Here is a 72089-nt window from a genome sequence, read left to right as displayed (position 1 = left end):
TCATGTCTGAACTCTATAAACCTTTCAAAGACTTTAGACTTACGATGCATCAAATACACAAAATCATGCCACGAATAATCATCGATAAAAGTTATAAAGTAGACATAGCCACCTCTGACTTGTACATCGAATGGACTGCACACGTTAGTGTGTATCAGGGCTAATATCTCAGTGGCCCTTTCATCTTATCCCACAAAGGGCAGCTTAGCTATTTTTTTCTTGAAGATAGGACTTACAAACCGGATAAGACTCAGCAGTCAATGGCCCGAGAAGATCATTTTTGTCCAATTTATTGAGTCTGTCCTCTCCTATATAGCCTAGCCTAAAATGCCATAAATACTTTTAGCTAGTCCTATCTTTAAGTCTCTTAGATCCTACAGCATTCACAGTTTGCTCATTAATGTTAACACTCGTATCCATATGCAAATGATAAAGACCGTCAATCAAGAAAGTACATGTAACAACTTTATTTTCAAAATAAATTACAGACATATCTTTATTGAAATAAAAATTATAGTTATCCTGTGCCAGCACAGATATGAAAATTAAAATCTTACTAGCTATAGGTACATAATAGTAGTCTTCTAAAATTAAATTAATTTCTAATGATAATCACAGAGAGTAGGTCCCGATGGCCATAGCAGCAACCTTTGCTCTATTACCGATCCGGAGAGTGATCTCACCTTCTCTTAACCCTCTAACTTCTTCAAGACCCTACATAGAAGTGCACAAATGAGCACTTGAACCAAAATCCGGAATCCAACTAGAAGAAGAGGAAATAGTTAGATTAGTTTCAATTATGAACAAATCAGACGTACCTTCAGAAGACCCATCCTTCTTTCTGTTCTTCACAGTCATCAGGTATGCCAAACAGTTCCTTCTCTAGTGGCCTTCGATATTACAATAAAAATATTTTTTCTTATTGTCAGCCTTTTTTGGAACCTACTTCTTGGGCTGGGTCTCATTTTTTTATTTTTTCATAGGCTTCTTCTTTTTCTTGAAAGAAGACTTTCTCTTAGAGGAAGCTCGCTCACAGTCAGAACCATACCCCTTGAACCTTTCAAGATGCCCTCAGTTGTTACCAACATGTTCAATAATTCAGACAAAGTGCTGTCAATCTTATTCATATGGTAGTTTATAATGAACTGCCCATACAAATTAGAAAGAGACTGGAGGATTAAATCTACCTGCAATTCCTTGTCCATGTTCATCCTGAGCTTCTAAAGTTCTTCGATGTCCTTGATCATTGTCAAACAATAATCATTGACAGAGTATCCATCACATATTTTCACTCTGAATAGTCTCTGAGAGACTTCAAAATAAGCTGTGCGACTTTTCTCACTGTACAACTCTTGCAGATGAGTCAGTATCTCCTTAACAGTTCTCATATCTTTATGCTGTCAATGAAGATCATTGGACATGGATGCTAGAATGTAACATTTCGCCTCATTGTTCTCATCCACCCACTTTTTAAGTATGGCTCATAGATTAGAGGATGGATGAGCTGGTAACATAGATGCATCCTGATCTAGGATATGGATTAGTTTCTCAAAACTGAGAATGATTCTCAAATTTTGAAGCCAGTCTTTGTAGTTCATTTCGGTCAATCTATTTGGGTCAAGAATACGAGCTAAAGGATTGAAACTCGACATAATTATTTGCAGAGAGAATAGTTTTTAGTTAAATATTTATACTTATTAAATATTTATTCCAGAGATTTTAAAAAATAAACATGACTCCTATTTTTTCGAATCTTTCTCACTCTTCGGATAGAGAAACAAAAATCTATACACGATCGATTTCTAGTAGATACCGCGGTCTTACTGATCCATACACATCTCACTTAATAGTTATTGGTGAGCATAGATCAATGAGTGGACAACATCTTGTCCATTGCTTTACTAAGCAAGATGCAGCGGGTTTGGTTTCTAAGTCCTGTGGCCTCACCTAACGGTTATTGGCACATTTCTTAGTTAAGTCAGATCCATCATTCATCAGCGAGCATAAAGCTATCATTGAGACCTTCACCTAATAGTTATTGGACCTAACCTCATCTCTATCTCAGGGTATTAAATGCCAATAGAGTGGTTATACCTTTCGGATGCAAACAAACCACTATAACTAGTCGAGAACGATTAACACCAAGAAGGCATCCGCATCTCTATAATGATGGAGACCTCTAGACTTAATATTTAGTAAGAAGATTTAGGTTTAGGTCTCTTCTAAATCAACAGATATGATATTTGATTGATCAAGTCCAGGTCAGCACATCCATATGTCTGACCATCCTAGTCGGTATGGATGAACTTGAGTCAATAAGTAACCTAGTACGAAACTAAATCTCCTAAAATGGCCAAATAAGTTAGATGAGTGGGGGTCCCCCCATTGCTTTTCTTAGACACCAATGAATTGGCTAGGTTGAACAATAGAACCAATTAAATAACCACCATCTAGATACTTATCTTAGACACCAAATTGGTTGATTGTAATTGATCAGGTTAACCTATTAAAATAGATCCTAACCACTAAGCTAAATTAGGTTTTAAGTTAATCAATTCACATCAAAATATGAATCGATGTGATCAACTACAACTAAAACCGACTTTGAGCCCCTTTGACCTAATCCTAATCAATAATTGATTAGGTTCAATAAATTGCTCAAAATTGACAGCAGATTCTAGCCTGATCTAATCAATTGATCCTAATTATAGTTTGATCACTCAACCTAATTTATTCAACACATACCCACATGTAATAACATAATTTTTAGATTCTAAAAATATTTTTTTAGATTATGTTTCATTACATACATTAGTAGCTTATGATCTTAAAATAGTTTCAGATCTAAACCTAATATCATATATCATATATATGAAGTTTTAGATCTAAACTATAAACATATATTACATGTATATTAATTTTTAGATCTAAAATTAAATTTACATATATCAAATATATGTATAACTAGATCTAAAATAATGATTAAAATACTTTGAAAATACTTTTCAAAAATTGATTTGCATTAAACTAGAACAATCTTTTCAATATAGAGAGTAAACTCTATATCAAGACAATCTTATATCAGTCCGATGCAAACATTTAATCATTCTAATTTTAGATTTAATATAAATAAAGATAAATCATATACATCAATTTTTAGATCTAAAAGATTGATTTAAATGTTTCAAAAATAGTTCTCAAAATCGATCAATCTTATGCTAGAATAACTTTTTTAATATATTGGATAAATCCTATACCAGGACAATCTTATACCAGCACAAGATCAATATTAAATCATCTAAACTTTCAGATCTAACATGAAAATTAGATTATACATGTCTTAAAGAATCAGTGGCTCTGATACCACTATTAAAAAATCGGGTAGACTAGCATACATAAATTTTAAAAAATTTTGAAACAGCAGTAGAAACAGATCTAGATTAAACCCTTTAACCCCATATGCTATAGATCTAATATGCATCTATCCAAGCCCTAGATCTAAGACATGCATATAATCTAAAAATTAAATTGAGATCGGATCTTAATATCTTGCATGGGTTGAAATATACCGCAACCAATGATCTTGGATCTGAAGGTTCTTGAGCCGCACACGTGTCTGACCTCCACAGGTATCTATCGAGATCAACCTTAAACCTTTCTTCTCATTGTAGATCCTTTTTCTCCATGTAAGATTTTAGCTTTTTAAATCTTTGATCAATCTTTGATTTTTGATCGAAAACTCAACACTTTAACAGCAGCCTTTCTCCTCATTCTTGATGTAGAAGCAATCACCCTCTTCAACTTAGGCATGTGAGAAGATGGGATACCCAACTCTTGGGCATTGGAAAGAGAGGAAGAAGGAGAAATGGTGTGGAGAAGGAGAGAGAGGTTTGAAATCTCAAAAACTCAATTGCTTAAAATCCTAGAAGACTGTCCTTAAATAGATATTTTCTTGATTCCAAATCATTATCCAATCAGGCTAAAAAGGTTGGTCCTTATCTCATAAGGTCACTTATCTTTTAATCTATTTTTTTTTAAAAAAAAATTAGACCCAATTGAAAGATCCTTACCTTAAATGTCAAGTGCATGTGGCGCCCTCATCTTATAAGGCAAGATGAGGGGTGCCACTTGATTTATAAGGCAGGTAGTTGGGGTGCCAATTCTTGGCACCCCTTTAGGATTTTAAGTACTCAAGAGAGAGAGGAGGCGTGGCCCCTCTCTCTCTCCTTTCATGCCTAAACAAAAGAAGGGTGGGCTCCTCTTTCTTTCATCCGCCCACTCCAAGGTATGCACCCTTGGTCTTTCCAAAAAGGGAGGCATGTGCCTCCTCTTTCTTTCCAATTAATCCTTGCCACAAAAAAAAAATCCAGGGAGAAGATAAAGAGATTTGTTTGCCAACTAATTCGCTCGATCCAATCCTTTTGAGCCTACAAATAGGTGCCTAACTAAATCCAAATCAAAATGAATTTAGATTAGGTTCAAAGCTATGGATTTGATCCAATCCTTATCTAATAAGGAATTGAAGTCGATAGAAGAATTGGGTTTAATTATGTACTAATATGATTCTCTTAAATCCAATAAGATTTCACTAAATTCTAACTCAATTAGAACTTCATAAGTTCAATTGGTTAATTCAAGATTAATCCCTTAATGTGTGACCCCATAGGTTTTATTCTATCTGGTAGTAAGATATATTGTGATCTCTATCATAGTATCATCAAAACTCCTTTCGATGGGTTGGAACAATTCTAGCTCTATCTTTTGAGGATCATTAATCATCAAGACGACATCCGATTAGTCCCACAATCCACCAGTGACACCTAGTAATATGTAGTGGCAATCCAGTAGAATAAAAGTGTAAACCCCTAGGTGCAGTTATCGTATGATTCAGTTCTTCTATTGTGAGTCCTGACTTAACGAAGATTATAGAGAACCCATCAGATCCCATCAATAGTCATATGCTAAATTGGCTCGACTCGAGTTCACTTGTAAATCCTGTGAAAACTCTTTTTCAGTATTCATACTTACTTTGGCCAAAGACTTTCTGAACTTAGTCTTGTAAATAGCATGTGACTTCTTCTTTTCTATCAAGATCGATGGATTCTTTCTAGGTGCATCCTACTCCTAACAGCGAATCTGAACCTACTGTAGCCAATATACACAATAAGGATCTGAATGGCTAAAAACCAAGAAAATATACTATCAAACTCAGTAGCCTTACTGCAAATAGCCAATGATACCGTAGGTCAAAGAATTACTGATACCATTACAGCATCGAGATAACCACTGATGAGTGAGTAGACATCCAAGTGATTTCTCATGTTGATCATGCTTAGTACAAGTTATTCTCTAACAACCTCCTGCACTGTCACCCCAATGTTCCTACACTGCAAATCCAAGACTCATCTATCTATAAGCAAGGTGAACAATACACCAATCTTAAATAGATTGATCACTGTCCTTCATTATGATCCTTTGATCAAGAGTATTTAAAAACTAACCACTAATTAATGTATATCTCAAATTTTCAACACCTTGAGAATATACAAAAATTATCTTTGTTAATTTTTAAGATAAATCATGGACTCATAAACATGATTGAAAATAAAAATATCTTTTATTAATAATAAAAGTATTATAAGTGTTGGGTATAAAATACTCTCCAGTCGAAGTTCGTGACAGGAATGACCCTCCGAGGATTCTACCGACTTCCGACCTTCGGCGACATCTCTCCGAACCTCTCTAGCGGTCGAGCCTCCGCAACACTCCCAAGTTTTGCCGACGGATAAGCCCCCACCAGCGTCGACCAAATTCTTCGCGACGGACGGACTCCACCCAAGTTTCCACGATGATCGACCACCTTCTAGACTTCGTCCGGACTCCTACGGGAGCCGGACTTCACCCCCGACTTCAATTGCAGGTAGACTTCGCCCGGACTCCTACGGGAGCCAGACTTCACCCCCGACTTCAGCTGTAGGAGGACTTCGTCCGGACTCCTACGGGAGCCGGACTTCATCCCCGACTTCAGCTGCAGGAGGATTTCGTCCGGACTCCTACGGGAGCCGGACTTCATCCCCGACTCTGACTGCAGGAGGATTTCGTCCGGACTCCTACGGGAGCTGGACTTCGTCCCCAACTTCAATTACAGGTAGACTTCGTCCGGACTCCTACGGGAGCCGGACTTCATCCCCGACTTCAATTGCAGGTAGACTTCGCCCGGACTCCTACGAGAGCTAGACTTCATCCCCGACTCCGGCTACAGGAAGACTTCGTCCGGACTCCTACGGGAGCCGGACTTCGCCCCCGACTTCAATTGCAGGTAGACTTCGCCTGGACTCCTACGGGAGCCGGACTTCATCCCCGACATCGGCTGCAGGAGGACTTCGTCCGGACTCCTACGGGAGCCAGACTTCATCCCCGACTCCGGCTGCAGGAAGACTTCGTCCGGACTCCTACGGGAGCCGGACCTCGTCCCCGACTCCGGCTGCAGGAAGACTTCGTCCGGACTCCTACGGGAGCCGGACTTCGCCCCCGACTTCAATTGCAGGTAGACTTCGCCCGGACTCCTACGGGAGCCGGACTTCACCCCCGACTTCAGTTGCAGGAGGACTTCGTCCGGACTCCTACAGGAGCCGGACTTCATCCCCGACTCTGGCTGCAGGAAGACTTCGTCTGGACTCCTACGGAAGCTGAATTTCGCCCCCGACTTCAATTGCAGGTAGACTTTGTCCGGACTTCTACGGGAGCCGGACTTCACCCCCGACTTCAATTACAGGTAGACTTCCTCCGGACTCCTATGGGAGCCGGACTTCGCCCCCGACTTCAATTGCAGGTCGATTTCGTCTGGACTCCTACGGGAGCCAGACTTCATCCCCAACTTCAATTGCAGGTAGACTTCCCCCGGACTCCTATGGGAGTCAGACTCCGAGCTCCTACTGCAAGCGACCCACTCCGAGTTTTCGCTGCAAACGATCTACTTCAAATTTCTACCACGAGCGGTCCGTGCTGGATTCCCACCGTAAGCCTTCACCCAAGCTTCCATTATGGATGAATTCCTTTCGGATTTCTGTTGCAGACAGGCCTTGGCCGAGACTCCTCGACAAATGATCCCCATCCGGGCTTCTACGGAGATCGGACTCCAACCGAACTTCGATCGATAGGCCTGGAACCCCTGGCAGGCCGCAGTAATGACCATGACTCTGCTCCACTTCCTGCAATAGATTCCACATGGCTCCATCACTCCCTGGCAGGCCGCAGTAACAGCCACGACTCTGCTCCACTTCCTGCAATGGATACCGTGTGGTTTCTCCACCCTCTGGCAAGTCGTGATAACGGACGCCGCTCCACTCCCCGCAACAGACTCCACGTGGCATTTCCCGGTGATGGCCACGATTCCACTCCACTACTCTTCGCAACAAACTCCTCCTGACCCTGAGCAGTCCACTGCCAGACGGTTACAAACATCGCCATCAGTCTGTTGCCCCCTCCACCTATAAAAGGGGGACCTCAGATACGTTATTCTCTAAGCTCTAATTTCAATCTCAAAAACTCTGTTAAAATTTTTGTTCGAGCACTCCATTCTTGTTGAGCCAGAGAACTGACTTGAGCATCGGAGGGTCTTGTCGGAGCAACCCCAACTCTAGTTTAGACTTCTTTTGCAGGTTCCGATGGCGACCGTGACTCCTTCGACTCCAGCTTCTTCGATGCAGGCGGATTTTTGCACCAACAGGATTGGCGCTAGAAGAAGGGGCCTTAAAGGAGCGCTTAATGGGACCGCCTTCGATCATCTTTTTCGACGTCCTCTCCTCCTTCCCCCACTAGGTCTTCGCCCGATGCCTCCCCGCAAAGCATCCACGCGGCGATCCACGGCCTTCGCGGTCAGATCTCAGGCTCCGACCTCACCCCCAGTTTCCCAGCCTCCTCCTCCTCCGGCAACGGTGGTTGGCACGGAGCAATTCAACCTACTGGTGCAGTAGGTCAGAGGCCTCACTGAAGCTGTGCAGGCCATACAACAGTAGCAGCAGCCGCAGGCATCAGTGTGACTGGAGAGAGCATCACCAGAATATCAAAATCCGACGGTAGGACGGGCCACTTGGGCCAGCCGCCCCGTCTTTCCCGGAAAGACGAATCCGAGGGTGGAGAGCCCTCAGTCAGATCACGATTCCACCCTTGGAAGATCTCTACCTCCATTATGCCAGAAGATCCTTGAGACCCGTAGTCGAGAGGATTTCCTGGATCGGAGGCTCCAAGAGATGAACCGACGGATTGAAGAACTCCGCCACGCTCCCCCCGCTTATGGTGAGGATATTTGTACTGACCCTCCCTTTTCTCAAATGCTCATGCAGGAATCGATCCCGTCGAACTTCAAACTCCCTCAATTTGAAAGCTATGATGGGACTTCGGACCCAGTTGACCACCTGAAGGTCTTTCGGACAATGATGCTGCTTCATGGCACGCCCGACACCATTCTATGCCGAGCCTTCCCATCCACCTTGAAGGGAGCGACGAGAAACTGATACTCGACGCTGAAGTCGGGTACCATCTTTTCCTTTGATCAGATGAGCCACCAGTTTGTGGCTCATTTTGTTAGCAACCGACATCTCCGGAAGGGTTCGGAGTCCCTCATCAACATCAAGCAGAGGGAGGGGGAGTCCATTCGGGCCTACATCAACTGTTTCAATGTCGCCGCGTTGGAGGTCCGAAACTTGGACCAATCGGTAGCGATGGCCGTCCTGAAAGGCGGCCTTCAGAAGAACGACCTTTTATTCTCCCTGGAAAAGAAGTACCCCAAGAATTTTGCTGACCTGTTGGCTCAGGCCGAAGGGTACGCCCGAGCGGAAGAAGCCTTCAAAATGAAGGATGAGGAGACCGTGAGAGAGCGGCAGGCGGGAGACTCGAGTAAGCCCGCAGTCGAAAAAGGGCCGAGAGAAGCTCGGCCACATTTTCGAACTCCTCCCGAGCACAAGCGCGTCCAGACTCTTCCCCGAGCATGCAGGCAGGGAAGCTCGGAGTGCCGAGCTCGGCGGAGCTCTCCCCCAGGAAGATTCCGCAGCTACGCCCCCCTCAACGTATCGAAAACCCAGGTGCTGATGGAGGTCAGAGAGCAGCTTCCAAGGCCAGAGAGGATGCGCACGCACCCCGAAAAGCGTAATCCTAACAAGTTCTGCCTCTACCATCGTGACCATGGCCACGACACGGAGGAATGCATCCAGCTCCGAGACGAGATCGAGGAGCTCATCCGATGAAGTCGACTCGATAGGTTCATTCGGCATCGGCCTGAGGGTAGAGAAGATCGGCCAAGGGCCCTGCCGCAGCCTGAGCTGCCAAGGAGGGAAGAGCAGCCCAGAGATCGGCCTCCAATTGGGATCATCAACTCCATCTCTGGAGGACCTTGACAGGAAGCAGACCTTCCACGGCTTTAGGATTCGAAAACTTGTAAATGTATAATGAACGACCCTACTTTAAATCAAGATTCCTTTCAGATCTGCACATCTTTTCCTTTTTGGCATGGACTTGTAACGACAGGGGACGACCCCGTCGGACAACAAAAACAAACCCCAATGTGGGCAACGTCGAAGGCCCGATTATTTGTAGATCGGATGGGGGGAGAGGCCATACAGCGCCCATATGCGCCCCCACAGCCATGTTAGGGACAGGAGGAGAACCTCGCCCTAACATGAGCAAGGTCGAAGGCCCAATTATTTGTAGACCAAATGGGGGGAGAGGCCATACAGCACCCATATGCGCCCCCACAGCCATGTTAGGGACAGGAGGAGAACCTCGTCCTAACATGAGCAAGGTCGAAGGTTCGGTTATTTGTAGACCGGATGGGGGGAGAGGCCATACAGCACCCATATGCGCCCCCACAGCCATATTAGGGATAGGAGGAGAACCTCGCCCTAACATGAGCAAGGTCGAAGGCCCGGTTGTTTATAGACCGGATAGGGGGAGAGGCCATATAGCGCCCATATGTGCCCCCACAGCCCCGTTAGGAACAGAAGGAGAACCTCGTCCTAACCTGAGCTGAAATCGATCACATCAGAAATAGGGGAAGAACCTCGTCTTGACACCAATTAAGGTCCGACCATTCGAGACCCGGTAAGAAAGAAGAAAACCTTCTCGGCGACCCTTCTACGCTACCGTGACTCCGTAAAAAGCTAGGGAGACCCTTGCCTAAAAAAAAAAAAAAAGAGAAGAAGGAGGAAAATGTGAAGGAACAGCGGCGGGCTACCCCAACGAAAAATGGAGGTCGAACTACACTAAAAGCATAAAGGACCTCGTCTCTATGAAGAGGGAGGAAGAGAAAGTAAGATCTACGGTCGCGAACAAAAGGCAAATCGACACGGTGATGGCTAGGAATCCCCAAGCGGTGTCGATGCCGAACCAATCAAAAGCATAAGAAACTTGGTAATGATGACCTAATACAAAGACGAATAAGGAACCTTCGAACAACATCAACATCGCATGGGACAAAAATGAAAGAAGTCCGGCACACGATAATTCAACACGGCGTACGGGTAAGGTAACAAAGACCTTTTCATTTCATTAACAAAATATGCGTTACAGAGCCTGGAAGATCAGAAAAAAAAAAATAACAAAAACAACAACGACAACAACAACGGCAACAACAAACAGACAAGCGGCAAAAGAAGACACTTGGAGAGACGGAGGACAAAAAGAGCCCTAAGGGGGCCCGGCTTCCTCCGACTTCGAACTTTCGGCTTCGACCCTCATCAGGGAGTGCCTTAAGCTCTCGACTTCTTCTTCCAATTCCTTCTCTCTCATTAGCATTTCCATATATCTTCGATGAAGCTGCCGGCTTTCATTCTCCGCCTCTCGGCATCTTTTTCTCAGGACCTCAGATTCTGCCTCTGCGTCCTTGACTGCCCGCTGCTCGTATACCAGCTGGACCTTCAATTACTGCAGTTCAGCCTTTTCCTCCCCAAGGGCGACAGATAGCTCTTCTACGGTTCTTCTCAAGGATTGGAGTTCGTCGGAATCCCGAACAGGAGCAAACTGAGCCCCTTCAACTAGCTGCCTTTAAAGGCGGGCAACCTCGTCGGTCACCATCCTGAGCTTCCCCCTGTATTCGTCCACCTGCCTGCACCAGTCGGCCCGGTATGCGTCATAGCTCACCTCGACATCCTAGAGCTGTTGCTGAAGGTCGGAGAACTTCTTCGACCATTCCCGATCGTAGTCGGCCCGAGTCGGAAGTCGGGACGAGCTTCCTTCCAACTGGCTAATCCTCTCCTGTGCAACCGATAGCTCCACTCTGAGAGAACTGATCTTGGCAGCTTGAGCCCAAGATCGATCGCTGGCGTGCTTCTTGTGTTCCTCGAGCTCCTTCTCGAAGTTTGCTTTCCTCCGACTGTACTCCATAATCCCCTTCACGTGGAGGTTCCGAAAGTGGATGGCCTCCGCGGTAGCTTCAGAGTAGCTCTCCCTCAACCTGCGAAGCTCACCATCCATCTCTTTCGACCTTTTTGTTAAATGATGAACTTTCTTCTTCAGATGTTGGATCGCGGACTTCAGCGAAATCCCCTGTGGCAGGGGAAGCGCTTCGGCAGGACACTGCCATCGGGAGACAAAAGCGTCAAGGCGCATCTCATTGCATAAAGCAAAACAAAAAAAAAAGGAAGAGCAGAGTGGAGAAGCCCTCCAAAAGGAGAAACCCAATTTTATTAATTGAATGTTTCTTAAAGACAAGAGGAAAAAAAAATTATAATAAAAAAAAATACAAAGTCAGAGGTCTCAGACCTCTGAAGTAGGAGTTGGGGAGCTCGGTGTCCCCGGAAGGGGGGCTGCGGTGGCAGTAGCAGTGGGAGAGGGACCGGCTTCGTCTTCAGATGCCTCGCCCAAGAAGCTGAGATCGAGCTCGAGAAATTTTCTGACCACCTTCTCCTGGCAGAGCTCGAATCCTTTGATGAATGCTTCTTGGCCAAACTTGACGTTCAGGTCCCTCATCTCTGTAGAGGCCTTGAACTCCTCCACCGCTGGAACCCTGACCTCCGAGACCAGGACCGGGATCTGCTTCACCAAATTTACGACCTCGGCCTCTGCCTTCCTCACCGTCTCCTTCGAGGTTTGCTTCTCTTTCTCCAGGGCCTGCTTTTCTTTCTCCAGGGCCTCTTGGAGGGTGACTACCTCGGCTGCCTTTTCTTTGAGGCGAGCGACTTCGGCCCGACAACTCTCCTCCACCTGGATGGCGTCCCTCCTCGTCCGATTCATCACCTCGATATTGGCAAGGAGCTGGTGCCCGATCTGCAAGGGCGGCTAGGAGGTCAGAACGAAGGTTGAGAAGCTAATTAAACGAAGGAGCGAGGAGAAGGAGGAAGGTGAATCTGTTTACCTCGAGAAAGGACCCTAGGGAGTCTCAAACCCGCTGTTCGGGATCGGCGCGATCAATCCTCTGGACGACCTTGGGCAGGATGCAGCCGTCAATCAGCTGCTTTATCAAGTCCCTGTCATTGAAGAGATTCTCCCCCGGCTCTTCTTCAGAATCGTGGGACTCTTCGATGGCGGCCCGGTGGCTACTCATCCTGCGGGCCACCGACTTCTTTCTCCTCCCCCTCTCGACCCCGAGCGCCTCCGTGGAACGGACCCCTGAAATGGGAACCTCAGTGGGGGGACTCCTTGAAGAGGCTTGGGGAGCTGGAGGTTCGGCGTCCGAAGGAACGTCGACTGCGAAGGCCGCCTGGGCAGGCATGGCCGAGCTCGTCTCCTCCGTTCTAGCCTTCTTTGTCGATCCGGAGGTCGCGGCGCCTTTCCTTTTGTGAGCCTTGAGGCCCCTGGCGAGCATCCGTGCTGCTTCGACATCCATTCCTGAAAAAAAAAAAGGAGAAGAAAAAAGAGAGAGAGAGAGAAGAAGAGCGAGAGAAAAGAAAAGGAAGGAAAAGATGGGATACTCGCAGGGTCCAGGGGGCTCAAGCCGATGTTGAACAAAAACTACTCCTTTAGAAGGTTGGGAAGGGAAGGAGTTGAGTAACTAAGAAGTTTTCGGGCGGCCTGAAGGTTGTCCTCCCCCAAGCTAGGAGCCTTACGGACAGAGTCCCTTAGGAAGCCCCAAGGGGACAATCCCAACCTCAAGGTCGGGCAATGGACGAAGAGGTACTTCCCCTTCCAGTTGTGGATTGAAGAGGGAGCACCTTTCAGCAACCCCTTCTTGCCAAACTGAGGAGAAAAATACCACCAGTCCTTCGTCGAGGGGTGGCGCTTGAAGGTGTAAAAATACCTAAACAAAGAAAGAGATGGCTAAACTTCGACTACATGGCAAAGGGAGAGGAACCCTATCAAAAACTTAAAAGAATTCGGTACTACTGAAGCTAAAGAAATGTCTAAAAAATGGAAAAGGATGACGACAAAGGGTGGAAGCGAAAGCCGAGTCCGGCATGGAAGGCCTCCTGATACAGGCAGAAACGGTCAGGTGGAGGGGTGCTAGCCCGGTCGACGGGACCAAGAAGCTCCAGATCATACTCCGGAGGAACTCCATACTGAACCCTTATCAGTAGAAGTTCATCCGGAGTCAGAGAATAGGGAATGGCACCCGACGCAAAAATCGGGTGAGGCCCAGCCCTAGATGTGGGTTCGTCTACAGTGTGGGGGTTCTGGGGGGCTGAGGCAGACGAACTCCTGGAACCACTAGAGGCGGAGGTGCCGGAGGATATTTCAAACAAAGACCCTAAAGATCCTGGAGAAATCAGGCAGGACAAGAAGCGAAAGGTTTGCGGGGGACCAAACCAGAAGAATGCGGCAGAAGAAAAATGGAGGAGAAAAGGCCCCTAGATGGCAAGAAGAGAAACGAAAGTTTTGGGACTAACCTAGATCGCTCCGAAGGATGCAGAGGGGCGAGGACAGGAATGACACGAAGAACGCTTAGGGCCAAGGTGGACGCCAAAGAGGATCAGAGCTCTCGGAGAGAAGGCAGACACCAACAGAACTCTCAGGCCGAATGAGACTCCTGAAGGCGGAAAGGCAGGTTTAAATAGACCCTGGAATCTGGCGCTATAATGATCGCGGATCTCTCCAGGCCGACTCACGCTCGCCACGTGTCCCACTCGCCACCGCAGGCGGCTAAAAGTGGTTGACAGCTGACAGAGCCATTACTGCACCGTACCTGGGCCAACGCACCAACGAAAATTTTAAAAGGTCCCTTCGGATCGCCCCGATTTGAAAAGACTCCAGCACGCGCGCATTAAATGCCAGAATATCTGAGGGCGATCGTGCACAGGATTCAAGGGGACAACTTTGGTTGTGAAAATTTCTCTGTACTTCCTTCATTCGAAACTCAAACTTGGAAGTAGGGGGACTGGTGTTGGGTATAAAATACCCCCCAGCCGAAGTTCGTGACAGGAATGACCCTCTGAGGATTCTACCGACTTCCGACCTTCGGCAACATCTCTCCGAACCTCTCTGGCGGTCGAGCCTCCGCAACACTCCCAAGTTTTGCTGACGGATAAGCCTCCACCAGTGTTGACCGGATTCTTCATGACGAACGGACTCCACCTAAGTTTTTACGATGATCGACCACCTTCTAGACTTCGTCCGAACTCCTACGGGAGCCAGACTTCACCCCCGATATCAATTGCAGGTAGACTTCGCCCGGACTCCTATGGGAGCCGGACTTCACCCCCGACTTCAGCTGCAGGAGGACTTCATCCGGACTCCTACGGGAGCCGGACTTCATCCCCGACTTCAGCTGCAGGAGGACTTCATCCGGACTCCTACGGGAGCCGGACTTCATCCCTGACTCTGGTTGCAGGAGGACTTCATCCGGACTCCTACGGGAGCCGGACTTCGCCCCCGACTTCAATTACAGGTAGACTTCATCCGAACTCCTACGGGAGTCGGACTTCATCTCCGACTTCAATTGCAGGTCGACTTCGCCCGAACTCCTACGGGAGCCGGACTTCATCCCCGACTCCGGCTGCAGGAAGACTTCGTTCGGACTCCTACGGGAGCCGGACTTCGCCTCCGACTTCAATTGCAGGTAGACTTCGCCTGAACTCCTACGGGAGTCGGACTTCATCCCCGACTCCGGCTGCAGGAGGACTTCGTCCGGACTCCTACGGGAGCTGGACTTCATCCCCGACTCTGGCTGCAGGAAGACTTCGTCCGGACTCCTATAGGAGCCGGACCTCTTCCCCGACTCTGGCTGCAGGAAGACTTCGTCCGGACTCCTACGGGAGCCGGACTTCGCCCCCGACTTCAATTGCAGGTAGACTTCACCTGGACTCCTACGGGAGCCGGACTTCACCCCCGACTTCAGCTGCAGGAGGACTTCGTCTGGACTCCTACGGGAGCCGGACTTCATCCCCGACTCCGGCTGCAGGAAGACTTCGTCTGGACTCCTACGGGAGCCGGACTTCGCCCCCGACTTCAATTGCAGGTAGACTTCGTCCGGACTCCTACGGGAGCCGGACTTCACCCCCGACTTCAATTGCAGGTAGACTTCATCCGGACTCCTACGGGAGCCGGACTTCGCCCCCGACTTCAATTGCAGGTAGACTTCGTCCGGACTCCTACGGGAGCCAGACTTCATCCCCGACTTCAATTGCAGGTAGACTTCACCCGGACTCCTACGGGAGTCAGACTCCGAGCTCCTACTGCAAGCGACCCACTCCGAGTTTTCGCTGCAAACGATCTACTTCAAATTTCTACCACGAGCGGTCCATGCCGGATTCCCACCGTAAGCCTTCACCCAAGCTTCCATTATGGATGAATTCCTTTCGGATTTCTGTTGCAGACAGGCCTTGGCCGAGACTCCTCGATAAATGATCCCCATCTGGGCTTCTACGGAGACCGGACTCCAACCGAACTTCGGGCGATAGGCCTAGACCCCGTGGCAGGCCGCAGTAATGACCACGACTCTACTCCACTTCCTGTAACAGATTTCGTGTGGCTCCATCACTCCCTGGCAGGCCGCAGTAACGGCCACGACTCTGCTCCACTTCCTGTGATGGATACCACACGGTTCCTCCACCCTCTGGCAAGTCGCGACAACGGACGCCGCTCCACTCCCCGCAACAGACTCCACGTGGCATGTCCTGGTGATGGCCACGATTCCACTCCACTACTCTTCGCAACAAACTCCTCCTGACCCTGAGCAGCCCACTGCCAGACGGTTACAAACATCGCCATCAGTCTGTTGCCCCCTCCGCCTATAAAAGGAGGACCCCAGATACGTTATTCTCTAAGCTCTAATTTCTATCTCAAAAACTCTGCTAAAATTTTCGTTCGAGCACTCCATTCTTGTTGAGGTAGAGAACTGACTTGAGCATCAGAGGATCTTGCCGGAGCAACCCCAACTCCGATTCAGACTTCTTTTGCAGGTCCCGACGGCGACCGCGACTCCTTCGACTCCAGCTTCTTCGACGCAGGCGGATTTTTGCACCAACAATAAATATAAAGGTAAGTCTTAAAAATATAAAATATGTTAGCCAACAATTGACTTCTAGGGCACTCATTTAATAGATTTCCTAAAGAAACCATATGCACTAACTCTAATGGACCCAAGATTACTTGGGTACCAAAATATATCAAATCATTTTGTAGGTACGCCAAGCATCCAATGAAGAGAAAGGAGCCAATTTTTATGAATGGATGCTTTGGACTCAAGAAGATGGTTGGTGAAGTTTGGTAAAGGCTGAACTTATTCTCATATTGCACCATCTTGATTGTTGAAATTAGTTAGTTTAAATACTTGATTTTGATGATTTTTCTATACTTATATTTATCATACTCTATTGATTTAATGTTTTGATGTATTGTTTAAAACTAGTATATCATTTTGATTGTTTGTTTTTAACCTTATCCTAAATTCAGCATGCTTGTTCAATCCCTTGATCATGTTATCATTTGAAAAACTTAAAATGAAATAAGCATGATTGTATTAGAATCTTTTCGATTGTAAAGTTTATAAATTAAACAACATTTTGACATTCCCCGTATAAGATGCTTAAAATAGCTTTGTTTGTAAAACTAAGGGACAGAAAATATTAAAGATGAAATATTTAGTTAATTTAAAATATTTTTGAATTTAAAATTTAGAGATTCTGAATTTAATGGTTAAATTCATGTTAAATATATTTATTTTAAAAGAAACTGGAGGAGAAATAATTTCTATACTTTATCTAGTTTGATTTGATTGAAAATTCTATTGATGATAAGATAAATAAATTTTGATATTAAATTTTCAAATAATTGTATTATACTTCATTTAATTTGAATCTTCATGTATTTTTAATTATTCAATTTAATTTATATGATTTGATTGATTAATCATTTTTGATAATTGATTGGAGTTAAAATGAATTTGGAACATACTCTTACACCAAGAAATGAATTTGATACATACTTTCAATTTTAAAACATATTTGAAAATCTAAATATAATTAAAAAAAATTGATACACTTTGAAAAATCTTTGTAAGATTATTTGTATTAAAGTAATTTTTTCTCAAGACATAAATTTAAAACTATAACTCTTATTTATTTTGATACTATCATTGATTTGCTTGATATATTTTTGATACATCTCTTATTTTGATATATGTCTTAATAAATTGATTGAATTGATTTTGATAATGATTTTTGAACTTTCACTTGATTTTTTTGATGATGTCAAAAAGAAGGAGAGAGATGGTGAGTATATGCTTAATGGATTAATGCTTAAGATGCTCATTAACTTGATGATTGAGACCTTAATACTCATTGATTCGAATTGACATATTTTTTAATATGAGTATATATATATAAAATGTGCAATGAATTAAAGATTAATTAAGAACATGCATGAAGTGTGAATTCATATGTATTTACTCTATTGCTTCATGATTCAATTTGGTTGAAATATATTATTTTTTTTTATTGCACATGTACTCAAAATTTTGTCATCATCAAAAAGAGAGAGATTATTGATCCTAGGATTGATTTTGATGATTCCAAAATATTGAGTACAGATGATATTAATCATATATTTTAAAGATGATGTAGGAGTTTTCAGATACTTAAATTGAAAAATTTATTTATGAAAATTTTTTTTTCAAGTTGTCAAGCCAAAATACTTCAAATAATCCTAGACACACTTGGCACACAAACTTAGTTGACTAAGTCAGAAAGTTAATCGACTCAGTCTCAAAAGATAGCAAAAGATAGAAGATTAAATTTTTGAAGACTGAGAACCTAGTCAACTAAGAGGATTTTGAGTCGATCTAGTGAGAGACTCAGTCAACTAAGAGAAAAGTTAGTTGACTAAGTGGATTGTAATGGATAGTTTTTGAAAACTTCAACTTTTTTACCCCAAATGCCCTCCAACAACTAGTTTGTCATCTCCAATGGCTAGAACCTCTTCTCCAGTCATTCTCAAGTGTATTTAAAAGTAGAGAATTAATTAGAAAATGAGGTAAGTGAATTTGTAAAGAAATATCCTCAAATTTGTGAGAGCTACATTGAATATCCAAGAGAAAGAGAAAAGAGAGGAAATAGCACACTGTTTAGAGAGCTGTTAAAGAGTAATATTCTCCAACATTTCAAGCATCCTCTCAAGCATTAAGAGAAGAGAATGTCAAACATCAAAAAATAATCCTTCGGCCTCTTCGTTGCGGTTAATAAAGTTTCATTTTTTTGTTTTCTTTGTGTGCTGAATTGTATTTTGCTTTCTTTCAAGTTTTTTGGGGTGAGAAATTTTAGTTGTCCTAACCTTGAGTTAGACATCGTAGTGGGTTGATTATTAGTTCAAAAAAACAATCATTGTAAGTTTTAATTGGTGAGCCTGAAAAATCAACTGGATTGATAGTGAGCCTGAAAAACTATCGATATAGGGTTGTGGTTGGTAAGCCCAGAAAAATCAACTGGATTTGTTTGTGAGTCCAAAAAAATAAACACACTATAGTTAAAAGATTATAGTGAAATTTTTAAGGAGAGCTTGAGGAGTGGACATAGGAGTGAGTTGCTCCGAACCACTATAAATTTGTATGTTTATGTTGTGCTCTATTATATTTGAATTACATATTTTCAATATTTGCTTAGCTTAGTTTTTATTTCACTGCTATATATTGTTCTTATCATACAATCACTTAAGTTAGAAGCACATACTTGTTAGAGTTTTTAATTTGTTTAAAATTTTTAAAATATCTAATTCATCCCCCTCTTGGGTAGTTATACCTGGGCAACACTCCCCCCCTCAAAATTTGAGATATCTAGATCTTTGAAAGTTAAAGATGCTCAACACAAAACTTATATATACCAATTTGTATTGGCTTGGCATTTCTGTCAATCTAAAGGCATGATCACATTACTAAAATGCTTGCAAACATTTTGACCCCTCGGATCAACTACAATCTTCATGCAGATTTTCATACTAAAGCATCCTAAGAATATTAGATGTATACCCTAGAAGCCAAATTGGTCGACACTCGTGAAACTTTCTTAGATATATTTTGTACTATCGCTTATAAATTAATAAAGTTGGATTTATTTTCATTCATATTTATGTTTTAAGTATCTATGAATCATCCTTTGAGTTAACGAAAATAATGACATATATTCTCAAGAGTTGAGAATTTGAGACATGAGTCATTATCATTAATTCATAAATTACTTTCGATCATAGGATCATCACAAGGACGATGTTTGATTCAAAGAGATTAGTGCATAATTGCTTCTACAGGATAGATGAGTCTTTAATCTATGATGTGGCAACACCGGAGTGACAGTGCAAGTGCTTATTAAGAGCATGGGTACTGAGCATGACCAAATATGAGTAGTCACTAGGATGTCTACCTACTCGTCAGTGACTAACTCGATACTGCGGTAGTGTGACTAGTTCTTTTATCTGTGGTGTCTTGGCTGTTCACAATGAGATTGCTATAATTTGACTACATGATTACTCAATCTCCTAACCATATGAAGTCTTGAGGTGTATGTTGGCTATAGTAGACTCACTGTAGGAATAGGATGCGCACCAAAATAGAATCTATCGATCTCGATAGATGAGTAGTCCTATATAGATCATGAGACTGAGTCCTAAAGCCCATGGCCATGATAGTGAAAAAATAAAAAGATATTTCTATTAGGTTTCACATCAGACTCGAGTCGAATTGATTCTAACATATGATAAAAATCAAGTTTGATGAGTTATTCTTAATCTATGTCTTGTCGAAACTCATAATAGAGAAATCGAATCACACGATAATTGCACTTAGAGGTTCATTATTCAGTTTTGCTAGATTGCCACCACATATTGCTAGGTATCACTGATGGATTGTGAGACCAATTAGAATTATGTTGATCATCAATAATTCTAATTGACTAAATTGGAAAGAGTTTCGATCTATCGAAAAGAGTTTTGATAATGTTGCTAATAGAGATCACAACATATCTCACTATCAGACAAAATTAGATCTATGAGGTCACACAATAAAGATTTTGGTCTAAGATTGTACAATTGAGTGAAGTGTAGTCTGATTGGGTTAGGATTAATTAAGTTCTAGCTTTGGATTTAAGGAAGCCATGTTAGCATACGGTTAAACCCATTCTCTCCTACTTAATTTGGATTTTCTATTAGATAGGATCTAGCCAAATCTAAGTAAGCTCATTAGGACAATAAGAGTTGGAGTCCCTGAAGCCTTCCATCATATAAGAATTAAAAGATGGGGGTGCCAATAGTTGGCATTCCACTTTTCTACATAAAATATTTGGGAGAGATTAGATGGGATGCCCCAAATGGATGAGATCAAAAGGGGTGCCACCTTGTGCATAAGGAGAGAGGATAGGGATAAAGCTCATCTAAATTTGAAGAGTCCAAATTTAATTTGAGATGATAAGGATAAGAAGGTGGTTATATTTGAATTCAAATTCAGATTTGAATTTAAAGTGTTCAAATTTGAATCGGAGAGGATTGACTGGACAACAACAACCCTTACCCTTGCACTCGATACATCTGAATTCCTCAATGAATTTGTTTGACAAAATGAGGGGCAAAATCAGATGGGGCGGTGCCTTAGCAGAGTCCTTCTACTTTAAGGCATTTGATCTGATCAAATGTCTATAAAAGGACCCTTGTCAAATGGTTTGACACTAGTGCTCATCATAAAAAAGTCTCCATGCCTCCTCTCCTCTTCTCCATGCCATCTCCACTCTCTTCTCTGATCCTCTCCCACATCCAAAAGTGTTGGGCATTCCATCTAATGGTCTCAAAGTGTTGAGATCCATCCGATCTACGAGAAGAAACAAGAAGACTGCGATCAAGCACTGATCGAAACCCTACTGGAGATCAGATTCAAAGCTGATCTAGGAGCTTGCAGATCTATCGAGGAGTAGACAGATTGAAGATGAAGAGAGCATCTTAGTTTGAGTCCAAGTGGATACCTATAGAGGTCGGATACATACGCGGTTCAACAGTGAATCTCAAATCTACGGATCATCGGATTATAGAGTTTGTCTACCCGTGCAAGGTGATATGATCTCATTACCATCTAATTTAAAATAGTTTAAATCTCTATTTTTCTGATAACTCTTGATCTACATGCATGATCGATCTGACCATAGTTGAGATTGGATCTCGATCAGATCACACGTCTGATGTGATCTGATCGAAAGATTTTTGAAATTTTGCTACATCCTGATTTGATCAATTGGGCATGTAGTCTTTTTTCAACTGGTATCAGAGCTAGGTTGTTGGGATCATGCATCTAAGATTAACATTAGATCTAAATCAGATTAGATCTGAGTTGTGTTTAGATCTGAATTAAAATTGATTAGATCTGATTTAATACATGAATCTGAAATTAGATTAGATCTAAATTTCAATTTTTTGATATGATCAGCATGTCTAGAATTAGATTTGATTTTTATGCTCTTATTAAGATTGATTTTTATGTTTAATCTGAAAGTAAAGATTAGATCTGAAACTTAAGATTAGAAAATTAAAAATCAGTAACCTAATTAAGTACATTAAACTTAACATAATTGTCATGTTGCATGAAGTGCATAGATCTGAACATTATGATTATAATCTGATTTTATGTGAAGCATGAGATGTTTAGATCTGATATATATGTAATATGTACATTTAGTTTAATATCTTAGTAGCTTATTACTTGGAATGGATACATGACCATGGCTGTCTGGTCATAAGAAGAAGTAGAGATTAAAGTTCCTCTCTTGTCCAATCGATGGATTCTCTTATGGCGTGTAAGAGTGCTGCTTGTGATGCCTCATGAAGAAGAATAGTGAAATGAAGATTTTTATTTTGTGTGCAAAACTTTAGATTTGTAATTATGAATTAAAGATCTAAACATAAACTTTAAAGATCTGAAATTTAGAATTAAAGATCTAAAATTTTATGTAGTTTTGCATAAATTAATTTTGTATGAGATATATTATTAAAAATTATTTAGATCTAAAATTATTTTGATATCTAAACTAAATCCATATTCATAATGCACTTAATTAAGAGTCAAAATATGAAATTAAGAGTACTAAAATTAAGAATTTAAGATCAAATTTTATTATATAAAATATTGGGTTATGGGTGTGGGTAGCTCAATTAGGTCTAGTTTTGAGCAGTTGATCAAATTGCATCAAAAGCTAATTAGGATTTGATCAAGTGTGCTCATGACCAATTCAATAGTTGTAGATTGGTCAGATCAATCAACGGCCATATGTTGTCAACCAACTAAAAGACCTAATTTGGCTCAGTGGTTTGAGCCCGAGTCTAGGCTGACCTATTCAATTTTAATTGATCAATTGGTGTCTAAGATAAGTTTTGATGATAATTTTTAATTAGAATCATGCTTACCTGACCATGAACAAATGATGTCTAAAGCAAGTATCTGCAACCCTCCTAACGATCACACTTACCTAGCCAACTTGATCAATTTAGTTTTAAATCAGGTTGCTTAATGATTCGAGCTAGCCCATGCCACTAGATTAGTCATAATAGTTATGACTAATTAAGAATGAGACCTAAATCCAAATCTCTTATTAAATATTAAGTCTAGCGGTCTTTCACCGTTATAATTATGTGGGCCCTTCTCAGCCTTGATTGCTTTCAGCTGGTCATAGTGGTTTAGTTGCACTAGGAAGACATAACCACGCTATTGGCATGAAATGTTGGAGGATGGAGATGGGGTTGGACTCAATAGTTTGGACATGGTGAGGGACCCAATAATGACTCCATTTTGTGTAAACGATGGGTTTGACATAACCAATGAGTGGGCTAATATTCTGGACACGATGAAGTTTCATGAATTAGAGATCGAGATTGGCTGCAACATATTTGGAGAAATATTAGACAAGAGTTATCCAACTATCAACTGACCCATCATCAATAACTGTTAGATGAGGTGGTGAGTCAATCGGTGAGACCGTAGCACCTACTAAAAATCCTTAATCATGAAAGTTTTTGTTTCTCTACCCAGGAAGTGTAAAGGATCCAAGAAAATAGTGGGATCCCAAATTTATTTTGATAATAAAATTTTTAAAATAAACTAATTAAGTCAATTACAAAATCTAACTAGAACCTTCATCTCTCTGTAAGAAATGACTACTTCAAACCCTCTTGCCAAGATCCTAGAGACCAACTGATTGACCGAACCAAACTTTAAGGATTGGCTATGGAATCTTAAGATCATCTTGAATTTCAAGAGGATAGCCTATGTTCTCAACCAAGACCGCACCCCCTTACTAGCCCATCCAACCCCTGATCAGAGAGCGTCTCATGAGAAGTGCTTGGATGATGACAATAAAGTCAAGTGCTACATATTGGCCTCGATGTCTAATGAGTTGCAGTGCTAACACGAAGACATGAAGATTGCTAGATAGATTCTAACTCACCTATAAGAGTTGTATGGTAAGCAGAGCCGCACAGCATGCTACGAAGTATCTAAGCGACTCTTCAAAGTGAAAATGTATGATGGGCAGTCGGTCCATGAATATTATCTGATAATGATCAAGGACCTAGAGAAACTTGAGAAGCTCGATATGTCTATGGATAAGGAGTTGCAGATTGACCTCATTCTACAATCTCTAATTGATTCACATGGTCAGTTTGTAGTAAACTTTCATAGGAATAAGATCCAATGCATCATATATGAATTGGTCAATATGCTGGTTACAACAGAGGAAAGCTTAAAAAGTGCAAGGGGCTCTTTACTTACTGTGGAGTGGACTTCTTTCAAATGAAAGTCAACTGGAAAGAAGAAAAAGTGGGTGAAGAAGCAAAAAATGGAGAGCAAGAAGAAAGAGAAGAAGTTGGTTCCAAAGAAGAAGACCATCGAAAAGAAAAAGTGTTTCCACTACGATAAGGATGGCCACTAGAAATGAAATTGTCCAGCTTACCTGATGAGTCTGTAGAATAAGAGAAAAGGTGGACCTTTTGAAGGTATGCTCATTATAGAAACAAATCTAACAATTTCTTCTGCATCCAGTTGGGTGATTGACTTTGGATCTAGTGCTCATCTGTGCATTTCTTTGCAGGGTTTTAAGGATAGCAAGTGGTTAAAGGAAGGAGAAATGATCCTACATGTCGGGAATGGAGAAAAGATTGCTGCTATAGTTATAGGAACATATCCTCTTCGACTATCGCTAGAAATTTTTTTTTTTAAGAAACTATGATTTTGTACTTGTTGCAAGCAGGAATCTAATTTCTATCTCTTACATAATGCAAGATGATTATGTAATTAGTTTTTATAAGGATCACTGTAATATTTATTTTAAAAATAATAAAATTAGAAGTAATTTTCTTATTAGTGGTCTCTTTCAGTTACATATCGATATATTTGTGAACTGTATCTAGCAAAATATGAATACCGTAGGATCTAAATGATCTAGAGATAATATTAATCAAAAGTACTTGTAGCATTTAAGGCTAAGTCATATAGGAGAAGACATGATTAATAGGCTAGAGAAAATTGAACTTTTGAATTCATTGACTTTCGAGTCATATCCGATCTGTGAATCATACCTTCAAAGAAAAATGATCAAAATTTTTTTTGTGGGATATGAGAAAAGGATCACAGAGATACTTACTCTAGTACACACTGATGTGTATGATCCATTTGAAGTACCAGTCAGAGAAGATTATTTCTACTTCATAATTTTTATCGATAATTTTTCATGGTATGGATACGTGTACCTCATGAGGTACAAGTCTAAAGTCTTTGAAAAGTTCAAAAAATTTAGAAATGGAGTAGAAAAATAAACTAAAAAGTTTCTTAAGGTTCTTTGATCAGATCAAAGAGATGAATACCTTAGTGAAAAATTTTTAGGTTATCTCAAGAAGCATGACATAGTCTAACAGTGGACTCCGTCTGGAATGCCTCAAGTCAATGGAGTTTTAGAATGAAGAAGTTGGACCTATTAGATATGGTTCATCCATGATAAGCTTCACTGACCTTCCTATTTTTTTTTGAGGGCATAGTCTATTAATTATAATTTATTTACTAAATAAGATTTCATCTAAAATTGTTCCTACCACACCTTATGAGATGGGCATGATAAAAAATTGAGTTTGAGTCACCTCAAGATTTGAGACTATCTGGCCTATGTCAAACTACAATAAATGGACAAGTTAGAAATAATTTTCCTTAAAGCTCATTTTATTGGATATCCTAAAAAATTTTTAAGATATTATTTTTTATCTTGTGAAAGACCATAATGTGATTGTGAGTTGACATACAGTCTTTCTTGAAAAATAGTTTATTCAAGATGGAGACATGGAAAGATAGATTGGGTTCTAAGAAAAAGTCTCTAAAGAGCCACGAGCTTCGAAACCTGTGGAACTGATTCAGTTAGAGCCAATTTGTGCATCTCCTCTTCCACCTCATAGGTCAATAGAGTTTTTCATTCTCCTAAGAGGTACTTAGGTATTATCTTAGAGGATGTAAAGAAAATATTTCTTACAAAAAATGGGGTACATGAAGATGACCTCAAAATCTATGATGAGGCAATATCAGATATCGACTTCAAAAAGTGGTTAGAAATAATGAAGTCAAAAATTAACTCGATACACTCAAACCAAGTCTGTACCTTAGTAGATCCATCCAAAGGTATTATACCTATTGAGTGTAAATGGATCTACAAGAGAAAGATTGATATAGATGAAAAGATAGAGACCTTTAAAGCTAGACTTATAGCGAAAGGTTATGTTAGTACGAAGGCATTGACTATCAAGATACCTTCTCGTCTGTGGCCATACTTAAGTCCATCCACACATTACTTGCCATTGCAGTATATTTGGATTATGAAATATAGCAAATGGATGTAAAAATGACATTCTTAAATGGATAACTTGAGAAAGATATATATATGGAACAGTCACTTGATTTCACTTCCAGTGATAGTGATCACAAAGTTTGCAAACTATAAAGATCTATTTATGGACTCAAGCAAGCATCTCAAAGTTGGAACGTATGTTTTAATGATGTAATCAAATCATTTGATTTCATCAAAAATAAAGAGGAACCATGCATCTTCAAAAAGATCAGTAGAAGGGCTATCATCTTTCTTGTACTGTATGTGGATGACATACTTCTTATTGAAAATGATATTTCCATGAAGATATCAATCAAATTATGATTGTCCAAGAAATTTTTTATAAAAGACCTAGGAGAAACATCCTTTATTTTGAAGATTAAGGTCTACAGAGATAGATCTAGAAGGATGCTAGGCCTTTCATAGAAGATGTATATTGAGGAGGTGCTAAAGAGGTCCAGCATGGAGAACTCCAAAAGGAGACTTGTACTCTTAAGACATAGAATCCATCTCTCCAAGAAGATATGCCCCAACACATCAGAAGAGATAGAACGCATGAGCAAGATCCCATATGCTTCGACAATTGAGAGTCTCATATATGTCATGCTTTGTATACGACCTGATATTGTCCATGCTGTGAGTGTCACGAGTAGATATTAGTCGAATCTAGAAAAAGAATACTGAATTTCTGTAAAACATATCTTTAAGTACTTGAGAAGGACTAAGGATATATTTTTAGTCTTTAGTAATGGAGAATTGAGGGTACAAAGCTATACTGACTCAGACTTTATATCTAATATTGATGATCGAAAGTCAATATCAAGTAGTATTTTCTTGTGCAATGGTGGTGCTATAAGCTGAAAAAGTTTCAAGCAGCTTGTTATTGCAACTTTACCATAGAAGCAAAGTATATCGCCACATCAGAAGTTGTTAAGGAGGCATTCTATTTCAAAAAGTTCATTATGGAGCTAGGTATGATGCCATTAGATACCATCCCACTCTTCTACGACAACAATGATGCCATAGCTTTAGCTAAAGAGCCGAGGTCTCATTAGAAATCTAAACACATCGAGTGATGATTCTACCTCATCTATGATTATCTCGAGAAGGGACACGTTGAGATGAAGAGAGTCGACACTGCAGACAACATAGCTGACCCACTGATGAAGTAATTGAGCCAATAAAAGACTGAAACCTACTTTGAGAAGATGAAACTTAGATTTGTAGCCAATTGACTTTAGGTCAAGTGGGAAGTTGTTAGATGTATGCACTAAAAGTCAGATTGACTGATACTCATAAAACTTTCTTAGAACATATTTTATAATATTAACTTATAAATTAATAAAATTAAATTTATTTTTATTCATATTTATATTTTAAGTGTCTATGAATCATCCTTTGAGTTAATGGAAATAATGACACATATTCTTAAGAGTTAAAAATTTGAGACATTGATCGTTATAATTAATTCATAAATTGCTCTCAATCATAGGATCATCATGGGAATGATGTTTGATCCAGAGAGATTGGTACACAATCACTTTCTCAAAGTAGATGAGTCTTGAATCTACAGTGTGGAGACACCAAAGCAAGAGTGTATGTGCTTGTTAGGAATAAAGATACTGAGTGTGATCAAACACGAGTAGTCATTAGGATGTCTACCTACTCATTAGTGACTAACTCGATATTATGATAGTATGACTAGTTCTTTGACCTACGGTGCCTTAACTATTCACGATGAGATTGCTGTAGTTTAACTACACCAAAACTCGATCTCCTAGCCATACAGAGGCTTAAGGTGTATATTGGCTACAGTAGACTTACTATAAGAATAGAATGCACACCAAAATAGGATCTATCGATCTCGGTAGATGAGTAGTCCTATGTAGATCATGAGATTGAGTTCTAAAGCCCATGACCATGGTAGTGTAAAAATAGAAAGATATTTCTATTAGATTTCATATCAAACTCGAGTCGAATTAATTCTAACATATGGTAAAAATCAGGTTTGACAAGTTATTCTTAACTTATATCTTGCCGAAACTTGCGAAAGAGGAATCCAATCACACGATAACTGCACTTAGAGGTTCATCATTCAGTTCTGCTAGGTTACTACCATATACTGCTAGATGTCATTGAGAGATTATGGGATCAATTAGAATTATGTCGATGATCAATAATTTTAATTGACTGAATTGAAAAGAGTTTCGATCTGTCGAAAAGAGTTTCGATGATGTTGCTGATAGAGATCACAACATATCTTATTACTAGACAGAATTGGACCTATGGGGTCACATGAACAAGAATTTTGGTCTAGGATTGTATAATTGGACTGAGTGTAATCTGATTGGGTTAGGATTAATTAAGTCTTAGCTTTGGGTTTAAGGAAGCTATGCTAGCACATGGTTAAATCCATTCTCTCCTACTTGATTTGAGTTTTCTATTAGATAGGATTTAACCAAATCTAAGCAAGCTTATAAGGACAACAAGAGTTGGAGTCCTTGAAGTCATCCATCATGTAAGAATTGAAGGACTATTGGCACCTCACTTTTCTATGTGAAATATTCGGGAGAGATTAGATGGGATGCCCCAAATGGATGAGATCAAAAGGGGCACCACCTTGTGGATAAAAAGAGAGAATAGGGATAAAGCTCATCTAAATTTGAAGAGTTTAAATTTAATTTGAGATGAAAAGGATAAGAAGGAGGTGGTTATATCTGAATTAAAATTCAGATTTGAATTCGAATTCAAATTTGAAGCATTCGAATTCGAATCGAGGAGGATTGACTTAGGCGATAACAACTCTTATCCCTTGCACTCGTCATATCTGAATTCCTCGATGATTTTGTATGACAAAATGAGGGGAGAAATTAGATGAGGCGGTGCCTTAGCAGAGTCCTTCTGCTTTAAGGTATTTGATTGGATCAAATGTCTATAAGAGGGCCCCTATCAAATGGTTTGACACTAGTGTTTATCATAACAAAGTCTCCATGCCTCCTCTCCTCTTCTCCATGCGATCTCCACTCTCCTCTCTAATCTCTGATCCTCTCCCATGTCCAAAGATGTTGCGTATTCCATCTGATGGTCTCGAAGTATTGAGATCCATTTGATCTACGTGAAGAATCAAGAAGGCTGCGATCAGGTGCTGATCGGAATCCTACTGGAGATCAGATTCAAAGCTGATCCAGGAGTTTGTAGATCTATGTAGGAGTAGATGGATCAAAGATGGAGAGAGCATCATAGTCCGAGCCTGAGTGGATAACTGTAGAGGTCGGACACATGTACGACTCAACAGCAAACCTCGAATCCATAGATCATCAGATTGTGGAGTTCTTCTACCTGCATAAGGTGATATGATCACATTACCATCTGATTCAAAGTAGTTTAAATCTTTATTTTTTTGATATCTTTTGATCTAGATGCATGATCGATCTGGCCACATTCAAGATTAGATCTCGATCGGATTGCATATCGGATTGAAAAATTTTTGAAATTCTGCTGCACTCTAATCTGATCGATCGGACATGCGATCTTTTCTCCACGAATACTTCACAATTTAGTACCTCCACATCGATTCTGAAATTTTGTCCTGATGATATGCAATCAAAGATCATATCTCTCCTCGATCAAAATCATTGTGATTACCGAATCAAAAGTTTTCTATCATGCTTAGAATTAAGATATGGACTAATAAGATTAGCACTAATTTAGTGACCAAGACTCTAAGATTGAAATAAATGCATGTTTACTTTAGATTGAGTTGAGATCAATTGGATGCAAAACCCTTACAGTAAGATCGATTATCAAAATCAATTGTATTTGGAATAGAGTTTGAAATAAATTCAACACAAATGCCATTATGAAGTTTTGATTCAACAAAAGGTAATGATCCATCTTGATTAAAATCAAATCATTACATGACTGTGAAGGTGATCATAATTATATATAGTAATAGTTTTAGGCAACAATGAGCCATTATAATTATAGAAATGATCTTAGAATTAAATCATAAAAATTAAATATAAGAAAATAAAGTATCGATATCATGATTCCTAATCTGAGTTGAGATCATAAAGAAGAAATGAATCACACCAGATTTATTCAAATACTTGCCAAATAGACCAAATTTAATTAACAATCAACTAACCTTATATATGAAGTGATCAAAACCTTAGTACAATTAATATAGCCATATCATGACTAGCCTAAGAATTCATAGTACTCACATTTCTTTTATGAATAAAAACCTCTTTTACTAGATAAAGACATCTTCCATTATAATACATTACAAACTTAAATCAATATTTTTGATTCATTTTAAATAACTCAAACTGCCACACTTTCTCTGTGCATCTTTGATCAATCCTTTTCCAAAATTTCTTAATGATTTAGATTAGAACTTTATAAAATCCAAACAAAGGATTTTGTTATCTAAATATATTGGTTCATAATTATACCTCGAGATAATTATTATCATATTCGCACTATTTTATGATCAAGATATTATATTTTAGACCAATTTGAGGTAGACCAATCCTAGATAATTTAATTAACTAATTCATAGTCAATGTTTGTCTTTCAAGATCATCAACTTTGTATTTCAATAATCAAAAATTCTAAAATTAACTCATCGGTGAGAAAAATAAATCCTCTAGAATCATAGGTTAAACTCATTTAAGCTTCTCATAGTCTCTATAAAAAAACTAATATGAAATTCCACCAGCACCTCAATAATGGCTGTACAAAAATCCATGATCATCTCATAAATCTAATTTTTAACTTCAAATAATTCAACATAAAATCTAGTAATCTAGTTCACAGATTAAATGAAAACTCCTAGACATAAGCCCTCATGATTTCACCACAAGATCAATTCTACCAATGAGAAAAATATTTCTATTTGTGGTTTTACAATTATATACCTTTTCAACTTATTTATCATGATCTTAAATTTGCTAGAGTATCATAATTAGAGAGAACATTAAACTATAACTTATAGAATCCACTGAAAACATCAAGTAAAGGAATCATTCAAGATATTTGTTAACTATTACACAATAAAACCCCATTTTGTTCTTTGACAAATCTCATCTTGATCATAAAAGTCTTCTTCATTTAAAAATATCCTCAAATAATCATTTAGATTGCCTTCTTTCCATTTTCTATTTTCTAGTTAGAGAACTAAACTATTCCAATTTCCAATCAATTATTAATCCCATCCATAACTTATATCCATAAGAGAAGCTTAGATATTATATAACAATTTTATTAGATTTAAACACCCATAATTATTTTGAGATAATCAATCAAGATCCTAATTCTACCCCATTCTCACTAATCTAAGTTCTTAAGATCTTTAACGTAAGCTCTAATACCACTCTGTCATGCTCCGAATCCAGCATTCGAATTGGGCACATGATGATCTCACACTCTTTAGGGCAAGGACATAAAGAAGATGCAAGGTCTACCTTCATATTCAAAAATATCACACCAAATCATACTAGACAGTGGTAATAAAAGTAAACCTCTAATTTTATTGATTCAAATAAAGTATATGTCACCAATTTCTCATTATAATCAATGTCAATTATTTTTCTAAAAATAAACTAACTAAATATCTTTTAAGATTCTATGCTCCTCACTACTCGATTCCAAACCTCATAAAATCTTTCAGATCTAAAAAAAATAGAAAAGAAGGGGTGAGCTTTACAGACTTAATAAGTTATCTATATCTCTGATGGATCGAGTATAATTAATTTTTAAAATATAATAATTTAATAATAATATATAATAATATAATTTTTCTTCAAAACATGCCATGCATATCAGTAAAAATTTAAAAATTTTCTCTCAGTCTTTGGCGACTACGACCACAATCAATCCTATGACAAGGCTCGAAAGAGACCAGCCTCTGAATAACAAACATGTGATGTATCAATGTATTCCTACAACCAATCCTAACTGGCTAGGTCCGAAAAAAACTAACTCTAATTCATATGATCATGATTATATCCATAACAAGATAAAGAGACTAGTTTTAAAATACATATACTCGACTCATTAGCATGTACCAGTGATCAGCCCCGACTGACTAGGTTCGAAAGAACTAGATTTGCTAGTGATTAGCCCCAACTGGTTAGGTCTGAAAGAAATATATTTCTAATATGTGGCCAATGATCAGTCCCTTTGACTAGACCCGAATCATAGTCAAACTAGAGAGTTTTTCTCATAATTTCATCATAACTAATTTTTTATAATAATCATACTTATTTTCATTACAATATCAACTCAAATTTTTACATCCTCCAAAAAAATAATAAAATAATTTTTATTCAAAAATTCATACAAAGATGAACATGCATAATTTTTTTTCTAGAAATCATGCAATATTAAAAAAAAATTTATCTCTTCCCAAATTTTCTATTATATGAGGTGACACCATGCTCGATCCAACATTTTAAATTACTTTTCATGCATGAATATATATTTTTAAATTTCAATAATTTTAATATTTTAATAATTTTTATGAATAAAATATATTTTTAAATACATAAATATGTACAAAAATAAAATCAGAGATGAAAGAAAACTTACTGATGATAGAATCCAAAATTCACGATCTTCGACATATGGTTTGATCCTTAGATCTGTGCTTCTCCTAATTTAGATCAAAATTTTGGATCAAATTTGTATCATTAATCAAAAATAAAATCAGACTAATTAGGTGCGATCTGATCACTTGAAAGACTTATAAAGGAAAGGGCAATCAAGGTCCAATCTATTCAATCTGACTTAACTAACCTAAAGAGGAGAGAGAGATGCTTGATCTACATTGTGATTTGGGTTAGATCTGTGCCCCTCATTTTTTTTCATTTTTTCTTTTCTTTTTTCTTTTGTCTCTCTTTTTTTCTCTTTCTTTTCCTCTCTCTCTTCTCTTTCTTTCCCTCTTTTCTTTCTCTCTCTTCAAGCCAAATAAGATTACATCACTAAGGGAGAGAGCAGAGGGAGACGGAGGAGATGGGGTCAATGCGGTGGCATTGTGGCGACCACGGCAATGAGTTGCAAGCTGGCAGGATGGATCTCGATGGGTGTTGATGAAAAACAGGGAAAACAATGCAATGATGGTTTGAGGAGGAAAAAGTCAATCTTAGGAGGGCAGCGACACTTGGCAAGGTCACGATGGTTGTGGAGATGAGGAAGGAGGAGGGAGGCTCCAGTGCTGGAAATCGATCGAAGAAGGAGCGATTTAAGAAGAAGAAGATGGAAAAGGGATAAGCTCGGTAGTCCCCAGATAAAGCAGAACTTCACCAGCATAGTTTATCCAAATGGCCTTCGGCCATATTTTCCATCGATGCACGACTCTATCCTGCCACTCAGTGGCCATAACTTCATCCACAGCATGAGATCGGGTAGGAGATTAAGTTTCCCTATTCTGATCAATTTTTTTTTTTTCGCCATTTCTTGTTGAGGGATTATGGTGAAGGATACTGAACTGGGTCCATTTGGATCGGTTCTTATATTGATTTTACCATAACCATATAACCATACTTATTTTCACAATAATATCAAATCAAGTTTTTCACATCTCATTTTCAAAAACAAAAGAATAATTTTTATTCAAAATTCGTACGAGGATAAACATGGATAATCTTGTTTCTAGAAATCATACAATATTAAAATAAAAAAAATCATCTCATTTCAAATATGTAATCATGTTGAGGTGACACCATGCTTAATCCAACATTTTAAATTATTTTTTATGCATAAATATATATTTTTAAATTTTAATAATTTTTAAATATTTTAATATTTTTATGAATAAAATTTAATTTTTAAACATATGAATATGCACAAAAATAAATCTAGAGATGAAAGAAAACTTATCGATGATCAAATCCAAAATTCACGATCTTTGACATGTGGCCTGATCCTTAGATCTTTGCTTCTTCTGATCTAGCTCAAAATCCTGAATCAAATCTATATCGTTAATCAAAGGTAAAATTAGACTAATTAAGTGCAATCTAATAACTTGCAAGACTTATAAAGGAAAGGACAATCAAGATCCGATCTATTTGATCTGACTCAACTAATCTGAAGAGGAGATAGAGATGCTTGGTCTACATTACGATTTGAGTCGGATCATGGGGCAAATCTAAATGTCTCGAATTTGCCCCTCATTTTTTTTTCCTTCCTTTTTTTCTTTTTCCTTTTGTCTGTCTTTTTTTTCTCTCTTTTCCTCTCTCTCTCACTTCTCTTTCTTTCCCTCTTTTCTTTCTCTCTCTCTTCAAGCCAAATAGGGTTTGATCGCTAAGGGGGAGAGCAGAGGGAGGAGGAGGAGATGGGGTCAACGACTACAATGGTGCCGCATCGGCTGCGGCAATGAGTTGCAAGCTGGTAGGATGGATCACGATGGGTGTTGATGAAAAATAGGAAAAAATAGTGCTACGGTGGTTTGAGGAGAAAAAAGCCAATCTTAGGAGGACGGCGAAACTCAACAAGGGCACGGTGACTATGGAGATGAGGAAGGAGGAGGGAGGCAGGGGAGGCTTCGATGCTGAAAATCGATTGAGAAAGGAGCAATTTAAGGAAAAAGAAGATAGAAAGCGGATAAGCTCGATAGTCCTCAAATAAAGCCAGACTTCACCGACATATTCCATCCAAATAGCCTTCGACTATATCCCCCATTGACGCGCAACTCTATCCAGCCACTTGGTGACCATAACTTCATCCACAACATGAGATCAGGCAGGGGATTAAATTTTCCTGTTCTGATCAATTTCCGCTTCTTTCGTCATTTTTATTTTTGAGGGATTATGGTGAAGGATGGGTCCATTTCGACCGGCTCTTACAGTCATGGTACTTGGAAAGCAAAGAGCTAAGAGGCGTGACCTGCTTGTTTGATAGGTGGACGGGCATGACAATTGAGGAATGCTCCTTAGGTTTCACCTGCACAGTCTATTGCAACCCATCGCTTATCCAACACAGGATAAGATCGTCCATCATGGTATATTAGAGGTGTACCATGGCCAGGAAGTGTGCTAAAATTACCTGTATCAAGAATCATTCCAGATTGAAGCTAGGCTACTGGCTTAAAATCGTTTGCTTCTGGTCGTTATTAGTATGGCGAAACCTGGCCCAGGTCTAGCTAGAAAGACGCGGAAGGATGAAACGTATGTTGGAAGGTTATTAGTAGCAACTGCCAATTATTTTGGCACCTCTGTGCGGTCAGTTTAGAGACCTTAGTATGAATGCATGAATCTGTCGAGCAGTCAAAATAATACGACCTCACAGTATACCTTCGAAGGCATGAATTCAGATGCCTATAAGCTTCAAATATTTGCAGATTAATAGGTTCTCACGGTCCTTCCGGAAGAATCTACCTCAGTAGTTCCCTTGAAGTGCAAAATGAGCAACTGAATTGGGGCGTGTTTTTACACACAAGAGGAAGAAGAAGAGAGCCTGTGAGGAATGTCATTGTCTGGTAGAAAGTTGCTCCAGATTGCTTTCAAGCAGCAGATCTATCCACAGTCATCAATCACAGAAATGAAAAGACACTCTTGAACCCAAGAAAAGACACTTCCCTCCGATCGCCTGGTGGTTCAAACGAACGGTGCTGCTGGACATCTGGCCTTTTGGAAACTGGATCTAGTTCCATAGGAAAGGCTCTTTTGCAGCCCACCATCTTCATACCCTCCAGCGGGCCATCGTAGGTGAGCTTGTTGTTCTCTGACCCATCATTCAAGTCACCTGCAAATGCGCTGGAAAACTCACTGTCCGAAATGCTGCTCGAGCTTCCGGAGATTTTCTTGCAGCTTCCCTTTGTCTCGATTGGAGAGCTTATTGCTTTAGTGGACTTTGGAGAGGCATCGGTAGGTTCAGAATCTATCAGAATCACATTATCGAAATGGACCTCAATCTCATTCTGCTCAAAATGGTTCGCTAGAGGAGTCCCTTTTCTTGTCAGGATCAGTGGCTGGTGCGAACAATCCATTGCCTTCGATGTCAAAAGAGTTGGAAAATTTTTAGACTTCTTGCGAATGTGGTCAAATATCATGCCTTCTGTCTTGGTTTTGCTCTCAGTTTCTCCATGTTCAAGAGTTAACAAATCTTGCACAGACAAAAATTAGTTGCGAAGTCGTGCCGAAGGAAACAGGGACGACCAACATAATGAACAATTATTATCTCAGCTCACCCAGACAAAATATTAGAAATCGAAAAAAAATATTCAATGGTATACCGAGGCTTAGAGGAGCCTCGTACACATACCTTCGTCGGTTTCGTCCTGTAGGAGATCAAAGCTGGGCCTGCCGTGCATTTGTACCAAATATATCAAAAAAAAAAACAGAAAAAAAGGTTGGAAGTGATTAAAAGAAAAAACAGATTCCTAGCAGACCTGCATTTTCTAAACTACAGTTAACCTATCGCAATTTGAGATGGAAAAACCACTTACACTGAAGACTGAACCTTGTTTGAGTTGCTTAAGAACTGAGTATCTCCGGCTGTGGCCTTAGGTCCGTTCTTGTTATCAGCTTCTATGATATAAATTTCTTTTGGGGAGGAATAAGAAAGTGTCGTTGCTTTACTTCCGTGTTCATCTGTCTTAGTAAAGCTGAATTCCTTGGTAATTACAAATTTTTCATGGACATCGAGGCCGACTTCAAGGTACAACCAAAGAGCAAGTCGAATGAATCTTCTATTTAAGTAGATGCCTATCATAAATATAGCATTCTATTCCAAGCTTATCTTACCATATTCTTCAAAAATAAGATCAGCCTTTACAGTCACCCTCGCATTTTGCGGGCATGATACAAGAAGCGTAACAATATAGGGGCTGCAAACTGACTGTCTCATCAGTCACAAAAGGTTAAAAAAAAAAAAGGACTCTGGATAAAACATGCTTCTTTTGGGAGAAAAAATGATTGTTGGGGTGGAGCAAGGAAAGAAAAACTGGCCTTATAAAATGTTAAAGATTTTCAATTTCTGCTTTTATATCAGTAAATCAAAACTAACATCATTTCAGTAAAACTAGACAAATATACATAACATTTCCTGCAGTTATATGCATGAAGAAAAGATTTCAGGTCCCTGTGATAATAAATCAAAGAGGTTGCTATCTAATGATCATGGAAACTGTCCAACTATATGAATTAATGAATGCCACAACTGACATATTGCATGCATTTTAGTTTGAAACGAAGGTGATGCTCGCCATTCCTCAACTATATGCCACAATTTTGTGAAAATGTAATCCATTTGAGTAAAATGCAGTGTAGAACCTAATACTCCATGTGTACTGCAATGGAAAAAAAGAAAGCCTAATAGTTATGTTAGCTTGGGTATGATGGATTCATTTGGTGTAATCATGTCAGTTTGCTCTTCACACAGTCAGAAAAAAAATGAAGCAAAGACAACATGAGCCATAAAACTTCAGAATTTCTAATTTATTCGATTAAATTATATCCATGGTGTGGTTGATCCGGATTTTAAAGGTTTATAACCTTGTAGCTTCCCCTTTTGAGCGCTAGGCTAAGCCATGGTTGACAACAGCATGACAGAGAACTAAATGCCCACAAAATAACACTTCCAGTCACATCTGTGCAAAACCTGCTGTTATCTTGTCCTATTTGTGGTCTTCTCCTTACCAGATTAATAGACTTGGTGCCTGGAAAAGCCAATATTTTACACCTACCATAACATTATTATTGATTTATTGACAAATCTCAATTAAGCACATTAAGTATAATTGTTCATTTGCCCTTATGAGATGATTAATAAGTTTATGCATACCAAATGTCTAGATCACCGTATGGCTATAATATTTAACTGCATGCTAAGATGCAATAACAGATTGCTGCCAAAACTGTTACAACTAATTATGAGATGGATAGCTCACTTATATGGCCATTGTTATGTCTATTCACATTACATGTAATGATCTTCAAATCATTAGGTGGAGACTCTAGGCATACACATGGGAGAACATTGCATATTGATAATTTTGCTTGGAGTATGTCTTGAAAAGCTGATAATTTTTGTTGACATCATTTCTAACAAAAAAAAGGATGTCCCAGTGCACAAGGCTCCCACATTTGCAAGGTCTAGGAAGGGTCAGATGGACACAGCCTTACCTTTGCATGCAGAGATGCTGTTTCCATATTTCTAACACATGACACCTAGGTCAAAATAGAGTAACCTTCCTTTGTTCCAAGTCTCGCCCTCTATTGAAATCACCTCTGTTGCATAAAATGCTGTTGCCTAGGTGTTGAATGACCTGCATGAATATCTTCCCTTCCTTGCATGAACCTAGCCAAGCAATGGAAGGAAAAAAGGTCAAGACCTTCTTCATCAGAGACCTATGATTTTTAGCAAAGTCCCTCCTTCCCAGCCTCTCCTAAAGCAACCATTTTGCCATAGAAGGGTGGAACAGGCAATGTACTGCTTTATTGGATATTGACTGGGAAAAATAGCAGCTAAAGGAACATAAAAAGCATCATGCAAAAAAGTATTGGGGGATCTGATATAGATTGAAAAGATGGAAACCTAAGCTAGCTACCAAAGGGGTTGGGATTTGTCTTGCCCTAATCCAGCAACCAGGCAATACCTTAAACTCGGAGCTCACCCAAGACAGGTTGCCACCAACTCCGGAGAACTCCAGCGGTCATGAGAGGAGAACATATTATGCATGAAGTTAATGTCTTTAACCAGATTGCTCTCCCAAGAGCCACCGTTGAAAGACCAGAAATGGCCCCTTCAAGGTATTTTTAGGCATGCAGTCATCAAGAATTTTAACAATTTTACTTTGTTTAGCTGTCTTATTTATCCTAGTTAGACAATCGATAGCTTAAGATACCAGAAAAGTGCGCCACAGCTGATAGTATCCAGAGAATGAACGTTGGCAAATCAGTAATTGTCAATGATTCTCACCAGATGTTGCAACATGCAAGTGGGTCAAGTATAAAGAATTCCAGCCGAAAAGTAATATAACTAATTTATACTAAATTTTCTGCAATACCAACAATGTATTTAAAGCACTGCTTTTGGAAGCATTTTCTATATGATTTTGAACAGAAGCAAAAAATAGAAGGAAACAGTTGCTGAACATAGCAGAAAACATACCTGGAAAATTCTTCAGCTCTGGGTTGAACAATGAAGAAAAGTTGAAACCATGAGAGATTAGAACAGAGAGACAAGGTGCTACCTTATATCATCAAAAATAGAAAAACGTATCACCTTATTTTTTCATGAAAGAGAATCATATTATCTTCTTCTGAACCAACCATCTGTACAAATAAATCTGCCTTTTATATTTTGTAGAAGAAATATTTTGAGAAAGAAAAACAGAAGAAAGATATTCGGATGCAAATGCAAGAACAGAGAGTATTGAAGATTTCATTAACACAACCATGATCAAGCGCAACAAGAAAGCTCAACTCCTAAAAGCATACCATATCAGCGAAGTGGTGTTTGCCGGATGTAGTTGTGCGTGATACACGAGTTAATGCTATTATCAACCTTGATTTCCCTTGCCTTTTGCACTCAACCTCCTTTATCTGTATCTCAACCTCTGGAGGAAGTGACTGCAGAGATTCTTTGATGTGGTTCCCAAATGGATATTTGCGACCTGTTATTATTTCTATTTTTCTGGGATCAGCTTCCATCATACTTTCAAATGAATTAATTCCTGCTGAATTTAGTGCCTAGCATTGCAAATTCATTCAAATCAAGAAACAAAAGCAATGCTGCAATGAACTAATGGAAGCAATATGATAATTAAGAAAAGGAACCGGAAATGTGAAACCTTTGCCGTGATCATTCCAATGCCAGGGAGTTGTTTCAGCAAGAAAGGACTATCATCCCAGAGTTTCTGGTGGAAGCATTTGGCAAGAAGTATAGAATTTGTAGCTCCCCTGTAGTTCTTTCTGTAGATAAAACACTCTTTCATGCATTTGGCAATCCTACACCCATTCGAGCATATTGAGTTCATGTCCTGCATGAAATGTTGATAATTAGTTAGTAAAGACTAAAGTAGCAATATAAACATCTCTCGGATTATCAGAGAGGAGACCTGGTTGAGGGACAAATCATGAACTGAAGGGTCACCCGTCAAGACATCATTTGCTAGTACAAATATCTTTTCCTCTCTCATCTGTATACGCTTTTTCCTTTTTCCATTCTCACCAATGACATGAAAGCGAAGTCGACCTTCTTTATCAGAGTTTATGTCATTCAGAAGCTTCTTTTCATTGCGTCTCAGCTGGATCCCTTTATTTTTTTTCATAGGTTTCATTAACATTTGTACCTTACTGAAGTATAGCGACATGCTTAATACTCAAAAGCACATACAGGAAAGCTCTTCAGAATGGCAAATGATTTGAAGGACATCTCCCAAGTTGGAACTTCCAGGAGCTTTGACAATAAGTTTCATTGTCTCAAATTTCAAATAAAATTTTGTCATCAGTCTTCCAGGTTCTGCAGATAGACGAGCTGGGTTTCAGAAAAAGATATTGGCATGCTTTAAGAGTTATTTTATGGTTGTAAAAGCCATGGACTTACATTCTGTCTTTTCTTCATAGTTTAGTTGACAGAAAGAACTAAAAATAAAGGGGCATTCCAATGCATGAGGCTCCCACCACTATAGGGTCTAGGGAGGGTCAAACATATGTAGCCTTACCCCCACATAGAGAGAGGTTGTTTCTATGTTTCGAACCCATAACACTTAGGTCGTAATGCAGCAACCTTGCCGTTGTGCCAATGCCGCCCTATAGTTGATAAAGAACAAACCTAATCAATTTGAATTTGTCATGATGGATTCACTTTTGCTATATCTTCTGCATAACTTGATTCTCGTTATGCACTTTCAGCAATACTTCTGAGCAATTGAGCGTTATAGCTCACATGATGTTTTGAGTATGTCTGGCCATTGCTAAAAGGTATACAGATTCATAACACATTTCTTAGGAGGATTTGTCATCCAGCTTCAAGTGAGACTCCCATGCAACACTCTACTCACATTAGAACGAACCAAATGGAAAACCTATGGCCATAGAACTAAGCAGCAGCGAATTCAGCTGCACGAATTGGAAGCAAAGAGCTAAAGGAACAATAACAATCATGACAATCAAGCCTTTGATAACAACTTTATGGTCCATCACCATTATTATTGTTGTGTTGTTCTAATATATTTGTCCTTTTTTTAAGATTAGGAGGGGCTAATTCCCACCTTTCTACCCTATACACACTCCACCCTTGTGGGCTAACTCCCACTGGAAATCAAACCCCTGCACCTTGCCCTAGTGGCAAAGGATCATACCCTCATGTGGAGGAGAGCAAAGACATGTTCTCTTCTTAAAATATCAAGATATGCAAAGAAAAAGTCATACATGGTTACAAGTGCAAAACAGCATGTGTAAATGATCATTTTATTGGCTATATCAATAATAATTAACACTTTGTTTTGGGAACTGTCAGGAATCAACTCAAAATTTATTTACTAAATCTTGCACAGAGTATGATGAGAAATATAGGACACCTAATGATTTTAGAAGGAAACCATCTTCATCGGTCCAAATCATTCCATATTCTGATAACTCATTGATTTTTTGAATGCATATTTCTGCAAGTCAAAAAGAAAAACAATTAACTCTATGAAATTTAACCATATAACAACCAAAATAAATCTACCACTTGTCAGTAGTACCTCGTAAATTCTTTTCTAGGCGTTCACGAGGAATTCCTCTCTTAATTCCATAATTTTCAGGATTCTGATTATGCATTCAGAAGTCAGATAACTAATTAGGCAGACATCTGTTCACCAGAATTACATCAGATGATAATGATGGCATACCTTCTTTATCCGGACATACAAATATGAACATTTCAGCCACTCAATTGCCATGCTTATATCAGAGACTGTCATCTGAACAATCTCAGCATTTATGTGCTCTATTGCACATGAAAGCAACCTAAGATGATGATAACACTCAGTACAAAGTAGTATAGATGATATTTGAAATAGCGTAGAGTTATTAAGAATTCTAAGAAGTGCATATATATTGTATTTCTAGGTAAAGAAACTTACTGAGACTCCACCATTTCACATCCATTTAAGAGATTCTCATACAAGTGAACCTACATAGGTAACAAACTATCAGACAGCCTATGTCACAGAAATTCTGATAGAATCCATAATTATTTTCATATTAAGAATCTTGTGGATTAGCAGAGAGAGGCAAAATTACAAAGACTTGTATCATAGGGAAATAACTGTGTCTCTTCTTGTCATGATGACAACTGTTCCAGTATCATCAAATGGTGCACGACCTGCCCTGCCACTCATCTGCAGATACCCACACATAACATATAAATTTCATTAAAAAAAAAGTGGGGCTGCTGAATATAGCTGTTGCAACTTAAACAATCTACAGTATATGATAACTATTGTCAAACTTGTTTAAATAATAAACATAAATATATTTCAAAAATATAAACCACCTTAAGATCAAACAACCTTCAGAGGATCCAGTTGTATATGTATTTAAACAAAAATACGGAAAAAATATTGTGTACATATGCATGTAAAGTATCCAATATGAAGGCATGTTATTAGAGGTCGGCATAAGTCATGTCATTGAAAGTCAGAAAACAGAAAACAGATGGTCTTACATATAATGGTTAAAAAGAACTTGTCAAACAAGGTGATAATCTTCACAAGTAAATATGCTACAATTATTACTATACAGACCTAAGTATCATGTTGTAAAGACTTTTTAAAAACTGTTGCAGCTTTAGTACCCGTGGTATCATTTTAAGAGTGAAATAAGAGAAATCAAGACAAACCCAGTATTACTGTATCATCAAGAAGTGCAGACATGAGTAATACAGAGGAGGATGGGCACAAAGATATCCAACCTGCAGTACCATAGACCTTTCATATTCCAAGTAGAGGCCCTTTTCTTTGTTGCTGTGCAATTACAGGAGACATGAACTACTATGATTTGTAAAAATTTGCAAGGAGACATTAACAATAACAATTTCTACAAATTTGCAAGAAAAGTTGAGCAGCAACCTTAAACATGAATTGAACTTACAAATATTGTGTTGATTTGATTACAACTGTGTGTGCAGGTAAGTTGACCCCTTGTGCAAGAGTGTTTGTAGTACAAAGTATTTGGAGATCGCCCTTCAGAAAGAGACCCTCGACCAGGTTTCGATCCTTCAAGCAAAGCCCACCATTATGATAACCAACTGGAAGATAAAGGGCAAGTGAGTAACAATAATATCTGACTCTCTAAGAATATGAAAAAGCATTTTAAGTTAGATGCTAGCCACGACAAGACAAATGAAAGGAGCTTAGATGATAAGGAAGAAAGTTCTAATGGGCAAGATTAGACTGTTTAACAAGACAGTTTAATTCATACCACCATAAAGAATGCATGACTGCATATTTTTATCACTGCAAGATAAAGCAGCTTCCTTTAGTCTTTCTTGTTGTTGTTTGGATTTTATAAATGGATTTGAGTAACCCAGGTTCATTGCAGTCTGAGAGAGGCACTGTGCAGCTTCCTGTGCTCCTTTTCTGGTAGAACAAAAGACAAGCGCAGACTTTCCTTTTGAATGTTGCATGAGGATATCTGTAGCCAATGATTTAATGTTGGATATGAAAGAAAACTATCAGGAAAAAAAGGACAGGCTATCTAACAGTCGGAACTTGGAAGAGTTATGCCCTTACCAAAGATGAAATTTTGAAGGCGCTGCATGATAGACATGATACAACAGAATAAGAACCATCAGGGGGATGGGAACCAACTACCATCTAAGAGTAACTTCTTTATGGGATGATGGGTGGATGTTGTTCTTGCATAAGTCATGGGAAATGAGAGAAAAGTGCAAGTAAATTGTAAAAGCTACCTTTTCAAATAAAAAGTCATTTCTTGCTGGAGCATAACCTGCAAAAGATGTGAGAAATATTTAAAAGGGCAACCTCATGCATATAAATGCTGATTAATAGCATTATGAAGAAACGATACAAGGTGCTTAGCTCCATAACAAATAATTAAATGAATATACTCAAAAGCTTAGTTAAATGAATACCCTTAGAAACTAACATGTTAACAGTGGTATGCGGTAAAAGACCATCTATATAGCTGACACAACCTATAAGAATATTATTGTTATTTAGAAAAACAAAAATAAAAATAAATATGAAATTGTCAGATTTAATGCAGCAAAGATAGAGGCTCAGACAGCTAAAGAAACTCCATGACAAGTTAGCTTACCAGATAAAAGGCAAATTACAATAATAACAGTTAAATTATCTCTCGAACATATAAAGCCTAAGCCACGAATTTGTGCTTCGAATGCTACCAAACGCACTCTAGAATTTCATTTATTACGTTGGCCATATTGTCATACCTCTTTGCTGCGGTTTCCCCTACATATTGTACATTAAAATATGCTGCTCCATGCCAAAATAATGTCAAGCCCATGCCTAAATAAAGTTGACTTGACCAGAGTTTCACAAATGGCATCATGACATTTTTTATTGCTTTATAACAATGAACCGAATTTTAAAAAGCATACTGCATTGAAAAAGCACCATGTATATTGCATATCATATGCACTGTATTTGACTTGAGGCACAGAAAGAGGAATCTGGAAATTATTATCTAAGGTATCAGACATTTATTTTTTCTCAGTGACCTAATTTAGGCTGAGATCACAATTTTAGATAAAACATGTAATGCATCAGTTGTATTTAGCATTCTCAGGTGGGGTGGGGTAGAAGAAGAAGAAGGATACCATAAACCTTGGTCATCAACTTTACTGGCCTCATCTCTTCTCCAAATCTGTAGTGCATATAGTAGAAGGAATGAGACAGCTGTCAGAAAACTTTATAGCCTCAGCTAGATTCACCATGGAATACCTTTTGATCCCTTCAGGCGGAACCAAGAGCCACTCCGCTGGAGGATTGGAAATGTCAACAATCAAAGTGAAAAATATGAAACTTATCCTAGTAAATTTAAGTTAAGTACACAATAATAGTGTGAAAATCAGTTTCAGAAAAAAATACACCATACCTAGGTCCTCAATATTTGGAATTGTGGCTGAAACTGCAAGAAAGCGAACATTTGACAAAGGACTAGAGCTCATCTCTAAGATGCGAGAGAGCATTTTTATCCTGCTAATCACTGCTTCTAAGGCAGCTCCACGAGGGTCGTTAAGCAAGTGAACTTCATCAATGAGTACAAGTGCAATATCACTAAAGAAGCTTAAGCCACCATCTCTTATGCCATGACGGGTGACAGCATCAAATTTCTGTATTACAGCCAGTTAACAAAAGGAAGGCACGCAACTGAATATGAAACTAATTACCTTATACTATTAGAAAAGAAAAATAAAAGGCAATTTTCTCCATTCACCTCAGGAGTAGTTAGAATGACATCTGCCTCTTGTATATTTTTTATCTCATAAAATTCTCTGTCTCCTGTCATCTCCAAGCAATTAATTCCCCATGAACCAAGCTTCATATTCCAATCACGGAGCTTTTCTTGCACTAAAGCCTTCGATGGAGCTATATAGATCTTTTCGTATTCATCATAAAGAAACAAAAGCTAATAAAGTTAGTCCCAACAGATATCAAATATTTGTCAATAAAGGGAAAAAAGAATTGCAGTACATGCAGTCCATTTTGAATAATGACTTAGAATATCATTATATTATATCTATTTTTGTGCAGGTATGCATGTCTATACTTATCAATCCCACCCCAGAGGATTTATACAGTTCAGTCCCTTCAGTATCTCCACCATGTCTGGAGTCTGGACATATTATAGATGATAGGAACAAGAAATATGATGGGAATGGTCTGATCTTGAGTTTGCTATCAAAAGGCAGGTCATGAGTTACAGCACCCACTATATGATGTAATGAAAATTCACACGGCTATTATTGAAACATAGGAGAATCATCAAATCAATTTTAGCTTTTAAGACTTAGATACACTTGGTTGAAACTGATAATAAGGTCAAAAAAATGTTCTCTATCAAAATTAAAGGACTCAAGTTTAATTGCTTGCTTTGTTCCATTTGGAGATTGCCTCACCAGAAAACAGAAAGAAACATATGCTTGGTAGGTTAGGAGCATACTGTTTTAAGGTTTCCTTTTATGTGATTAAATCTTCCCTCCTGTGAAAGGAACCTTGAGAGAAGTCTCAAAATGCACAGCTCGAAGAGCACCGTTTTACCACTTCCAGTTGGTGCTGAAATGACCATGTTTATATCTGAGAGAAAACAACCAGAATAGCATTCGCTTTGCAGGGAATTAAAATACCTGTATACAGACAAAACACCATTACTTCTCAAAGCATCTTATCAAAATTTGAGAGCATGAGTGAAGTTCATGAAGACAGCACCCATCTTGCACTCGTCAAGGCACTGTATTATTGTAATAACGCAATGGTTTTAGGCTTTGTGAGGTTGATGAATTGATGGAAAATCAATATCAGATCATGATTTCAGATGATGTTGCCAAAATGCATTTTTTTTAGGAATTTGTTAGTTTGTGAGGATTACACGAGCAGGAAATTTTAGTAAAAAAACAAAAGCTGGAATATCTGTCACCAAAGAATTTTATGGACTGGATTCATAATTCATTTAATAATTTGAAAGGTATAGGTTGTGTAATTAAGTTCAGAAACACAGAATCAAGTCTGTTATTGACCATACCTTCTATGCAGAGGGAATTGGGCCATCTCTTTGGGTACGAGGGAATATATTATCCATGTACAAAGCGGTACCAAAAATAGCCAGTTTTAGAAAAGCTTCAATGTAGCAAGGCAGACTCATAATATAACCAAACAACAGAGTCCCAATTATACTAACTAAATTGTCCCTCTATTATGCAATCAAAACTTACAGAATGAATCAATAAAAGCCAATGTTCCTGGGGAAAAAAAGGAAATGTTAATACACATATTAGTTTATAATTGAGCCAAGTACCACCTGAAACTAAAAGTGGAACGAAAGGGTGCAGGCAAATCAGCTACAGATCTCAGTGAGTATGAGTCTGTGTATGATCCCATTTCTTCAAACTTTTGCTGATGGTCAGTTTGATTGCTTCACTTACCTAGTTAACAAAAGAGAAGTGCAAAATTTGTATTACGGGATTAAGATTGCAAGACTAGGGCAAGAAAGAAAGATGCAATATATATTCAGTACTGAGACGGAACTTTAACCAGCAACTCTTAATTATTTGATCATAGCAGTGCACAGATCAAACTATGATGCAACTATGGCAACAGGGAGGTGGCTCTGAGAAAAATAGTGGTGCTGGTTTATTCTTGAAACGTTGTCTGAAATACACTGCTGTGCAACTACCCCACTTCATTCATTAAATCAAACAAATCTCAAGAACTGTGACACGTACAAAAATTATATGCACTAAAAAAACCTTATGCGATCGCTTGATAACCCTATCCATCAGTATTTCTTGATAAATCTTCTTCCAATAGAACTTCAGCAGATGTGTAGACCAAAAGCATTTTTTCTCTTTCTAATCGCATCCAGCTAATAAAAACTTTCTAAAAATTACAAGAAACTAAAGAACGAGAGCTTTGAACATGGAAACCAGCATCCAGAGGTTTCACGTATCTATATGCACTCACAGAAGTGCTTAAATCTAGAAAAGGACAGGAATTCTAGAGTTCTTGGATTGAAAAGATCTATAAATACACCGAGTACATTTCTGAATCTGTTTTCAAGAATCTTGTGCCATTTCCTTCGGATTCATTCACGAAATCAAAGAAACCTCCAGAACCGCAAAAATTTTCAAGGATAATGGGCGTAACATAGCCATCGCAAAATTTATACAGATACTATCCTCTCTTTATTATTCTATTTGCATCAAAACTTATCGGGCCGGGGGGATCAAGATTCTAGTTACCTGAACCTCGGGAGCCAACACTTGGAGTTGTCACAGCTTCCTACCTAACTTAAATGCTCGGATCTAGAAAAATATGAAAATATCCAGAGTTATTGGGCGGAAATAGTAGACGAAATTCGAGAAAATCTACCGTGGATTTCAAATATCTTCGCTTAAATTTCAAAAGAATAAAACAAGAGGAAGAGAATGGGAGAGGGGAGGAGATCGGACCAAGAGAAGAGCAGATGAGGTCTTTGGAACTCTTACTTGTTAGAAGGAATGAAACGAGACGAAAGCCGTCGATCGGAGGGCAAGGGAGTATTTATGGGAGAAGGGGCGAGCGTCGTTGGGCGGGAGGATCTGTTGCTCCGCAGGAACAGGCTGTGAAGAAGCACGAAGAGGGTTGGATGAACGCGAGGCACGCGTTGCGTGGCGAACTCACGCTCCGTCCGGGCGAGTGGATGGCATAGCTTCATTCTGTATCAAACGATCACAGCATTCTCCTCCGGGCTTGAATCAAGTCCCAGCAATGTCAGCCGTAACATGCATAAGGCAAATGTGAAGAATCTACAAGGGTGAAGGATCTACAAGGAGCAGCGAGATCATACGTCTCCTTGGTCCATCATTTGCTTTGGGAAAAAAATGAAGTGCATTCAAAACAGTTTTCTTACAAAACTCCAAGTATTTGGTTGGCATAATTGAACAAAAATCATATGCGATGGGCAAGAGAGGAAAAAAAAATATTTGGACTGGCTTCATAGTTTGTCACATTTCTCCCAATACCAATTATAAAAAGCAAAATTAAAGTCGAAGACTTCTATTAATGAAGTCATTAGTCTCATAATTAAAAATAAAAAATATAAAATTCTCTTTCTTCCTTATTTTTATAATATATTTTTTATCAATATATATTATATAACCAAGTGATACATACCAAACAAACTAATCATCAAGTAAGTCAATACATATCTCCATATAAATTGATATATATTTTTTGAAATACGAAGTTTGCTGATACACAGCATACAACCAGATAATACATACTTAACAAATTAGCTGTCTGACAACTCAGTACATAGATCCAAGCAAATTAATATATAGTTTCTAAAATATTATGTTCACCAATATATATTGCATGGTATTGTAATATATACACATCAATTTTCTGATATATACTGTAAGTTTTTTGAATATATACCTAATATTAATCCAATATACATCTATGAATAAATCGATACACTATTTTCAAAACATAAAGTTCACCAATATATAGTACACGATTAGGTTATACGCATTTAACAAATTAGTCATTTAATACACTTCTAAACAAATGGATACGCAGTTTCTAGAATATTATATTCACTAGTATGCACTACATGATATCGTAATATATATTTACCAACTTTCTGATATATACTATAAGTTTTTTTGATATACATCTAGTAGTGATCCAATAAATATCTCTAGATAAATCGATACATAATTTTTAGGACATAATATTTTTCTAAAGACATGTATTAGATTATTACTGAGTATATATCAAAAAAGCTTGTAGTATGTATTAAAAAGTAGATGACTGTGTATCATTAAACCATGTAGTATATGTTGGATGTATAATTTGAAAAGCTAATTATTAGCTGATACATTGTATTAATTCTAGGACATATTTTATACTTGATTTATTGAAATTAATAAATTAGGTAATTATTTTTATTTTAAAATAATGTGTCCTAGAATCATCCAAGGAGTTAATGGATAATGACATATATTCTCAAGAGTTGAGAATTTGAGATTTGTGTCATTATAGGTTAACTCCTGAATTGCTTCCGATTGTTGAATCATCAATGGGATGGTAATTATGTTGAAATTTCTATATTGGAGTATGCATGTTTATTTCAAAAATTTTATTTTCTAAATATTATAGTAGAATAGAAGATTAAAATTTCTTTTAATCTATATCATGCATGCATAAAATATAAACAACAAGAATCTACTTCATATGCTGAAATTAAACATATGCTGAAATTTAATATGTGATCGAATTACATACCGGTTTCGTAATTTCTTCGTCAAATCTGAATTTGAAAGAGAAGAGGCTTTCTCTTAGCCGTACAAGTATCCGACCTCTACAGGTATCCACTCAAGATCAACCTAGAACAGTTCTCTTAAAATTGATTTATCTTCTCTAAGAAAAATTAACCTGCGAATCTGAATGAAGTTTGGATCGTGATCAACTCTTTGATCATTTCCTTGATCTTCTTCTTTTCTTCTTCTCTTATTTTTCTTTCCTTGATTATGCTGCTATCATGGACTAGAAACCAGCACACAACGAGACTCCCAAAGCCTTGGGACGTGGATGAAAAAGGGATGCCCAAAGGGGTGGGGCATTTGGACGTCCAAGGGAGAAGAGAGGGAGAGAGGAAGAGAGGGCGTGGGGCTCTCCATGGTGGGTGTGGGGCTGCTAGTTTGAGTACCTAGGGACTTTAGAGGAGGTCCCTTTAAATAGACATAAGGTTTGAATCCTATTCAAAACCAAATAAGTACTTAATACAAGTCTTACTTGCATTAAGTTTTCTAATAACTTAAGTTATTCAACTTCCTTTAGGAAACCTATTAGGTGCCAACAATTGGAGCCCTTAAACTCATAAAATTACAACTTTTGCACTCAAGGGATGCCGTACAAGGATCTATAAGTCCTCTAAAGGTGGGACATGCCCAACTTGATCAAATCAAATGGTGCCCCATCAAAACTATCAAAGAAATAAATTAAGGACTTGCACCCTTAATTCATTTGATCCAAAACCTTAGGCACCCAACAATTGGAGTCAATGAATCTAATTCATTTAGGTTATTAGTAGATAATTTAGTTTGAATTAATTTTATTAAATAAAAAATTTAAATATAAAAAAAAAATTGGGTCCAATCATGTGCTAGCAAGATTACCTTGAATCTAATAGGGTTTCTTTAAACCCAATTGATACTTCATAAGCTCAATTACTTATTTCAAGTCTAATCCCTTTGTTGTATGTGTAGCGAAAATTTAGTGCAGGGGCAAAATGATAATTTTAATTTTTTTAAAAATTATTATTTTACAGCAAAATTATTAATTAATCTCATTAATTAATACTAATTAACCCTACACTAGGATCTAAATATGATACAACAGCATGTATTTAAATTTGAAATTCAAATTTGAATCAGTAAACCTTTTACAGTACTGTGTTCAGAACACATCACCTTTTATGGGTAGTCGATCACCGCAATCTGATCATCGTCGGAGGGCTCTGATCGTCACGTCGCAGCCACATAAATGTCTGGCCTCTGCGGATCGTCCACACGAAGCTCCCGTCTGATCAGCTCCTCACGAATGCTAGTTCGTGATTTCACCCTTTTGATGGCAGATGTTGATTGAACTCCTTCGATCAATGTGTGCCGACTCCTCGGATGCTCCGGATCATTTGCACGGTTGCTTGAGAGCTGATGGATCTCTCCCTAAAATTTGGTGGACTCACGACACTCGTGGCACACCAATCTCACTTCCCGAACCCTAGGTAGAAACCCTAGGGTACACACCAAAAATCCTACGCCCAATTTTCTCTCTTTTCTTTCTTTTTCTCTCGGAAGGTTTTGGACCTTTACCTCACACACAAGCCTTTCTCACGCCCTAAAGTTTCTCTCCTAAAATTTCTACGCACATCCCACCTTTCTCCTCTTTTTAAAACAACGTCGAACGCGTCTTATCCGCGTGAGAGGATAAAGATAAGTGGTTGCACATTTGAATTCAAATCAAATTTGAATTCAAACGAAAACCAACTTATCCCTATCCTTTTGGGTGTGAGAAGAGAAGGGGCGTGGCTCTTTGTGTGTGAAAAATGTTTCACGAGAAACCTTTTCTCGTGTAAGTAATGTGGCACACAAAATGGATAAGGATGAAGGGGCAAGTGATAAGTTATCCATTCAAATTCAAACATGCTTTGAATTTGAATGGCTAACTAATTATTTTATCCATCCATATGGCGCACAAATGAGGGCGTGGGGAAGGGTTTTGCGTGAGAAAAATTTCATGAGAAGTTTCTTCTCGTGAATTCAAATGGGTGCAAGGAAGTTGGGTGTCGCAGGGAATTTAAAACAAGGTGGTTTGATTCAAATTGAGCCAACCTAGTTTAAAATAGGTTAAGCACAATTAGACCAGATTAAACCCAACATAATTAGGCTTAATTAGGCTTAATAAAATCCTAATCAAATCAGAAATTAACTAAACCTAACCCCTGATCAAATCAGGGACTAAACCACTTTAGCGATTAGGTCAACATTTAACCTAATCGGGTCAATCCAAACTGAATCCAATTCAATTGGACTTGATCCAAAAATAATTACTCAATCAAATTGAGTTAATTAGTGATTAAATCACTAATTAAATCTCTCATAAATATTGAGTCCAAATTTGATGGACAATCAGGCATCAGAGACCATCGATATGAAACCCTGATCAAAGAGTTCAAATTTCAAATTCAAAATTTGAAATTCAAAATTTTGACCCCGGTACCCAAAATGTGTGGAACTCATGATCAGAGAATCCTAATTCTCAATCATAGAGTCCCAGATAGATAAGACTTATAATCAGCCATCAGATCAGAAAAGAACCTCTAATGTGTGTGACCCCGCAGGTTCGAACCTAAGCCGGTAGCACAGGAACCAATTTCTGTACTAATCGAAGTGACCATCTAGCAATGGTACCCGATGATCGGATAGGTCGAATAATCACAATCGTAACATTCAGAACTTACATGAATATGGTTACCGTATAATTCATCCCTTTTGACCCCTGTGTTTAGGATGACTCAGGGTTAAACTGTCAACCCTGATGAGATCATCCGAATCATGCTCAACTCAATTAGTCCTGTGACTCCTCACTAGGACTACCCTGGCCAAGGTTTTGCTAAATTGAAACACGACTGTACACAGCTCCTAAACTGGAGTGGTCAATCCCATCTTGACACACGCACCGACAAGTCAAGTACTTGACTACACCCAGTAGCCTTCCGTCACTGAATTAGAAATTTAGGTAGTCCAGTGCCTAAGTGCAGTGAGTTGCTTGCAAGTCACCGTGACGGTCTCAGGTTGGAGGGACATTTATACCCATATCCCATCGGAGCAAATCTTGACAGCAGAAATAGCTTCAGAGTTGGTCACGTTCAGTGCAGATGTACCATTACATCTCATCTGTATGCCATACCAGTGTCTCCACACTCTTTGGTTATGAGGACAACCAACCCATATGGCACACAACGACCTATGCTCGATAAACGTTGTCGTCCTTGGTAACAACGTATCATTTGGTCGCGAACATGTTTAAGGACTAAGCGACAAATCCTCCTTTGTCGAGTCTAAATAGTCCTAAGGACTTCACCACAACACAGGAGTTCATTAGAAGATGAAACATTTATGATGAAAAAATATCAAAATAACTTTTATTTATTTATAATTCATGTACTAATACAAAAGGAGTACAACCGTCAACAGGCTGATGATTGACTTTGGGACATTATTCCCAACAATCTCCCACTTGGCCTAAAGCCTATCGGTGCAGTATCTAATACCCATCTTCGACTTGCAGTCGTTGAACTCCTTCACCGCAATGGCTTTAGTGAATGGGTCGGCCAGGTTCTCCTTTCCGTCGATCTTCTGAAGGTCGACGTCACCTCGATCCACGATCTCTCGGATGAGATGGTAGCGGCGCAGAATATGCTTCGTCCGCTGGTGTGCCTTTGGTTCCTTCGCCTGAGCAATGGCTCCAGAGCTGTCGAAGTAGAGCAGAACTGGACCAACAAGGGAGGGTGCTACTCCGAGCTCGGTGATGAATTTCCTCAGCCACACCGCTTCTTTGGCAGTATCTGATGCAGCAATATACTCCGCCTCGCATACTGAATCAGCCACAGTGTGCTGCTTGGAACTCTTCCAGCAGACAGCCCCACCATTAAGGGTAAAAATAAATCCTGACACACTCTTGCTATCATCGCGATCAGACTGGAAACTAGAGTCTGTAAACCCTATAAGTCTCAAGTCCGATTCACCATATATAAGCCACTGGTCCTTAGTATTTCTTAAATACTTCAGGATGGTTTTAATAACCTTCCAGTGATTCTCTCCTGGATCAGATTGGTATCTACTCACTACCCCTAGTGAGTATGCCACATCTGGTCGTGTACATGTCATGGCGTACATGATAGATCCCACTGCCGAAGCATATGGAATCCTACCCATACGCTCTCTCTCTTGAGGTGTTGTCGGACAATCTCTCTTCGAGAGAAAAATTCCATGGCCTATCGGTAGATAGCCTTTCTTGGAATTTTCCATGCTGAACCTTTTCAGCATAGTATCAATGTACGTGGACTGGGATAAGCCAAGCAACTTTTTGGATCTATCCCTATAGATCCTCATCCCTAGGATGTAGGAAGCTTCTCCCAGATCCTTTATGGAGAACTGTGACGATAGCCAAATCTTTATTCCCTGTAATGCAGGGACATCATTCTTGATTAAGAGAATGTCATCCACATACAATACAAAAAATACTACTACTGGACCATTAGCCCACTTATAAATGCAGGGCTCTTCTCCATTCTTAACGAAGCCATACGTTTTGATCGTCCTATCAAAACGTATGTTTCAACTCCGAGATGCCTGCTTAAGTCCATAAATGGACCTCTGTAGCTTGCACACCTTAGACTCATCTGTGGATGTGAACCCTTCAGGTTGTATCATATACACCTCTTCGTCCAGCTCTCCATTTAGGAAAGCTGTCTTCACATCCATCTGTCAGATTTCATAGTCCAGATGGGCAGTTATCGCAAGCATAATCCGAATGGATTTGAGTATTGCCACAGGAGAAAACATCTCGTCATAGTCTATACCATAACGTTGACGATATCCCTTGGCAACCAGACGGGCTTTATAGGTCTCCACCTTTCCGTCGACGCCCCTCTTCCTTTTGAAGACCCATTTACACCCTATGGGTTTTACTCCTTCGGGTGGGTCAACCAATGTCCACACATCGTTGACCTTCATAGACTCCATTTCGAATTTCATGGCCTCTAGCCATTTCTCAGAGTCAGGTCTCTGCATTGCATCCATGTAGGTGATCGGATCCTCATCGTTTTCATCAAGTTCGACAGGATCACCATCCCGGACCAAGAAACCATAGTATCTGTCCGGTTGATGTGGTACTCTACTAGACCGCCTTAAGGGTGCATAATCAATGGGCTTCGGATCTGATCTAATCAAATCTGGTTCAGGTTCAGTAACATGTGTCGGTTTTTCCACCTATCGAACTTCGTCAAGTTTGACTTTAGAGGCAACAGTTTTTTCACAAAGGAACTCTTTTTCTAAAAAAATTGCCTTAAAACTGACAAACACCTTTTGCTCATCAGCAAGGTAGAAATAATACCCTTTGGTCTCTTTTGGGTACCTTATAAAATTATACTTGTCAGACCTAGGTCCAAGCTTGTCTGTAATTAAAAGTTTAACATAAGTCGGACACCCCCAAACCCTAAGGTGCGAGAGTACTGGCTTACGTCCTATCCATATCTCATATGGCGTTTTGGCTACAGACTTACTCGGAACTCTATTTAGAAGGTAACAAGCCGATTCGAGCGCATATCCCCAGAGGGAGATCGGCAGACCAGCAAACCCCATCATGGATCGAACCATGTCTAACAGGGTCCGATTCCTCCTTTCAGACACACCATTATGCTGTGGTGTTCCAGGAGGAGTCCACTGAGAGAGAATCTCATTCTCCCTTAGATACATCAGAAACTCATTGGAAAGGTATTCACCTCCTCGATCAGATCGAAGAGTTTTAATACACTTTCCAGTTTGTTTTTCTACCTCATTTCGGAATAGTTTGAATATTTCAAATGATTCCGACTTATGCTTCATTAAATAGACGTACCCATACCTAGATAGGTCGTCTGTGAAGGTTATGAAGTAGAAAAATCTACCTCTTGCACTTGAGCTCATGGGTCCACATACATCAGAATGTACCAGACCTAAGAGTTCACTGGCTCGCTCACCTTTTCCAGTAAAAGATGACTTGATCATCTTCCCAAGAAGACAGGACTCACAGGTTGGAAGTGATTCACAATCACTAACTTCAAGAATTCCTTCTTGAGCCAACCTGTTTATCCTGTTCTTATTGATATGACCTAGCCTACAGTGCCAAAGGTAGACTTCTGACACATTATCTATTCTAGAGCGTTTACCGAAGTTTTGAACCACATTAACAGGCTGTGATAGTAAGTAAATTTTATTATTTAATTATCCAACAAATATTGTAACATCATTCAAAATGATATTGTAAATATTTTCTTTTATTAAAAAATCATAACCGTACATGGCCAAAAGGCCTACAGAAATAATATTTAATAAAAAATTTGGACAATAGTGACATTCACTCAGAATTACATTACGAGAATTGATTACAAGACTCATGATTCCTAAAGCTAGAACTGGAACTTTGCTTCCATCTCCAATGTTCAGGAACCTCTCGCCTTCATCAAGTCTCCTACTGACCTGCAGACCCTACATCAAATTACAAATATGATAAGGGCTTCCGGTATCCAATACCCAGGCAGTAGTATCACAAATCGAAAAGTTGCAAGGAGTTATCATATAATTACCTTGCTTCTTCTTTGGCCTGTTCGGGTCCAGGGAGGCAATGTATTGAGGATAGTTCCTCTTCCAATGCCCCTGCTTCTTGCAAAAGAAGCACTCTGCCTGGCTCTGGTCGTGCTTGCACTTCTTGGTCTGACCCTGTGCTACTGTCCCAGCATGAGATTGCACCTTCTTATTTTTCTTCTTCTTGTTCTTCTTCCCCTTCTCAAAGGGTTGACGACGAGAAGAAGACCCTCCCACTACATTCACCGACTCCTTATGGAGTTGGTGATCCTTCTCAAAGTTCTGCAGCAACCCAAACAATCCGTGGTAGTTTACTGCAGGCTTTGTCATTAGAAAATGAGTAAGAAATGGGAGGAAGGACTTGGGCAAGGAATTAAGGATCGCATCCTTACCGAGCTGCTCGTGCAGAGGAAAGCCCAATTTGCTTAGGCGCTCAATCATCTCGATCATGTACAGTACATGATCAGTGACTGAGGCCCCATCCCTCATCCGAGCATTGAAAATGGCACAACTAATTTTATGCCTTTCAACGTCGTCAGGCGTGCCAAAGGAGTCATTCAACATTTGAAGCATCTCCTGTGGCTGGGTGTTCTCAAACCTTCGGTTGAACTCGTCATTCATTGCTGCCAGCATAATACATCGAACGGTGGTGCGGTCATTGAGCCACTTCAAGTAAGTGTCTCGGATCGCCTTACTAGCGTTCGGAGCTGGCTCCTCAGGTGCTGGATCCGTTACTACATAAAGGATCCGCTCATGCTCAAGGATGATTTTCAATTTTCGATACCAGCTATCGAAATTGGGTCCCATGAGCTTGTCATTATCTAATAATGATCGGAGCGACAGGATAGTGGCCATAGCTGCATAAAAAAAAATGAGACCTCTATTAGTACATAAATTAATACTAAAGATTTGGACTTTAGTCTAAAATTTTTTCCAATATTTTTACAAACTGGTAGCCTCATCCTCCAATTCGAGGAATTGCTTTAATTCCTTAATGGGTACTAGAATCCACACAGACTACACACGAGCCCAACTTTGATTGGTCAACCCATGTGCATCTATGGGAAGGTTCTTAACCAGTTGTTTCTCTAAACAATTTCTAGTAATTGATTTTACCCTAGAACCTAATCAGTAGGCTTTGGCCTCCACTAAAAAGATCTGGTTAGGTCCAACCATTAACATGACTTAATTTAGTGAATTAGACCAATAAATGATCAGGCCCGACTTTGACCGGCCAACCTAACCACCATCAGAAAGACTCAATCAAATTATCATATTATGAATAATAATTTCATTAGCCAGTGAGCACCAGGCCTTTGGGCCTCCAATGATCATTGAACTAATGGACTCATTATCATTCACTTAATGGGAGGCTATGACTTAGTTATCATTATAACTTAATCATTTTAGGGACCAAATAATTTTGAGAATTTTATTAAAGAATAGTAGAGAAGAAATCATCCAGCCAATTTCAATCCTCCCACTGACTTCACCAAGTCAGATTAAAAAAAGATTTAATTAAAGCTAGCATTAGGAGCACCTAAATCAGTCACACTGATTTACCTAATGACATGGGTGAGCTCTAATCACCAAGTGATCTAATCAAAATCTAACTTACCAGATTGGCCAGGTAAGTGAGATCAGTGGTGGGGATTTGCCATTAACTCGTCAATGATCGAATCAATGCGAGTAGCTCCCGCTTAAGAACCACTGGTCAAAACTGTCAAACTTACCTTAGACACCAACCGGTTCATTAGTTTTAATTTTGATCAACTTACTAAATAGGGCTCCACTGCGTAGCCATGAATTAAGTCCATCTTGGTCTAGTTAAAAACATGGACCCATTCAACTACAACTATTGAAGTTGAGTCTAGAGTATCCTTGACCTAATCTAATTCAACTTTTAATTAGATTTGACCAATTACTCCATTTAGTCCATTTTTTAAGCTAACCTTAGGTCTAACCCAATTTTGGACCTAATTCATCTAACCCATTGACCCACAAGTTTATGCAATTGTCTTAGGTCTTAATTCACAATTCTAGACCTACTAGACAACACTTAATTTTTTTAATTAAGTCTTGGGCTGATGGGTCAGGGTTTGGCATTTCGAAAATAATTTTTAAATTTTGAAAGATTTTATTTTTTGTTCACCAAATGTGTTGACTCATTTCACAAACGGGTCAGCACAATTCATAAACAGCAATCCTATTGCTCATTTCATAACAGAAAATAACTCAAAATAAATCATAAATTTTCTTTTAGATCTAATCTAACACATTCATGATAAATTTTATAATTAAGTCCTTTTACTGCTTCATCGGCATGGGATATAATTGCATCGGCACCCTTACCGCCATAGGAGACCCCATCGAATGGGAAGAGAGGGCCTTTAAACCCTACTTTTCTCCTATGATCGGACGGCCATGGCAACCAACCTAATTAGATTACTTGCTACTTGGATCAAGTATATCTAAATATACCAATCTCAAAATTTAAATTTTGAATTTCAAATTTCAAATTTCAAATTTTAAATTTCAAATTTGAGATTTCAACCAAATTTCAAATTTCGAATTTTCAATCTTTGAATTTTAAATTTTGAATTTTGAATTTTAAATTTCAAATTTTGAATTTCAAATTTCAAATTTTAAATATGAAACTTCAGATTTTGAATTTCAAATTTGAAACTTCTAACAAATTTCAAATTTCAAATTTCAAATTTCAAATTTTTTTAAATTTTGAATTTTGAATTTTAAATTTAAACTTATAGATTACACCTTAATCTATGCATGCATATGTATATCATATTCTAGAACCTGGCTCTGATATCATTTGTAGCGAAAATTTAGTGCAGGGGCAAAATGGTAATTTTAAAACTTTTTCAAAATTACTATTTTACAGCGAAATTATTAATTAATCTTATTAATTAATACTAATTAATCCTACACTAGGATCTAAATATGATACAACAGCATGCATTTAAATTTGAAATTCAAATTTGAATCAGTAAACCTTTTACAGTACTGTGTTCAGAACACATCACCTTTTGCGGGTAGTCGATCACCGCAATCTGATCATCGTCGGGGGGCTCTGATCATCACATCACAGTCACATAAATATCTGACCTCTGCGGATCATCCACATGAAGCTCCCGTCTGATCAGCTCCTCACGAATGCTAGTTCGTGATTTCACCCTTTTGATGGCAGATGTTGATCGAACTCCTTCGATCAATGCGTGCCGACTCTTCAGATGCTTTGGATCATTTGCACAGTTGCTTGAGAGGCTGATGGATCTCTCCCTAAAATTTGGTGGACTCACAACATTCGTGGCACACCAATCTCACTTCCCGAACCCTAGGTAGAAACCCTAGGGTACACACCAAAAACCCTGCGTCCAATTTTCTCTCTTTTCTTTCTTTTTCTCTCGGAAGGTTTTGGACCTTCACCTTGCACACAAGCCTTCCTCACGCCCCAAAGTTTCTCTCCTAAAATTTCTACGCACGTCCCACCTTTCTCCTCTTTTTAAAACAACGTCGAACGCGTCTTATCCGCGTGAGAGGATTAAGATAAGTGGTTGCACATTTGAATTCAAATCAAATTTGAATTCAAACGAAAACCAACTTATCCCTATCCTTTTGGGCGTGAGAAGAGAAGGGGCGTGGCTCTTTGTGCGTGGAAAATATTTCATGAGAAACCTTTTCTCGTGTAAGTAATGTGGCGCACAAAATGGATAAGGATGAAGGGGCAAGTGATAAGTTATCCATTCAAATTCAAACATGCTTTGAATTTGAATGGCTAACTAATTATTTTATCCATCCATATGGCACACAAATGAGGGTGTGGGGAAGGGTTTTGCGTGAAAAAAATTTCATGAGAAGTTTTTTCTCGTGAATTCAAATGGGTGCAAGGAAGTTGGGTGTCGCAGGGAATTTAAAACAAGGTGGTTTGATTCAAATTGAGCCAACCTAGTTTAAAATAGGTTAAGGACAATTAGACCAGATTAAACCCAATATAATTAGGCTTAATTAGGCTTAATAAAATCCTAATCAAATCAGAAATTAACTAAACCTAACCCCTGATCAAATCAGAGACTAAACCACTTTAGCGATTAGGTCAACATTTAACCTAATCGGGTCAATCCAAACTGAATCCAATTCAATTGGACTTGATCCAAAAATAATTACTTAATCAAATTGAGTTAATTAGTGATTAAATCATTAATTAAATCTCTCATAAATATTGAGTCCAAATCCGATGGGCAATCAAGCATCAGAGACCATCGATATGAAACCCTGAACAAAGAGTTCAAATTTCAAATTCAAAATTTGAAATTCAAAATTTTGACCCCGATACCCAAAATGTGTGGAACTCATGATCAGAGAATCCTAATTCTCAATCATAGAGTCCCAGATAGATAAGACTCATAATCAGCCATCACATCAGAAAAGAACCTCTAATGTGTGTGACCCCGCAGGTTCGAACCTAAGCCGGTAGCACAAGAACCAATTCCTGTACTAATCGAAGTGACCATCTAACAATGGTACCCGACGACCGGATAGGTCGAATAATCGCAATCGCAACATTCAGAACCTACGTGAATATGGTTACCGTATAATTCATCCCTTTTGACCCCTGTGTTTAGGACGACTCAGGGTTAAACTGTCAACCCTGATGAGATCATCCGAATCGTGCTCAACTCAATTAGTCCTGTGACTCCTCATTAGGACTACCCTAGCCAAGATTTTGCTAAATTGAAACACGACTGTACACAGCTCCTAAACTGGAGTGGTCAATCCCATCTTGACACATGCACCGACAAGTCAAGTACTTGACTACACCCAGCAGCCTTCCGTCACTGAATTAGAAATTCAGGTTGTCCAGTGCCTAAGTGCAGTGAGTTGCTTGCAAGTCACCGTGGCGGTCTCAGATCGGAGGGACATTTATACCCATATCCTATCGGAGCAAATCTTGACAGCAAAAATAGCTCTGGAGTTGGTCACGTTCAGTGCAGATGTACCATTATATCTCACCTGTATGCCATACCAGTATCTCCACACTCTTTGGTTATGAGGACAACCAACCCATATGGCACACAATGACCTATGCTCGATAAACATTGTCGTTCTTGGTAACAACGTATCATTTGGTCGCGAACATGTTTAAGGACTAAGCGACAAATTCCCCTTTGTCGAGTCTAAATAGTCCTAAGGACTTCACCACAACACAGGAGTTCATTAGAAGATGAAACATTTATGATGAAAAAATATCAAAATAACTTTTATTTATTTATAATTCATGTACTAATACAAAAGGAGCACAACCGTCAACAGGCTGACGATTGGCTTTGGGACACTATTCCCAACAGTATGACCCTATAGGTTCAATTCTATCTGTGAGATATACAATGATCTCTATCATAGTATCATTGAAATTTTTTTTAATAGATTGGAATAATTTTACTCTAACTCATCAAGGATTGTCGATCTAGAACAACCCTTGTGAGCTCTCACAATCCACCAGTGACACCCAGCAGTATGTAGTGACAACTCAGTAGAATCGAAAAGAACCTCAAGGTGTAGTTAACGTGTGATTCAGTCCTTCTATCATGAGTTCCGACTAGATGGCAGATCATGGATAAATCGTCAAACCTTAATATTAGTCATATGATAGATTCAATCAACTCAAGTCCAATTGTAATTCTTATAAAAAATTTTTTTCATCAATCACACTACTGTAGCCATAGACTCTCGGACTTAACCTCTCAAATTTTATAGGACTACTCATCTCTATCAAGATCGATAGATCCCATCTTGATACGTATCCTACTTCTATAGTGGATCAACTATCGCCAACATCCACTACAAGGGCTCATGAGATCAGATTTATGTGTCAGTCAAACTCCAGCAGCCTCACTACGAGCAATCATACCATCTCAGATCAAAGAACCATTCACACAACTACAGTATCGAGACAATCACTGATGATCGAGTAGAAATTCAAGTAATCTCTCATATGGTCATGCTCAGTACTAGTTGTTCTCTAACAACTATCCGCACTTATCGCTCAGTATCTTTATACTGTAGACCAGAGACTCATCTACTTCGAAAGAAGTGATCTGTGCATAGGTCTATTTAGATTGATCACTGTCCTCATAATGATTCTATGATCAGAAGTATTTAGGAATTAAATACATGTTTCTAATTCTCAATACTTTGAGAATATGTATCGAAAATTAATTTCATGGACGATTCAAAGACACATCACACTTGAATAAAAAATAAACTTATTTTTTTATTAATCAAATCAATATATTAAGTACAAAATTATGTCTTAAATTTATTACAATGTATCAGCCATATTGGCTTATAAAACATACATCTAACAATCTCCCACTTAGACTAAAGTCAATTTGTCACTAATCTAAATCCCATCTTCTCAAGATGGACTTTTATTTTAGGCTGGCTCAATTGCTTTGTCAGTGAATTTACCACGTTGTTCGTAGAGTCTACTCTTCACATCTCGATATATTTTTTTTCGAGGTAGTTGCGTATGATATGGTACCGTCACTCAATGTGCTTTGATTTCTGATGAGACCTTGGCTCCTTGGCAAGTGCTATGGCTCCATTGTTATCGCAGTAAAGTGGTATGGCATCCGATGTCATAATCTCAAGTTCTATGATGAATTTTTTGAACCAGAAACCTTTCTTTGCAGCATCCTAAGAAGCGATATATTCAGCCTCTGTGGTCAAATCCGCTATAATGGGTTGCTTTGAACTCTTTTAGCTAACTGTGCCTCTATTGCAAACGAACATATATCCTGACGTAGACTTTCTATCATCAAGATCAGACATGAAGTCTGAATTAGTATACCCCTCGACTCGCAATTCAGAACCTTCTCCAAAGACCAAGCACAAATCTTTAGTCCTTCTCAAGTACTTAAGGATATTTTTTACAGCTATCCAGTACTCCTTGCCTCGATGTGACTGATACCTGCTCGTGACATTTATAGCAAGGATAATATCAGGTCAAGTATATAGCATAGCATATATGAGGCTCCATATGGCTAAGGCATAAGGAATCCTACTCATGCACTGAACTTCCTTAGATGTGATCGAACATATCATCTTGGAAAGATTAATACCATGCCTAAGAGGTAAAAATCCTCTTTTAGAATTTTTCATGCTGATCCTCTTCAGCACCTTCTCTATGTATAGCTTTTGTGATAGGCCTAGCATCCTTTTCGATCTATCCCTATAGACCTTTATTCCAAGAATATAGGATATTTTTTCTAGGTCTTTCATAGAAAATTCCTTAGACAACCATCTTTTGATCGTGGTCAACATGAGAATATCATTTTCAATGAGGAGAATATCATCCACATACAATACGAAAAATATTATTGCGCTCCCACTGACTCTTTTGTACACACTATTGGGGTGGATGTCTGGCTAGGACACCATCCCTCAGAACTTTTTCGATACCGCATGATGCAGCAGAAAGAAAGAAGAAATAAAATAAAAATAATCAAATACGTGGATCAGCCAAAAAAGGGCTCACTTCCACGGGACATGCAAACTTTACTATGAGAAAAAGAAATATTACAAGAGGAGATCTCATCCTCAACTCTAGTACACCCAATTTCTCCCTCACAAGAAGTTTTTTCTCACAAAAGCTCTCTCTAGAAAAAACCTCTAAACCCCTGAAGTGACCGTTGTCCGCTATCCAGAAGCCTCCTTGCTCCTTCTCTTCTCAGCACCGCATGCTCTCTCTCTCTTCACGGGTTATCTTCTCCTCCTGGGCTCTTCTTGGATCAACGCCACACCACCATAGGTCTTCTGTTCCCAAACAGGCCTTTTATAAGGCTTAAAATTAATTAGATTAGATTTAGGAGTCCTAATCAGGCCCAAATCAAAACTCAAAAAACCCCTAAGCCATCGGATTAACATCAAAATCAACCCATGCCCTTCGATCGGACACTGATCCACAGAAGTGTCGTGGACCGCGAGAAATGCATGGGAAACACCCATGTGGTGGTCTGTGCACTGCCCGATCCATGATGGATCGGGCAAACAGGCTCCCAACGGGTGCCTGGGCCTGGGCCTGGGCCGCACCCTATATGCCCGGGCCTGGGCCGGGCACCGCACACAGGGCCACACCCTGCCGCACTGATAAGTGGTATATTTTTTTATTTATTGAAGATATTTTTGATAATTTATGGTGCTAACATCTTCTTAAAAATCTAATTTCATGAATAAATTAGATTTTCTTATAAAAATAAATAATTTTAAAAAATATAAAATTAGAGCATATTTATGAAAAATAGATGTTGATTTAATTGAGAATCTAAGTATCAAAATATTAAAAAATTAATAAAAAATTTAATGTATATTTTTTTTTATTTTTCAGACAAAAATTGAAGCAAAAATTAAAGCCAAAATATCCCAAAAAATCTTAAAAATAGCCTCCGATGCATGGTGGACCAGCCGGTCGGTCCACAGAGCTAGGGCGCGGCCCACCAAAAACCTCACACGATCCACAAGCATGGTCTACGGGCGATGAAAGCCTCTTTTGCATGATCCAATGATTGATATCGATTCTGGGGAAGATCCGACGGTCCATACTCATTGCCGGTTGAAGGACTCTTTTGCGCGATCTGACAGTCGAAATTTCATCCATCAAATGATCGAACGATTGAGAACATTTCCGACTAAGAATAAGAGTTATTCTGCATGATCCGATGGCCCAGAACCAATTCCAGACATGATCGAACGGCTATGATTTGATCCAACTTTGATAAGGATTAAAACATTGATTTTTTTTTCAAATCTGGGCTGTCCAAGCTTCATCCAATGGCCAAAAAAATTTCTAAGGGTTTTATACATTTTCTAAGGGTTTTAGGACTCCTTTTCTTACCAAAAAAATATAAAAATTTTATCTATAAATAGGGAGTTCGGGAATAAGCTTTGGGAGGAGAAAAAATCAGAGAAAAAGTAAGAAAAAAATAGAGAAGAAAATCAAGGAGCTTTAGCGATCAAATTTTGGCATTGTTTCCAAAAATTTAGGTATGATTATTTTTTTTTCTAAAAAATAATTTTAGTCTTATTCTTAGTTTCTTTTTATTTGCTTTCCAATTTGCTTAGTTCCTTAGTCAAACTTATTTTCTTTCAAAAAAAAAAATCTCTACATTGACACCTCATAATCTACTTAGGGAATTAGATACTTAATCACAAAATCTAAAAAGTGAAACAAATCAATTACTCTTGACTAACTACCAAAACTGATCATTTTTTCTTTTTGCATTGTATAATTTTATAAAATATCTTAAGGACACAAACCTTAAATAAGATAAGATAGAGATTTTATCATCCTTCCTTGGCCCACAAACCACCATCCTGCATATTGCATTGATATAAACCTTAACTTAAAATCAATTAGACGTTGGCCCTTAAGGACTTTCAAGCTCAATAGGACAAGGGATTCTAAGAGTAAGATCAGATTAGGGTTAGTCAATTTGACTAGTATCTAGGAAAGTAGTTCAGGGACTACATTTTGAAGGAAGATGGTTATTTAATTGGTTCCATTCGCTTACCTGACCAACTCAGTTGGTGTCTAAAAAAAACAACGGGAGGACCCCCACCAACCTTACACTTATCTGGTCAGTTGAGTGGCTAGTTTTTTTTACCTAAAGTGCTCAAAGACGACCTTGGTAGTTAGGAGCTATCTAGATCTAGGGTTATCTTTAGCTAGGATTGATTGCATAATGTGATTACTAACCTATAAACTTTAACCCTAATTAAAACACTCTTCTCTAACGTCTCTAGATTTAGGACTCCTTAGGACTCTCATCTCTAGAACTCTTCTTCTTCTTCTCTTTTTCTCTCATATATTAAAATTAAAAAAAATAAAAAAATAAAAAAAAATTTTACTGGGATAAAATGAAAATTGTCAGACATAATCTAAAATCTACAAGCCTATAAGGTTACTGAGGAAGAAATGGATTCCAATGGACAACCTAGAACTCTGCTAGACCTGTGTTATTCGATTAGCTCTATCCAACCGTCTAGAATTAAATCTTCGACTAACAATTTTATAATTGATTCTCAAATGATTAACATGCATCCTTACATTCACTAAAATTGAAAATGCATATATTTATTCAAGAGAGTTTGAAGATACTAGAGTTGCAACTTTGACCAATAAAATTGAAGCCTTAGAATTCAAAAGACATATCCAATTTAATCAAGTGCTAGCACCCATGTGCATTGGATGTGATGCACTAGAATATGTTGTGGAGGAGTGTCCTTATTTGATGAACCCAACCCAAACTGAGCTCATACAGGAGAGTGCATTCAATGAAAGCTACATAAATGAACCTTATGTACCAATCTACAACCCAAGATCCGAAAGTCATCCTAATTTTATATGGTCATAAGATACAACATTAGGAGCCCATAATTTTTATCAACCTTATCTATGGCCCAACCAAACACTGAATGATCAATCAGGTTTAGATCTTGAGGAAGGAGTCAACACATTAGAAAAGAGTCTAGATATCTTAGTGCAATCAACCTCAAACATTAAAAATACCCTGAATAATTTCATGTAAACTACTGACCAATTAATTAAACAATTGGGCCAATCAATTATAGTAGTTAGTAAACTAGAAGAGGATAAATTATTAAGCCAATTAGAGGATTGTTGGAAAAGGTGCAGGATTTCATGCACGAATTTTAAAATAATTTTGAAATATAACACAGTAGAATATATAAATTAAATAATTTAATATATAAATATATGTAATCAGATTACTAAACTCTACAATAAGGACCTATAACATGTCATATTATATTTATAAATCAGAAAATAAAAGCTTTGGTATTGATCAAATCAATACCCTAGATCTAAAATAGTTTTAGATCTAAAACCTAGATCACATCTAGATAAGAGAAAAGATCAGATCTCTTACTTTCATGCGGTTGAAAACTCCATGGTTGATTTTTTTTGTTGCCTTTAGAGCTGCATATGCATCCGACCTCTACAGATGATCTACACAAGGCTGCAACAAAATCGGAGGTTCGTCGAATGAAGATCCGCTCGAAGTGCTAGCTTCTTTTATTTCTACAAGACATCAACTTTTTGATCTCTTGATTGAAGACTCTCCTTCAAGGATATTGGCACCTCAAACCACCCATGCCATCCTCTTTCTTCTCTGCTTTTTTTATCAAAAAACTACAGATTTTAGACTCCTTATCTTCTCATATGGGGCGGCACCAATATAAGAGTTAGATAAGGTCAAGAGTCCTAGTTAAACAAGGAACTTATGGGGCGTCCAACTCTTGGACGCCCTCTCCCTCAAAAATTTCATGGAGAGCATGAAAAGATGCTTAAAAGGGGTGACAAAATGATAGGATAGGCTTGGAAAAAGTTGGCGCAAGAGAGGAGGGAAGAGTCCTTGTAAAGAGGGACTCTTTCAAAAAAAGAATAAGCCTAAACCACTTTTCATAATTAACCAAATCACTTTCCACATTGAATCAAATCAAATCTGATTCAAATCTCTAGAATAAATAGTGTGAGATAATATTCCTTGGATGTGAATATCATAGAAAAATATCTAAAAATTAATTAGTGGGAGTGGGCTTTCTTAGTTGGCGCAAGAGAAGAGATGGAATCCTAGTCTAACTAGGATTCTTATGTAGACTAGGTCAAGTACTTTGAACCAAATCTAAATTAATTGCAACCTAATTAATGATGATTCTAGTCCAACTAAGAGTCTAATTAAATCAGATTAAATTATATTTAATTTTAATTTAAATCCTAACTTAATTAGAAATTAGGTGCATACAAGTCCTAATCGAACAGGGACTTGTTCTCCCTTGCAACTGGCTTATCCAATAAACCAATTAAACTTAATCCAATTAAATCCAAACTAATTCTAATTGAATCAAATTCAATTAGACTTGATCTCAGCATAATTGTTCAATCAGATTGAGCCAATTAGTAATCCAATTACTAATCGATCCTCCTGCAACACTTGCATTAGGTCAAACATCAATCACATTGATCGTTTAACTTTAGAATGATTCTCAATCGTCGATTAACCATCTGATTAGGTTACAACCTCTTATGTGTGTGACCCTATAGATTCAAACCTAAGTCGGTAGCATAGAAACCAATTTTTGTACCAGTCGAAATAACCATCTAGCAATGGTTTCCGATGTCCAGATAGGTCGAATGTATGCAAAGCAACATTCTAAGAATCCTGACCCATGGTTATCGTATAATTCATTCTTTTGATCAATAATGCTCAAGATAATTTTGAGTATGCTGTCAACACTCATATAAGTCATCTCTATTATGTCTCAAAATTTTATAAATCTTGCGACTCCTCACGAGGATTACCCAGTACTAGGTTTTGCTAAATTGAAACGCAACAAGACATTCTCTTCCTGAAGTTAATCAGGAGTGGTCAATCCCATCTTGACTCATACACCGACTTCACAAGTATTTGACTGTACTCAAAAATTTTTCGAACCTATATTAAAAATACAGATAGTTCGGCATCAAAGCACAGTGAGTTGCTTGCAAGTCACCGTGGTGATCTCAAGTTGGAGGGACATTTATACCCGTTAGCCTTAGCTAACTACTCTTGATAGTAGAGTGTTATATTGATCACGTTTAATACAGATGTACTCCTACATCTCACCTGAATGCCATACCAGTGTCTCCACACCACTTGGTTACGAGGATAACCAACGCATATGGCATACAGTGATCTACACTTGATAAGTTATCGTCCTTATTAATAACTTATCATTTGGTCGTGAATAATTTAAGAACCATCTGATAAATCCTCTTTTATCGATTGATTATGATTTTAAGGACTTCATCATAATTTAGGAGCTCATTTAAGAAAGATAGAACTTTTATGATGAACCTGCCAAATAACTATTATTATTAGATAATTCATATACTAATTCCAATCATCTACCACTTAGATGATTGGCTTTAGGATATATTTTTCAATAACTCCCACTTATACTAAAGCCAATTAGAATGATATCAAATATCCTATCTTTCACTTGAGTTCGTAGAACTTCTTAGTTCCGAGGCCTCAGCAAATGGGTTGGTCAAGTTCTCCTTTATCATCGATCTTCCAAAGATCGATGTCACCTTGATCTAAAATCAAAAATGATGGCAATACAGAGTATGCTGGTCCTTCAGTTCTTTAGCCAGATTTATGGCTCCAGTGCTATGATAGGACTGGACCATCAGTGAAGGGTGCCACTCCCAACCTGCTAATGAAGCTCAGCAACTACACAGCTTACATGGCAACATCATATGCTATGATGTACTCTACATCACTAACTGAGTAGACTAAAGTATCCTACTTGAAATCTTTTCAGTAGATTGCTCCTACAATTAGAGTATGATCCGACACTTTTTTGTTGTCATCTTGATCTGACTGAAATTGAAACATCTACATGTTTAAAGTCAGTATTTTCATATTTGAGTCACTAGACTTTAGTATTTCTCAAATACTTAAAGATTGTCCATACAATCTTTCAGTGGTTCTTACTTAGATCAGACTGGTATCTGCTCACTACTATTAGTGAGTATACCATATCTGATCTTGAATATGAAGAAATTAGATGACACCCAAATCTTTATTCTTTGCAATGCTGGAATGCCATTCCTGATTAAGAGAAATTCATCTACAGACAACATAAGGAATAACACTACAGAATATTTTGCCCACTTATTAATGTAGGGTTCCTCTTTATTCATAACAAAGACATATGTTCAAAACGTATGTTCCAACTCTAGGATAATAGCGAAAACGGGCTTTATAGGTCTCCACCTTTTCATTTGCGCTACTCTGATCCTTTTGAAAAATCCATTCACACCTAATGGGTTTTATCCCTTTAGGTGAATCATCTAGTGTCCATACACTATTGATTTTCATGGACTTCAATTTGGATTTAATGGCTCCAAACCACTTCTCAGAGTTAGACCACTGTATTGCATCCCTATAGGTGATCGGATCCTTGTTAATCTCATCGAGCTCAATAGGATCGCCGTCCCAGACCTAGACACTGAAGTGTCTGTCCAGCTAATATGGTACTCTACCAGATCTCCTTAAAGGTGTTACTTTAATGGGCTTTGAGTTTGATCTAATCAAATCCAGTTCTGTAGGTTTACTAGATTATGTCGGTTCATTTTCTACCAGTCAAACTTTCAAATTCAACTTGATAGGAATCAGTTTCTTCTCTAAGAAACTCCTTTCCAAAAGGAATGCCCTACTGCTGATGAGCATCTTATGTTCTTCAGCTTGATAGAATTAGTAACCCTTAAACACCTATTGGACCAAGAACCAAGTTTATCTGTATGCAAATCTTTGACATAGACCGATCAACTCCAAACCCAAAGGTGAGAGAGTCTAGATCTATGCCCGTTCCATATCTCATATGGAATTTGTACAATAAAATTACTCAGTATATTTTCAGAGTAAAATAGATAATCACACAAGAGCACAATCCTGAAACAGGCAGAGAAGTGAACCCTATTGTGGATTGAACCATGTCCAACAAAGTTCACTTCTCCTTTCAGATACACTTTGTTCTGAAAAGAAATCCACTGAGAGAGAATCCAATTCTCTCCTAGATATATCACAAACTCACTAGATAAGTATTCGCCTCCTCGATCTGATCAAAGAGTTTTAATACCTTATCCAGTTTGTTTCAATCTTTCATTATTGAATCATTTGAACATTTCAAATGATTCAGACCAGACGCACCCATGCCCAGATAGATCGTCTGTAATGAAATATTAATATCTTCCTCTGGCACTTAAGTTCACAGGTCCACATACATCACTATGTATGAGACTTAGAACTTTATCAGCTCCTTCACCTTTTTCATTAAAAGGTGACTTTATCATCTTTCCAAGAAGATAGGACTCACAGGCTATCAATGATTCACAATCATTGATGTGAGGTTTTTCTCTCAAGCTAATCCATTTATCCTGTTCTTGTCAAGGTGACTAAGCCAAAGATAGACATCCATGATATTATCTAACTTGGATGTGTACATTACACTTAATAGGCTGTGTAAATGTTAAATATCATTTTCTTATTGTCCATGTATTGTTGTAACATTATTCATAATAATATCATAATAATCTTTCTTTATTAATGAATGATAATCATCTTTAGCCAAAAGGCCAACAAAGATTACATTCATTATAAACAA

The 72089-nt window shown here is 38.5% G+C and overlaps 1 protein-coding gene across 1 annotated transcript; it reads right to left on the bottom strand.

Moving 5' to 3' along the window:
• Window positions 1–35529: 35529 nt before the first annotated feature.
• On the bottom strand, window positions 35530–48775 carry LOC105056185 (ATP-dependent DNA helicase MER3 homolog). The gene is made up of 28 exons (XM_010938296.4): window positions 48438–48775; window positions 48192–48254; window positions 47252–47375; window positions 46397–46580; window positions 45671–45832; window positions 45329–45566; window positions 45175–45211; window positions 45051–45097; window positions 44160–44197; window positions 43981–44002; window positions 43670–43882; window positions 43340–43496; window positions 43161–43212; window positions 42517–42588; window positions 42331–42380; window positions 42097–42214; window positions 41950–42013; window positions 41782–41865; window positions 40596–40721; window positions 40318–40514; window positions 40051–40239; window positions 39698–39949; window positions 39483–39532; window positions 39369–39386; window positions 37001–37083; window positions 36703–36907; window positions 36519–36556; window positions 35530–36359 (listed from the first exon to the last, which is right to left on the bottom strand). Exons 3-28 carry the CDS (start codon window positions 47329–47331, stop codon window positions 35788–35790), a joined length of 3348 nt encoding a protein of 1115 aa, XP_010936598.1. The 5' UTR covers window positions 47332–47375; window positions 48192–48254; window positions 48438–48775; the 3' UTR covers window positions 35530–35787.
• Window positions 48776–72089: the final 23314 nt, after the last annotated feature.

The sequence above is a fragment of the Elaeis guineensis genome, chromosome 13 (genome assembly GCF_000442705.2).
Source record: "Elaeis guineensis isolate ETL-2024a chromosome 13, EG11, whole genome shotgun sequence".
NCBI lineage: Eukaryota > Viridiplantae > Streptophyta > Magnoliopsida > Arecales > Arecaceae > Elaeis > Elaeis guineensis.
This window is presented reverse-complemented; position numbering and strand designations above follow the sequence as displayed.

What these genes read in the sequence shown, in the direction of transcription:
- LOC105056185 (XM_010938296.4), bottom strand. Translation starts at nt 47,331, where the DNA reads ATGGGATCATACACAGACTCATACTCACTGAGATCTGTAGCTGATTTG. An exon ending in ATCAAATCAACACAATATTT is followed by an intron (nt 43,213 to 43,339) that starts GTAAGTTCAATT and finishes GTAATTGCACAG; the next exon opens with CAACAAAGAAAAGGGCCTCT. An exon ending in TCATGACAAGAAGAGACACA is followed by an intron (nt 42,381 to 42,516) that starts GTTATTTCCCTA and finishes TTACCTATGTAG; the next exon opens with GTTCACTTGTATGAGAATCT.